The sequence below is a fragment of the Primulina eburnea genome, chromosome 8, assembly GCF_022965805.1.
Source record: "Primulina eburnea isolate SZY01 chromosome 8, ASM2296580v1, whole genome shotgun sequence".
NCBI lineage: Eukaryota > Viridiplantae > Streptophyta > Magnoliopsida > Lamiales > Gesneriaceae > Primulina > Primulina eburnea.
This window is the reverse complement of record NC_133108.1, coordinates 44,182,943-44,247,744: the sequence shown is the minus strand read 5'-3', so window position 1 is coordinate 44,247,744 and position 64,802 is coordinate 44,182,943. Positions and strand designations below refer to the sequence as shown.

Below are 64,802 nucleotides of genomic sequence, written 5' to 3'. Positions count from 1 at the left end.
AATATCTCCATCGGATGTAACTGCAGTCGTGTCTTTCTCTTCCGACTTTGTCCCATTCCTTTGATCTCTCTTCTTTTTTCTGCATTCTCTTTCATAGTGATTTGGACCTCCACAATAATGACACTTGAATTCTTTTCTGGTTTTGGACTTTCCTCTGGATTTGTCTCTTCCTTTATGAGGTCCTCTGGTGTAATTTCTTCCTCGATTATCAACTATTTCTGTAACTAATGCCTTAGTTTCAGAGTTGGCTACTTGCTCCTTTCTTCTGGACTCTTCATTTAGAAGACAATCTTTGACTGTTTGTAATGTCAGTTTTCCATCAGGAGCAGAATTACTGAGCGACACCACAAGAGTATCCCAACTATCTGGCAAGGAGCTCAGTAATAATAGTGCCGTAACTTCGTCATCCAGGGTAATCTTCATGGTGATAGATTGGTTGATTAGACCCTGGTAAGCATTCAGATGCTCTGTCATATTTGCATTTTCTTTGTATCTCAGTCGTGCAAGATTTCTGATAATCGAAGCTTTGTTCAAGGCATTCTTTCTCTCAAACATAGCTTCAATTTTGGTCCACAGAGCATCAGCTTTATTCTCGTTCGCGAAGTGATGAAATATACTGTGTTCGATAAAACGTCGTATGAAACCGACAGCTTTTCGATGCAGTATAGTCCATTCTTCGTTTGATATGTTTTCTGGCTTGGCACTATCTCCACTCAATGGCAAATACAGATCTTTGCAATATAGCAGGTCCAACATGCTTGGCTTCCATATGGAATAATTTGATCCGTTGAGTTTAAACATTCCTCCAATGGATTCTTCCATGTATCCTAATGTGGCTCTGATACCACTTGTTGGGAAAGATAGCCAAATTAAATAACTTTTCGTACAGCGGAAGTGTTGAATCTTTTCCCTTTAGCGATAATATCAGATCAAAGTATTTCCACGATATCAACAATGATAATAATTATGAAGAAAACGACACAAGGATTTTTACGTGGAAAACCCAAATTAGGGAAAAACCACGAGACCGAAGTCCAACAAAAGAAATCTCCACTATATCAATAATGGGTACAAATCGTTCCTACAACAATAGGAGATAACAACAACTCTCCCTAGAACAACTTAGGGGACACCAAGAACTTCAAGAATAATTATTCTTGGATGAAACACACGCAATCTCACTTTCAAAGTGGAACTAACACAACTCTAATCACATAGAAAATTCTTTCTGATGTGGAAGATCGGACATTGCCGCAACCACAGAGCATACTAAAATTTATCTAAATGACTAGGCTATACAACACTCAAATGCTTGTGCTTTTGGGATGTTTTTGGGATGGATTGAATGGATGCAAATGCATGGTATTTATAGGAAAAAATTTGGGGTTGGTGAAGTGTGAATGGAGGATGTGTGTTCAAAGTTTGGTAGCCAACTTTGAACCAAACTTTAAAAAAATTGTTTGAATAAAAAATGTGCTTGAAATGTCAACAATATCAAAGGTGAATTCTAAAATTAAATGAAACGATACAATCTAATGTCCAAATAAGAGCTACTTGAATAAGATTTCTTTTTATTAATATTCAAGCTATCTGTTGCGCTCAGTTGTTGGTTTTATGGATAGTAAAATCTTTAGCTGAGACCAAAAGATCTATACCATGAAACAAACGAATTTACTTGAACAAAGTTAGAAGTTTTACAAGAATAAGAACCTATATCGATCTCATCTAAACTCAATCTCGCGATTGTCAATAACACATTTTCTGAGAACATAATCGTTAGAGTCGATAATTGCTTCTGTTACAATCTTAAACATTTGAGTTCCACGTACCGTTACCAACAACATCTATAGCTTTTAGTAAAAATGAGAAACGCTTAATCCTGCAAAATCTATGCCCCTTGTTCGTTGATGTTCGAAATGTTGTCCACCATTGTCCGAATTATTTTCAATTTTTTGGCCGCTAGAGATGTGTACATATATTATTATAAAATTTAATTAAAATATAAAAGTTCAATAAACTCATGCATACGTACGTAGATTTTACACTAAATAGCTTGGCGATACATGCATGTCCCAAAATCTTAAGGTTAGTTAAGCGACTTGCTTAGTGATAAACATAAAAATTAATTAAAAACTATTATTAAAAAAATGAATTCGGCACAGTATTAGTTAAACATAGTATAAAGCAAAGATCATTTCCAGAGCATAAAAGAGTCTGTTTTTCTAAATGGAATAGGAGAATCTTTCATTTATTTTATGCTTTCTCCACTCTTTTGTCCCGAAAGATTTAGGGGTTTGGGCATTTCGATGTAAATTCTGTGCTAGATTTATTTTATATTTGTATGATTCCACCACATATCTTGTAACATAACGCACTACTAAATATATATCCGGGTTTTAGTCTTGGTGACCCAATTTTTTTTTTAAATTTATATGTAAATTTTGTATAATATTAGAATGATAAGATATTAGCACGGGTAGATCAATTTAAAATATTAAAAGATTTTAGAGTTTAAGATTCTAGTTAATACATAGCCATATTTCTGGCTCCATCACTGATTACATAGCAATAATTGTTCATATCAATAATAAAAAATACATTTTTTTTTGACAATAGTACGATTTAAAAAATTTACATTACACTACAGTAAACTTTCAATCATTAATAAATGTTAAAAAATGTTATAGTAATTAGTTTTTATTTATTTAAAAGTTGGTACAAATGATAGGTTAATATAATACAATAGAGAGAAAGAAAAGTTGAATAAAATAATGTCGTGGGATTTATTATTTCGGGGCGGGGGATCAACAAACTTGGTTCCTTGATGCTCTAAACTTGGCTCTGTTATTGGGTTAATACGACGTCATAGCATGAGACAATTTTCATATTTAGGATTAAAATCGGTTAAAGATATATTTGTATCATGATATTAATTTAAAGTTTACATCAAATTATTTATTCATTGTCATATGTAGAATACATATAAGCATCATGTACATTATATATAAAAATAAATTTTGATTGTTGGATACATATTTAGATCAATACCTAATGCTAGATTGAATTCAATTGTAAAACCGTCATATTAAATTTATTTGTATATTACAATTAACATGACTAAAATCTAGGTGCGTAACCAATTTTAAACTTAGTACATGTAACACTTGAAAATAAAATTATCGTATTTCAATATCCCTAAATCACGTGGATCTATATTATTTCAATGAAGTTAATATCATTAGTTGATTATCCAAATATTAAAATTTCACTGCATCGTTAAGAGAAACACTACATGTGTATCATTAAAAAATCTCCAATGGCTATGTAAAATTTGCTGATATTCAGTATACATTGTTTAATCGATTGTATTATTATTCATTATTATTATTATTATTTAGATTGTATTATTAGAATTATTATAATTATATATTAAAAAACTTTAAATTTTGTTGTTTTAAACAAGTTCGTAATAAGTGTCAAAATACCCGAAGGTAACCGTATTTGTATATAGAATTCTGAGTTTGTTACAATGAAGTGAATAGCTACTGTGCTTATTTATACTAAAACATCAACTAAGAAAGCGTGGGAATAAGAACAAAGCGTGTTTCCAAAACTAGTACTCAACACTCCCCCCTCAAGCCTTGTGTCGATTTCGAACACCAAGCTTGGAAATGAGATATTCATGCTGGTTTTTGTTCAAGCCTTTGGTGAAGACGTCTGCCAGCTGCTGGTTCGTTGGAACATAGCTTGTTGAAATAATTCCGTTCTTGATTTTTTCTCGAACCAAGTGGCAATCGATTTCTATGTGCTTGGTTCGCTCGTGATACATGGGATTTGCAGCTATATGCATCGCTGCTTTATTGTCACAATGCAACGTTACTGGAGTTGGCACATTTTCTCCCATATCTTTGTAAATACCAAGGATCCAGACGATCTCACAAGTTGTGTTCGCCATGGCTCTGTATTCAGCTTCTGCCGAGGACCTTGAGATAGTACTTTGTTTCTTTGTGCGCCATGATATTAAGGACTCTCCAACTTTGATACAATAGCCAGTGAGAGAACGCCTAGTCATTGGACAACTCGTCCAATCCGAATCGCAATATGCCGATATCTTCAAATCATTTTTCGCTGGAAATGTAATACCAAGTCCTGGAGATCCTTTAAGATATCGCACAACTCTAACAGCAGCATCCATGTGGGATTTCTTTGGAGCATGCATGAATTGACTTAGATGTTGAACCGCATAACATATATCCGGTCTCGTCATGGTTAGATATATCAACCTCCCAACCAAACGTTTGTATGAGCCTGCATCTTCTAGTAAAGCATCCCTACCTGCAGCAGACTTATTTTCATGTCCTACAGCATCAAATTCATAGCTGGTGAGCTTGAGATTTTGCTCTATCGGAGTTTCACAAGGTTTGGCTCCTGCTATTCCAGAATCTGCTATGAGTTCCAATGTATATTTCCTTTGGCACAAATAAAGACCCTCTGCAGATCTTGACACTTCAATCCCAAGAAAATATTTCAACAAACCAAGATCTTTCAACTGAATTTTCGAATGTAAGAAGGCTTTCAGAGAATTGATCTCGGCGTCATTATTTCCCGTGATTACGATGTCATCCACATATACAATTAAGAGGGTAACAAAGGTACCATGGCGCCGAACAAATAATGAATGATCATGCTCAGATTGAGTGTAACCAGCAGCAACCATGATACTAGCAAACTTATTGTTCCATTGCCTTGAGGCTTGTTTAAGCCCATATAGAGACTTGCGGAGTTTACACACTTTACGCTCCCCCTCGACGCAATATCCCTGTGGAAGGGACATATATATAACCTCATCTAAATCCCCTTGAAGAAAGGCATTAGTCACATCCATTTGATACAATGGCCAACCATGAACCGCAGCCAAGCTAAACAAACATCGAATGGTGACAATTTTGGCTGTGGATGAGAAGGTGTCATGAAAATCGATACCGGGCTGTTGCGTATATCCTTTAGCAACTAAACGAGCTTTGAAACGATCTATGGAACCATCAGAATGGTACTTCACCTTAAAAACCCATCGACAACCAATCGAAACACTTCCTTGAGGAAGAGTAACAATGTCCCAAGTATTGTTGGACTCAAGGGCCGCAATTTCTAAAGCCATGGCCTCTTTCCATCTAGGATCAGCTAGTGCCTCATGATAGGACTGTGGTTCTTTAACAGAAGAAATAGAGGCAAGAAAACTTTGATAGGAAGGAGAAAAATGAGAGTAATTAAGAAATTCAGAAATGGGATATAGACAATTATTAGATAGGGTGGAACAAGCATAATCCTTTGTCCAAATAGGTGGGATGGTGGAGCGGGAAGAACGTCGCGGACAATCAGGAACAGTAGGTACGAAAGGAGGGATAACAGGAGTATCAGAAATATCATCAGGTAAGGATGAATGAGAAGGAAAAATTGGTGGACTAGAACCAGTATCAGCAAAAGGGAAAATATCTTCATGAAAGACTACATCCCTAGAGACGAGCAGTTTCTTGGTATGAAGATTCAAAACTTTGTATCCCTTTTGGGTGTTAGAGTATCCAAGAAAAACACAAGGATTAGCTCGGGGAGAGAACTTATGTCCTAGTGGTAAAGAAGCTACGTAGCATAAGCAACCAAAGACACGGAGATGAATGTATGAAGGTGGGTTGCCCATTAGCAGTTCATAAGGAGTTTTATTGTGCAAAAGAGGACTAGGAGATCTATTAATGAGATATGTGGCGGTCAACACACACTCGCCCCAACAATGGAGAGGAAGAGAAGCTTGGAAGCGTAAGGCACGAGCAATATCAAGAATATGTCTATGCTTGCGTTCTACAACCCCATTTTGTTGTGGGGTATAAGGACAAGAGCTTTGATGAACAATGCCAAGAGAAGAAAACAAATCTTGACACTCGGTTTTGAAGAAATCCAAGGCATTGTCTGTCCTAATAGCTTGAATCTTGCTGGAAAATTGATTTTGAACCAAGGCAAAAAAAGACTTGAGATGTCGAAGCACTTCTAATTTGATTTGGAGTGCATTAGATACACCCATGTGCCACGAGAAAAATCATCGACAATGGTCAGAAAATATCTCTCCCCATTCATAGTTGGGGTATTGAATGGCCCCCAAATATCCATGTGAAGTAAGTGAAAACAATGCAAAGATTTAGTATTACTATGCAAAGGAAATGGCAACCGTGCTTGCTTAGATTGCGGACAAATAGGGCAATGCGATAATGACAAATTATTGGGCAAAAAAGACAGCAAACGCATTTTCGAGCAAGACATATGACCTAGTCGTTTATGCCACAAAAAATCATTAACAGGAGTACTAGTAAGGACCTCTTTTTGCAACAGTATAGTATTACAGTGGGGAAGAAATGAACAAGAATTATTGGTAGAGTGACAGAGAGTCTTCAAGGAATGAGAAGCTTCAAGGTAATAAAGTCCATTTTTTTCTTTACCAATCCCCACAATCTTCCCACTTTTGAGGTCCTGAAAGAGGCAAAAATGAGGATAAAATGTGACAAGGCAGTTATGGGATTTTGTAAACTTAGATATGGACAAAAGATTGAATTGAAAATCTGGAATGTGGAGAACATTTTGAAGAGTAATGGAGGAAGACAAAGTCACTGAACCTATTTGATCAATAAGGGTAGTACTACCATTAGGCAACTTCACTGAGCTATTGGAATTAGGCAATGGCTTACGATTTTGCAACAAATTTAGATCTCCAACCATGTGTTCATTAGCACCAGTGTCAAGTATCCAAAAGGAAGATGGCTTAGAGACAGGAGATGAATACAAGTTACCTGCCATATTCACCACAGGTTCAGCACCTGTTTGAAGATTGTTGTTCCCCAATAGCTTCAATATTTCTGCATATTGTGCAGAAGTGAATACAGGAGCAGAATTAAGAGCTGCATTATGAGTATCATGAGTAGGACCAGGAGTATTCAGAGGCAGAGGATGGGCTGCAACATTCTCGACCAAGTTCACATCAGCAATATTCCTATGTCCTCGACCATAACTTCGCCCAAAGCGTCTGTTCCCATTGCCTCTGCTATGTCCTCGGTAGAGGCGATGCCACGGTGGATAACCAACAATCTTATAGCAATCTTCTTTCAAGTGTCCATTCAGATTACAATGATCGCATTTCATGCTATCTTTACGTTGGTCATCCATCCTGTTCTGATTTGAGTAAAACACGGTTGGTGAAGGGTCAACAATAGACAGTGATCGATGAGATTCTTCCTGAGAAACAATTGAGAAAGCTTGCCCAACTGTAGGCAGAGGCGACATCATCAGTATTTGACTTCGTATGGCAGCATAACTCTCGTTCAAGCCCATCAAAAACTGGAGTAATCGATGTTGTTGATCATGCTCAACGTATCTTTTAGCTGCTGCACATTCACAAGATGGCAAAATGACTAAGGAAGCCAATTCATCCCAAAGTTGAATTGGCTTTAATTCATTACATTCTTCGGAGGAATCAAGTCCAAGATCTAAAAATCCATTCAGACGTATCTGGCCAGGGCGTCACCCTACACGTAGCATCCATGATTGGGTGCTCTAATCTTTCCCAAATAGAGACACTTGTTAAGTACAATGATATTATAAAGTTTATGTGAATTAACATACTGATTTAATTCAACAATCTTTATTTAATTATTAAACAATAGTATAGTAATGCGCCAACAAAGATATATTTCAACTGTGATGGCCTCCTCTTGAAAACATGTCTCGGCCCTTGAGACTTCGGAAAGGAAAATTGGTGCTTAAATTCAGGATGAAAAAGATAAAACATGTTTACACGTATCATAAAATCCACACGGCATATCTTTCCTCGAGGACAGAAAAACAAGTGTCATGGTCCCACCTATCACAAGTTGAATAATACAAGACAGCCGAAAATAATGAAAGAATGGGGATGACATGATAAGCACAATCAAGTCCTCGCACACCAAAGGTGTAAAAATATATTCGAAAACAATAGGATTAAATAGTATTAATTTCAAAAAAATTCAACCCGAAAAAAATTTGAATATAACTTGACGTAATATGTGGTTCTAGTATAACCAAACTTCCAAGCAAACATTTTTTTCAATGCCATATCTTCCACACGCAAAGCCCCAACATGTAAATATCAAGTGCTTCTCGCTCGTCAACTATACACTACCTGTCAATATGTAGTTCCGGCTCACGCAACGGAGAGGGTTTGACGATAAAGGTTCTCGAAAAATTCAGTTCTTGAGCTCCGAGAGTTGGCCAGCACATGTGCTTAAGATGGATGGCACGTTCCCTCGACAAGCAGGGGAGGACTTCTGGCTGGGTCCGTCAGGAGAAGCCTCTATCTGTTGGGATGTTAATGCTGAGATTGTTGAGTCAGCATTGACGACATTGGATCCCGTTCTTTGGCTGCCACCTGCGTTTTTCGAGATAGAGGAGTCAGCTGTCGACCCAATTGGTAGCACTGGCTGCTTGTTGGCGACAATTTGCTGCCCTTGAGGTGTTGCAGCAGAAACCGAATGACCCCCGAAAGAACTTTTTGGTTGGGGGATGTTTATCAGGCTTAAGTTTGCAGTTTGAGATATCGCTTCAGGAGCTGCGGATCTAGGCAAGTTCTTCCAATGGTGAGGATATGATGAATCATCGGTTTGAACAGAAACTTCTGAGAAAAAAGAGTTTTGGAGGAAACTACCAGGAAGGAAAGATCCAGGCAGTACGTTACCGGTTGAGGCGTTAATTTTACCTGTTCCTGTCTGTTGCATTTGCTGCAAATAATGCTTTTGCAGTTGAATCGATTTCTGCTGATGCTGATGAAGGTTCGGTAATACACCAGATGCCTGAGCAATTGAGGATGGAGGGAACGGCTGTTGGTTTCCACTTGCAACGGAAGGAACAAAATTGACACTTCCAGCTAATCCATCAACTATGGAAGTTCCCATCATGGAAACAGGAGACACATCGTTGGTGGAAGTTTTACGACCATGGGTTTCTGACTTTCCCATGATACGTTTTAATCCACCATCGATCTTTGCTGAACCAATTGCATCTTTCCCGTCAGATGTCTGAAAATTCTTCTGTTTCGCCATCTGGTAACCATTCCAAGCCATGTCAGGTAGCACTGGGAAGATAGCAGAGTTTTGTGCCATGGAAGAGAAGTTAAGGGGCGGACATGATGAAGCATTTAATCCAAACGACGCGGCGAAAGGTCCAGGGATGAGTTCAAATCTATTTTCAGTACTCCTTTGCTGTGTATCGGTATACAATGCGCTACCTTTCCTTCCAATTTCTTGGGAAGACTGGCTGGACGAATGAGATGGTGGGAATTGCTGCTTCTCTGTCTGTATTGAATGTGCAGCTGCTAGACTACGATAATTATTGTCAGCGATTTTTGTACTCGACAGCTTCTGACTTTGAGAAACACTGAACGTTGTAGATGAATAAAGAGAGGAGTGGAATGAAGGCAAAGGAGGGGAATTCACTCCTTTAAGCTGAGGCATAGCCATGTTTGTTGAAATAGGAAATTGACAGCCATTGTTTTGCAGCACAGCCATATATGGAGCAACTTCGTTTGAAGCCAAGCTTGGAATACTGAAGCTCGTAACAGCTTCTTCTCCAGGTAAGGGCAAGTTTACAGAAGGTCCCCCAGCTGAATTAGAATGCAGAGACATGTTGCTACTAGCAAAAGCAGATTGGGCCGGTCCAGAGGATTTAGCGGGTGCCATCACCGGCGTTTGATGGTTACCAAGTGGGAAGATAAAGGCAGGATTATGCTACGAATCACAAGGAAAAATACATGAAACACAAAAAATCAGAGCTGTAATTGTGATTTAAAGATTCAAAGGCAAAGAGTACACGACTAACCGGAAAATTATTGGCTGTGGTATGGAGTGAAGACTGTTGAAGCATTAGCTCTTTATTTTTTGACGAAATCAAAGCCAAGGGAACTTCAGAGCCTTTATCTTTTCCATTTACCACAGTAATAGCACCCAGATTCTGATTTCCCTGACACGCACCGATTGCAGGGCTTCCAGGAATCAACCTTTGCGTCGGTGGCATGGTATTTGGGTTTAATGGCATGGTTCCACATAAAGTAGCGACACCAGTAGGCCCAGACAACAAAGACTTTGTGATAAGTTGCTGATGTTGTTGGATACTGCGGGCAATGTATTGTTGAGTTGCACATTTCTTTGGAGGCGGCTGTGAGAATGTGAATTTTGGGGGCTGCAAATTTTCCATGTATTTGGCAAGTTAACACATAACTGAAACAAATACATAAACGTAAGTTCTAAAATCCCCATCTATAGTACCTGCATTGCAATAGGAAATCTGGTACTGTCATCCATGGGTAAAACTGCTTGCTGAGATAGCATATATCTGCATATGAACTGGCTGAGCCACGAGCAGCTTCGATTAAAAAAATAAATTAACAAAACCTCTCAAAGATATGCAACATACCCTGGATGGGGTAGAACACTAGGCCATCCACCGAGAGAAATTTGGAAAGGTGACGAGGAAGTTTGCACTGCGAAGAGAATGTTCCGTTTAGCCGAAAATATATCTCCGATGTGCAAATGACCAAGTCGATTTACGAACAAATAAATTCTTATTCAGAAATCAGAAGCCTTACATTGATTTTTCTGCTCCTTCTGACCCCGCAGCAGTTGTTTCCCACCATCTCTGACACTTGATTTATCATAGTGCTTTTCCAAATCAAGCTTCGGCAAGCGATTGATTGCCTCTACGGGATCATCCCTTGAAATTGTTTCACTCTTCTGTATTAGAGTACGCGGAATAGTCTCGATCAAATTAAACAAAAAAACTATAATGATTTTAAATATAATAATAATAATAATAATAATAATAATAATAATAAAATATAAATATATAAATACAAATAAATTAAAAAACCCTGGTTAGAAAAAAATGAAACGCATGAAAGATCTTCACACCTTGTGAACATCGTAAGCCTTATATTTAGGAAAGGGGGCCATATCACCCAAAACATCTTTTTCCGCGGATGACGTTAAAGGTGGAGGAACCTGTCAAAAATACATTTATCTCCAGTTTTTTCTCCTTCATATTTTCAGTATTTATATTTCAAGAAAAGTATTTTTTGAACTCAGTACTCACCATTAAATCAATCTCTAACTTGGCTTTCTTCTTGGTCTCAACAACAATCGCGGGATCGTCCCCGCCAATTCCACCATAAAAATAATCAGATTTGCTGAGAAGACGGATGACAAATAAATATAATGGTAAAAGAGACAAGGATAAGTAAGAAACAAAGAAGAAAATTGAGGAATGCTCACGCTCTAGTCACTTTCGGATTCTGTACTTCATAAGCATCTACTTTAACACATGATGGCGATTCGCTTTCTTTTGGAGACATCACTTTTTCTATGTTCAAAAAGCCATCTCCACGCTGTGGAGCTGAGTCATATTGAAATTTCTCTCTCTCAATTCCTTCGTCTTTCTTAATTTCCGCCATTGAATAATCCACAGCTGTTTCAGGATCCACTTTTATTAATTTCCCGTAACAACGTAAAAATGTTTTATTCTCATCTTTTCCACCCTTTGTCAACCCTGCAATCCACCACAAATTATGAACTGACATTTGGAGAAACAAACTTCGAAAAACTTTCGATTAAACACACAAGGGAAAAAGAACGGCGACCGACCTTCATCAGCAGCGTTTACGCTATCTTTATCAAATTTTTCTTCGTTTTTGGAAGACTGAGATAGAGATTGAGATTGTTTCATAAGATCGAACAGAGCTTCGACGACCTCGATCTCTATGTCATCTTGAATCTCTGAAGAAGGCCTTGGAGTGATTGTACTCTTTAAAGCACGTGCTCTTGGCTCTACAGTTTTCTGCAAAACCATACGGAAAACAGGAAATCCCAGTCAAGCAACCTCACTAATATAAAATTATCAAAAAAACCATATAAAAGAGTACCGTTATCTTTCTCATAGAAGCACCGGAATCCGGTGAAGATGCGCCGCCGGCACAAATGTGACTCGCCGGAGAAGATGAAATTCTCCGGTGACTCGAATCCTCCCCAAATTTCCCGCTGCTTGAATTACGGTAATCATGAAACCTCTTTATTGAAGCTGTAAAGAATAACAAAGACAACCAAAATCAATCAATAGAAACAGATTAAGATAAAATAAAAAGTTAAAAGCCAAAAAGCTACCAAAGACCTTAAAATACTTATGTTTAACATCGTACTTGAACGAGCTCTTCGAGGAATGAGAACACCGATCGTCTCATCCACGGAGGCTCTGAGCACAGGGGAGGACCAAAGAGTACGGAGGTTTCGTCGCTTATTTGAAAGAGACGAAGACTGAACTGATGGCTGAGCCAATCTACTAAGACAATGAATTCTCGAATCTTCCTCGTCTTCAACGTAGTCCTCATCACTCGCGTCAGTAATCTCGTTCTCCCTATAACCTTCACCACCAATCTTCTGCTGCGTCGCGTACTTCTCAATCCTGCGTCTCTTCGGAAACTCCCGATCTCGATCCTTCTTCTGCAATCGTTCTCGATCTCCTAACCTGACATCTTCATGCAATTCCATCTCCCTTTCCTCTTTTGAATAAAAAAAATCAATCAAATAACAGATTCTCGAAAATAACTAAACAAAACAACAATCGAAATACATAGATTTCAAAAGAATTTCTCCCAACCAGCTGAATCTTTCAGAGAGGTGACTCTCTGTCGCCTCCTCGACAAACCGTTGGCGGAAGAAGTAGTAGAAATCCTCAAATCTCTGCTCCTCTCCATTACACAGCCAATTTCCTCCCAACAATCACATAATTCGCTCGATTTCCAGCCATCTCACCAGCCAAAATGAACAAAAACAGAAAAAACCGATACACCGAAATCTGCTAAAAACAGTCGGAGATTCAAAAACTAAACAGAATTCGTGGAAAATCTCCACTTTGCAAAATCTCTATCCTCTCTCTCCTTGCTTTGAGTGCTGTTTCTCTTCTTCACTTTTTTCTCAGTCTCTCTCTCTCTCTCTCTCAAGTCTTTATCTAATCTGTTTTCTTTGTCATATTTAACTCTCACGCGAAACCTACTGCATAAAGCTAGATGAAATGAACCGCATCGATTTCTCCATCTCCCTCTTCACCTCATATTCACCCTTGGATCTAATCTTCGTCTGACGGTCACGATCATCTCATGACTACGTGGCAGTTTATGCCACGTGGTTCATTTACTATCTGATATATATTAAATCTGCGATATATACGACAATATATTATTTTACGATCCTGTGCGCTCTTTTCTCTTGTCTTTTACATTTAATAATTACTAATAATGTTTATATTGGAGTTTTTTAAATAAAGCAGCTGGCATAAGATTCAAAGCGTTCAACCCTTCAACATAATATGATTGTTAAAATAACTTGCATAAAGTCAAAATTAATTTAGAGTATTACGATTTTACAAATTTTTATCTGTGATACGCGTCAATCCTACCGATATTCAAAAAGAGTAATACTCTTAGCATAAAAAATAATATTTTTTCACGGATGACCCAAATAAGAGATATGTCTCACAAAATACGACTTTTGAGACTGTCTCAAACAAGTTTTTGTCGTTAATTTAAAAGGTGAATTAAATTAATTTTTATTTTTATGACAAAGAAAGAGGTTAAACGAATAACCATTTAAATTAATTTGACTTTTATCCAAGTCATTTAATAATCATATTAGAAAAAAGAAAATGAACACAAACCCTTTGCTAAATAGTATTTTTCATGTCTCCGATGATAGTATTAACATAAAAGGTCATTTTGACTTTTTCCATAGGTTTACAAAATACAATTTCCCCAATAAAAGTACATTTAATCAATTTAATGACATTACTCGATTATATATTGACATGATCAATTATGATTCTCCTTTCGATTGTGATAATTACACAACCTAACAGTCAAGTTAATTCCTTTATCAATAGGGATATTATTCACAATTTTTATTTATTTATTAATTATTAATGATCCCTTAATATTCATCACACGGATTTATATTATATAATATTTACAATTATATTCATAAATCTAATGAATCTATATATTATACATTTTGAGGCAAAAACTTATGTCAGACGATCTCACGAGTCGTAATTGATGAACAGATATCTTATTTGAGTTATCCATGAAAAATATTACTTTTTATGTTAAGAATATTATTTTTATTGTGAATATCAGTAGGGTTGAAGCGTCTCACAGATAAGTATTCGTGAGACCGTCTTACAAAAGACATATTCTATGAACGGTATGTTCTCGTTTGACTGCCTAGGAATATACTATATATTGCTTTTTATTAAATCGTGATATATTAATTAAAAAATTTAAAGACTGATTTACGGAATAAAGGCATAAAATCCGATTTCACTAAAGTACTTATCCATGTTTAATTATTGAGATTGAGATATAGTTCAAGATTGAGTCGATGTAATATTGGATGCCCTAAACATTTAATATGTGTAAGGAGAAATTCATTCATACACCAATCGGGACAAACGACATGTCCAAACGGGATTACTCTTTTTGCAGAATGAACCCCACAAATAATTTACTCTTTGAAGTAAATTTAAATAAATTTGCAAATTACTGTTGATAAGATTTAATTATATGTATATATAATATACTAGCATAATGTTTGGCACGTGACTGTCAAAATTTCAAATAGTAATTCAATGGAGATCTAATCATGTCTCGTGGTTTAAGTGTGGGTTGGTTGGGAAGTAGTTGAATGATGTTAAAGTGGAGATGATTAGTAAAAACACTTGATTAATTACAATATTTTTGAGTTTTTTTAAAATATTTATATTTTTGATAAGTTTAATTTTTTGTATTCAATTTTAGGGATAATAAAATTTGTTTGATAGTAAGTTAATTGTTCAATCCAAAAGAGGAGAAAGAAACGCAGATATGCATTACACCGGTTGGGATCAACTAAAAAAAAATTGTCATTTCTTTAAATAATTTGTCATTGATGTTAGCTCAAGGTATAAGTGCTTCATGGCTAAATTTATTTTTTTTTCTTGTGATAGAGACCTCTGTGCAGTATTCTGGTTTGAGGTTTTTGCTTTATTATTTTGGATATTTGAAGCGTTGTTCCATGTTGTCAAAAATTTATTAGAAAGTTTTTTATTTGAAATAAGGATTATTTGAAAATGGGATTGCTATGACCAAAAAGATGGTCATTTTTCCCGATGTATGAATAAATATGATGGTATGTTTTTCCGAGTTCCCTGATCATATTTAGCATTATTACTTTATTCAATTGAAAATTTATATATTAGTTTATGAAAACATTGAATTAGTGAAATTTCTTTGACTATGTCTGCTGTGATTATATATATATATATATATATATATATATATATATATATATATATATATCCAACTCCATTTTATATTTGGGTATTTAATTGTGAATCTGATATTGACACAAAATATTGGCACAAAATATGACAATTCCGATATAATATGTCGTTATATCAGTATAATATCTTTTAAATTAGGTACATAACTTGGTAATGTGAGTATAAATTTTGAGTGGGATAACAACATCATTGACAAAATATAATAATTCCGATATAATATATTGAAATTCCTGTGTTTAATCTTTCATTGAATTTGGTAAATAACTTAGGAAATGGAGTATAAATTATGAAGGTTATCGTCGTGGTGGATCTAAGATCATATGTATTAACTAGTTAAACGTAAGAAAACAAATAAATTATACTAACAACATTGTATTATTAGCACAAACTATGATAATTCCGGCATAACATATCGCAATTCTATTGTAAGCTCAGTTTGATAAAATCAACTTACATTAAATTCAGAAGTTTGACAATGTTTTTCTAGTTAAACTGATCTTATTTTTTAAAAGTATAAATTCATCTTACACTAAATTTTTTCTTCCGAAAAGTCAAATTCACTAAATTGAAAAAAGAAAAAAGAAAAAAAGAAATTCGGAATTTAAAATTAAGTACATTACTTTTCGTTTTCTTAATTGTTTCTGATGCTGAAAACAATGACCGAAAATAAAGATGACCGAATGTAGAGATCAAAATGTTAATGGTTCCACGTAACCTGGAGTTATATATATAACCGACAATCCTCTCCTTTGAGCTAATTTTAGGGTTGAGTTAGGTCCAAGTTCCCATCTTAACATGGTATCAGAGCCCAGGTTCCACTGTTATGTGTTAGACTGCCTATAATTAAGCCACCCGTTCTGTCCATAATTGGGTCATTTGTAAACTCCACGCTCCAAATGTTCATTCCTGGACGTGAGAAAGGTGTGTTAATTGTCCCACATCGATTGGATAAATAACTTGGAATTATGTCTATGGGTTTGGACAATCCTCCTCCTTAAGCTAACTTTTGGGATTGAGTTAGGTCCAAATTAAAACTAATTGAGTTAGGTCCAAGTTTCAATTTTAATACAAAAATTTGTTATATTGTCGGTAATTCCTGAAAGACGCGAGAAAAAGGGACGCAATGGGCGGAGGTCAAATTTTAAGTGTTTCCGCTATAAGTTGTTCAAAAAGAGGAAGAAGCTTCCATGAGTCTGTGATATGAGATGAGTACCTTCTCCTTTTGTTTGTAGATCGAATCAATCTTCTTCTTGTACTCGTCTGTCACTCTCTGCATACCAAGATTCAAGAATCCAATTTTTATTAGGAGTAATTGGATTTTGATTGTGAAGAGAAAAGATGGTCAGACAAATCTTACTGATGCGAAGTGATATTGAATTATAAACCATATAACAACTCCTAGTTCAAGGTAATGAAAATGAAATGGGTTAGGATTTCCATGTTGCTCGACTACTTGATGAAAATCAACTAATCTAGGTACCTGCAAATCACCTGACAGGTCCAAGACCCATATTTAAATGTAAAAGGCAACTCAACTCATAATTTCTCAGAAAAGCAGCTATGGAACTATTCAGTTCTACATATGGCACATTTAAACAGGCCCTGGGTAAATGAAAAAGCAGTTTGTTTAACAAGGCCATACAAACACTGCTATGCAAAATTTCCCGCTACCTTTCTCCTCTCAGCCGTCAGCTGTGGTAGTGTAATCTTATAACTTCTCCGTCGTTATTTGGAGTCAATCCAAGATCAGAACTGACAATTGCCTTCTCTGTTTCCTTCAAACTGAAAACCATCTGAATCAAAATTGTTGGATCTGATTGGAGAGTTGAAACAAATCATATCAAAATTTCAAAGCTACTTAGCTTATTCGCATAGCTCGTCCAGAGCGTATTATCTTGATAACAAATAAATAAGATGGATTAAGAAATGTGCAAAAACTCTTGCAATTTGGACTCAAATACAGCACCAAGATATATCCTGATTTGTCATATGGCTGCACCATGAGAGAACTCGAATTCGGTGTACTGATATGAACTATACTCTTAAGGGAGACAGGCGTTCCATAATACTCGACCTAGAAAGATGAAGCATCATAAGACAAATAATATTCTGTCAAGAAATTCAATTTTCTATTTTAAGATAGGTTGCACAGATGTCAAAAGTTCAAGATTGCAAACACTAGATAAACTTATTTTCAAGGAAACATAAACAATGGACGGGAAAAAGAAGGCTGAATTATCTCATGAGGGAAAAAAAGTAACTCACTTTATCTACAAAAAGAAGGCTGAGCAAATAATCTCATGAGGAAAAAAAAAGTAACTCACTTTATCTACAAAAAGAAGGCTGAGCAAATAATCTCATGAGGAAAAAAAAAGTAACTCACTTTATCTAGCATTACTGCGCTGGCTCTGCCCGTTCTTATGGAACTGAAACTGAACCTCACATTTTCAATAGTTTTTTCCATTCTTTCTTTCAGAAAACCAGAGCATAAAATTTAACGCATAGCTTGTTACAATAATTCCCAAATCCGAACGAAACATCCAAAACTATTAATGAAACAGCTTATAGCCATTTTCTTACAACATCCTTCTCAATAATAGATTTCTCCGCCTCTATTTCTTCAATAGTCGCGCACTTCAGCACCCCACATCTACAAATCATCAAACCCAGAACGAACAAAAAAATAAATAATTAACAACAAGAAGCATTCTCATTTGGTGATACCATCCCACAGAATAATACACAGCTTCCAGACAAATATTTCGACCCAACTTGCCTCTTGTTCCGTGACTGTTTAACAACCAAAGGCTTCCCAGAAAACCCTCTTGGCCCCACCTGAAAATTTACGTAGCTATAAGACGCACTCCAAGAACCCATGCTCCCAGATTTTGGAAAAGAATCTGCAGAGAAGGCTAAAGTATGAAACTCACGCAGAGACCAAAAACACAACAAGAAAAGAGATTTCTCACCGACCTGGGATAGAAGAGTAGCATATGGAGCTTATGTGAGATGCAGGCGACAATGCCTCGACTTGGTGGTGAAAAAACCCGTTCGACAAAATGACTAAGTGAAGTAAAGCATATGAACAAATTTTGGGAATAAGAAGGAAAATCTTTCTCGGAGGGATGGGTTTAAATTTCTTAAAAAGGGCGGAAATAATATTAACGATAATATTATTATTAGTATTAATATTGATATTAATATTATCATCAATAATAATAGTATAATAATAAATTCAAAGTCTGATTAATATTTCTCGAAAATGAGAAAAGAAGTGTGGATGTGAACCATGTGAATTTGGGATTCCACGAACTCACAAAAGAGAAAATCGAGGTGAAGATTATGATTTGATCACTGCAGATTTGAGATTTCTCCAACTCAAAAAAGGAGATCAGAATCAGATAGGATATGAAATTTGAGAACGTTGCCATCTCTACTCTCAGGCACGTTGGCAATCTTCCCTGTTTGACACAGATAAATCCAATTAATTCACATGGAACTAACTCATGTGAGTATTATCTCATAATATGATGGATGATCAAGATTTGTTCATATATATATAGGACCTATTTTTTTTGAAATTGTATGTGTAGCAAGATCTCACCCGTTGAAATAAAATGAGAGTAGTGTCCACATAAGTAGGACATCATCTACCGAAGAAATGGTTAAAAAAGGGTAGACAATAGCCAATAAAAAAAATTTCTCCATCTAAATAATCCCCTAAAGAAAATGACAAAAAATTGTGTGAGACAGGTCTCACAGGGTCATATTTGTGAGACGTATATCTTATTTGGGTCATCCATAAAAAAGTATTACTTTTTATGCTAAGAGTATTATTTTTTATTGTGAATATGGATAGAGTTGACCCGTCTCACAGATTAAGATCCGTGAGACGGTCTCACATTGAAACTCACTCAAAGAAAATTATGTCATAAAACGTGAGTTAAAGTTTAATAATAATAATAATGTACTTTGAATTATGTATGGTTTTTTAAAAAAAAAAACTAAAGTATAAGCAGAATTTCGGAAACCAAAAATTCTAGCTTCTAAAAAATCATTTTTTAAAACATCTTTTGTGATAAAAAAATGGTAGTATTTACAAATACTCGCAAACATTATACTTTATAATAAAAAACATTTTTTTAGTATATTGACTCCTACAACAAAAAACTCTGAACTAACGAGATTATTCAGGATTGTAGATTGAGTTGAGTCTCATGAGTCGGATGACTCATATTATAAATATATATAGAGTAGCTATTTTGTGAGACGGTCTCACGAATATTTATCTGTTAGACGAGTCAATCTTACCAATATTTACAATAAAAAGTAATACTTTTACCATAAAAAATAATATTTTTAATGAATGACTCGAATAAGAGATATGTCTCACAAAATACGACTCGTGAGACCGCCTCACACAAGTTTTTGTCACACACACACATATATATATATATATATATAAAAATTAGAAGTCATCGATGCATAAAACTTACGTGATTAATTGCATATTTATTTTGGTCTTTAGTCCAAATAATAGACATGCAAAGAAACGCCAGAATATTTCAAATGGCTACCAACCCTATCCACGAAACATTTGTGATTAAAGTACGTTCATTCTTTGGCTTTTCTCACCAAACAAAGCTACCAACCCCCTGCAAATTCAGTTATATAACAGGATCTTCTTCTTCTTTTTGTGTTCAACTGCTTCTACTCACCTCGCGAGCTAGCTGTAAACCCCCGCAGATTCCTTCGTCTCCCCAGAATTTCGCCGCTGTGCAGTCATGGGCCTGGCGAAAAATGAAGGGTTCCTCTTGATTTTCATGGCTTTCTCGGGATTCACAATGGGCGCTACTGTGTACCAGGTGGGTGAATCTGCAGGATGGTCTGTCGCCGGCAATGTTGATTACGGCAAATGGGCTTCTTCCAAGACGTTCCAAGTTAATGATACTCTTCGTAAGTTGATTTCTCTACCTGAGTAAATTCTTGATTTGTTCATTTAACTCCACAAATTTTTCATCTTTTAACAAATAAAAAATAGATTCTAATTTCAATGTTTACACATTTTCAACCCTAGATATTAAAATCCTAATACAAATTTTCGATTCTGCCGCTCAATCATACAAAAACTTACTTCAATGACATGTTCAGATGTAACCATTGACAAATTTTAACATAGCCTACATCCATAACATATCGAAAGAATGGCTCAAACATTCATGCATTAGGCCAGATTAAGAGTATAAAGATCATTTTCTTGTACTGTTGTTCCTCTTTGTATACAATTCTAGGGCTAGTTCTCTACATACTTCACACCAATCTGCATAGAACTCCGCAACAGTATATAGGTTTGCCATTTGTTAGAGCCCACAGACACAAAGCCGAAGAAAATATTAAAAGGGATTGCCAGTTGATAAATAAAGCATGTATAATATGAGGTAAAATTTCAAGAAAGCCGCAACATTCTCGTTGGAGAATAAATAATCAACAACTCTTAAGCTGCATTTAAACGAAGGATTTAATATAGGTAAAAGAATTTGATTTGAGGAAATGGTTGGAAACTTGGATTTCATATGATGCCAATATTAGGCGTACGTAATGTTTATGCAAAAGGATAAATTGAGCGGGGATGAATTAGAAATCTCGTCTCGAAAGAACCCATACAACCAAATGATTGGATTCAAATGATTCAATCTAAACACAAATTTAGCACATCGAATGACGATTAACACAATATGCATACACCCTGTTATTTGCAACACCTTCACTCTTGATACATATAAAAAATTAAATTATGTAATTTAAACTAATTAAAACAAGATCAAGATCTAATATATATTTCATTTATATATCAACTGAGCATAAGTCTTCATACAACAAAGATCAGGTCCTTCAAAGACACACCAAAACCGATCCGTGCTGATAGAAAAAGCCCAATTGCTGCAAAAGTTGAAGCAGCAATCATCATATTTATTAACATAATATTTACAAATCATAATCTATGTAATTGATTAAATAAATTTGAAATACAAACTTAGAAGAAATTTTGTTTCTTCAATTTTTTCCCAAGCTTTCTCGTGCGTGCGCCATTCTTATTCGGTAGTTGGCTAGTTTTTTTTTTTTTTTTCAAATTGGACTTTAAATATACATACTCAGGCCTAAAATATAAAAAATATCTGCTGGGGTTATGCCCAGCTTTGCCCACATTGTTCTCCGCCCCTGCACATATGCTCGCATTATTGAAAGAAAATCGGCTTGGGATTAGTTATAATCATGCATGCTCACGATTAGCTATAATCATGCATGCTGACTTTCTTCTGATGTATGTGTTCTAATTTCAATCCGCCATTGTCCAATATGCCTGTGGTTTTGATTACAGGAAGTTTAATCTTATTCATATGCACTTTGTGATGCGATTTAAAAACATAAATCTGTGTGTAGTTTTCAAATTCGACCCACAGTATCACAATGTGCTGCAAGTGAGCCGCTCGGACTTCCACTCGTGCGATGCTACTGCTCCGATCGCCACCTACTCCACCGGAAATGATTCGTTTTTCATACGGAGCTCAGGCCACTACTTCTTCTTCTGTGGATTCCTGGGCCACTGCCAGGCAGGACAGAAAGTCGATATCCGGGTACCCAAGTCTATTGGGCAGGTTGGAATTCCAGTTGGAAGCCCAACTCAGCCTCCTCGGGCCTCGAATGATGAGCCGATGGTACCAAGCCCATCCAGTGGTGAATCTATCATATGTAGCAATAAAATTTGGCTATTCTTGATTTTTCTCATGTGGGATTTGTTTTAATGATGATCCCCTCGGTGGGATTGTGCTTCATGTTAGGAAGTGAATGTTTTGGACAAAAACTATGGTTGTTGGGTGGTTAGTTGCTGGCTGATTGAGAAAATCTACAATTCTAAACTCGGATCTCGAAGTAAAAATACCTATTTTAAAAGTTCGTTTCTTAGTTGTGCTTAGAAAGACATGGAAATGCACGTAACAAAATTAAGAGAGAATTTGCCTCAAGAAGAAGAGCAATACTCTGAAAGGGCCTAATCGCTCCATCGATTAAATTCCTCTTGATTTCCATATATGTTCTGTTGAAGTATCCAAGTAAATCAAGAAGACTAATTCGGTATAAGAGTGAATTAAACACTAAAATGGAAGGGAGGATAGATGACAAGAAGACCACCCAACCAACCTCAACGAAAGACTTGACCATCAGAAATATCATATACAACTTCGATCATCGCCATACCGTCGTGCTCCATTGTTTCGGATCTATTTTTGCGTTCTGGATAACATCGAATGGAAATAAAAAAAAAAAAAAACCTAACATGTTATAGAAGAGCTCGTCAACATAGCTAGAATGACCTGCGTATGTTCGACAATTTTCAAATCGAAACCATCTCGATTTGTTTCTTAGGAATGCAGGCAAGTCATTCTTGGCCACTTAAAACGTCTAAAACTCTCATCTCTCTTCCTTGGTACGAGGATAAATAGATATTTCCCATTTGATTACGATTTATAGCCAAATTAAGAGCACAATATTGACCCTACCTTAGCCAAAATACCTCATCCATAACTTATGCATGATAAGATTGCAACCCGCGTAGGAATATTTATATCCTTTCAAACTCGAAAAGGGAATCTTTAAAAAGATATCAAAATTTTAGATCTTCTTTTCCAAATTCATTTTACATTCTCTATTTTACATACGAGTAATAAGCTTTTTTTTTTAATAAAAAAGACAAAAAATTATGTGAGACGGTCTCACAAGTCGTATAGTATCGGTCTATTCACAGATAAAGATCTGTGAGATAGTCTGACAAGAGATCTATTCCAAAAAAAAATTGAATTGTTTTATGAATTTTCGTTTCAAGCCACTTGTTTTGGGGAGATGGAATGTCAACTATAAATCTCAAGGAACAAAGAACAACTTGAAACTGACATGAGAGGAGGAGGTGAAAGGTCAAAAATTCTCGATTTCTTTTTTGGAAAGACTTGAAAAATATCCTTTAAATTCAATGAAGTATCGAAACAAGTTATCCACTTCACTCAATAACGTTTCTAACGTATAATCGTTGTTCATATTAATGTTTAAGTTTTATCATCTCATAGTGTTCAACTTAAAATTATATAAATTAATTTATCCCGTATTTTTATTTTAAATAATAGTTTGGCTTGTACTCTCATTTTTCTTGACTATTACATTTAAATAAAAAATTCAGTTCATTAAAATAAAATCATCATTAAAAGGCCTAGATCACATATGAAGCCAAGAACGAGATCATAAATTTCGATAAAGGAGAACAAATTTGGCAAAAATTTGTGATTTAATAAAATTTAATTTATAAGTAAACAATTCTTTTTGGATCTAAGAATCTGCGTAATTTTTTTCTCGTGTGGGTTCAATTATTTTTAGATAAAAAAAATTTGTGATCGACGGTCTTATGAGTACATTTTGTGAGACTGATATCTTATTTGAGTCAATCATGAAAAATATTAATTTCAAAACCTACCAAAACAGTTACTAAATGTGTGTCAAATTTTGTAAAGAAGAAATATTTATATACATATATATTATAAATTAATAATGCTTGATTGACGCTATTAGACCAAAATGGATCCGATGTTGTGCACAGCAAAGGATCTAGACTTTTGGTATGATTTATCACTCGAGAAATAGGTTTAAAGAGATTCAAATGGAAAATTATACTCATCCAAAAATAAAATGAGAATTTTCGCCTTTCGCCTCTGTCGGTTTCAAGTCGTGCTTTGTTCCTTGAGATCTAAAATATAATAGTTGACATTCCATCTCCACAATATCAGATTTATTATATCAATCACAATCTTCAAGTGATCGAATCTAAATTGAATTTTCCTTTCTTATTTCACACACACATTTCAAAAAATAACAAAATAAATAAATTTGTGCAGTAGAAGGAAATCTAAGATGTTGATTTACAAAAAAAAAAAATTAGAAAAAAAAAGACACACACACACACACAAAAAAAAGATCCCTAAGCGAGGTCAAATGAATATATTCCTTACAAGGGTTGTAATTATAACCTTATCATGCATAAGTTATGGATGAGGTATATATTTTGGCTAAGGTAACTCGGCTATAAATACTTGCCAAATCGAAAACATATATCCTCGTACCATAATATGCACAAGGAAGAGAAACCTTACATGAAAGATGAGAGCTTTAGTTAAGTAGCCAAGAATGACTTGCCTGCATGCCTCACACACAAATTGATATTGTTTCGAAGTCTAAATTCGTTGTAGAAAGCCAGGCAGTCATTCGGGCTATATTTGCGAGCTCTTCTCTATCAGGCGAGGTCTTCTTTTCCATGAGATGTTCATCTCATAAAACACAAACTTAGATTCGGAACGCGTTAATGGTTCGAGGATTCGTGATGTTATTACAATGTAAGAAGTTTCCTACTCTTTATTCTAATCGTTATTTATAAATTGACATGTACGATATTTGTTGCCATGTAAGACGGCCCCCCCAAAAAATTTAAAAAAAAAATTTAGCGACGGTTATGACGGAAACCGTCGCAAAATCCGCAACGGTTTTATCAACAACCGTCGCAATATGGCGGCCACGGCCCCCCAAAAAATTTTAAAAAATTTTTTAGCGACGGTTTGACAAAAACCGTCGCAAAAACCGCGACAGTTTATTATAACCGTCGTCATATAGCGACGGTTTTTGAGAAAACCGTCGCAAATGTCCCGCTTCTGTTTCTGATTCAACTCAATCGACAGATGAACTAGCTCCCCTGGAGAGATTCAAATATATTCAAATGTATTTTTTTTTTTTTTTTTGTAGATTTAGAGAAGTAATATCATAAACTTCATATACACTCTTTCCATGTTAATATATGATTTTATATTAAGAGTGGGTTTCTTGTGATACGATCTCATGAATCTTTACTTGTGAGATCGAGTCAACCCTACTTATATTCATAATAAAAAGTAATACTCTTAGCATAAAAATTAATAATTTTTTATGGATGTCCCAAATAAGAGATCTGTCTCACAAAAATACGACCCGTGAGATCGTCTTATACAAGTTTTTGCCTTATATTAATTAGGATGAATTTCAAATTTACCCCATAATAAAGGCATTTGAAATTCATTCTATATTTTGTAAGAGTGGTTCTCATGTGAGACCGTCTCACGGATTTTAATATGTGAGACGGATAAACCCTACCCATATTCACAATAAAAAGTAGTACTCTTAGCATAAAAAATAATACTTTTTCATTGATAACTCAAATAAGATATTCGTCTCACAAATACAACGCGTGAGACCGTTTCACACAAATTTTTGCTTTTTTGTAACTAATATGTAAGCAAGCAACATCTATTATTTCATTATTAGCTATAAAAACATAAGTGTAATAAAATTAGATTATTTACTTTTCATTTCTCGTAACATTAGGACAAATATTTCTAAAGTTCAACATTTCTCAATTGGGCCGTGGTTGCAGGGCCTTACACTTTCGCAAGCCCTTAATTTGGTTAAGCTATATTATTGGGTTCTGAAGTTTTTTTTAGTGAAAATACTATATTCTAAAAATTAGAAAATATGAAAACCAAATATAAAGCATATCAAATTAGAAATGAACATATAATAGAAAAGATTAATTATATAATAAATTTAGTTGAACTTTTGTTAAATCAAATGATTGATAAATATTTCATAAATATCACAATTACAATAAGAAAGAATGATTAAATTATATCTTAAAAAATAGCTTGAGATTAAATCTTGCAAGAGAACAAAAATTGTTTACATAAGTTAACAATTGGGAATTGAATATCGTACACAAATATATTAATGCAATTTATACAACATCATCCTAATATTTATTTCTATAAATTCAAAATAGTTCTTCATTTAATACCTTTGTAATGTGTTACTTTATTCTAACACTGAAGCACAATAAATAAAATTTCCACGCACTAAATATCGACTCACTGATTCTATATGCGAACTATTTACACTTCTTATCATTAAATGTTTGTGCATATTTGTCAGTTTTACTTAAATTTATCATTCGTCGTCGTCGTAAAATGTTAATGAAAGTTGATCATCAGAAAGTGAAATAACAAAATCTCTCCGACTATCAAGTCGACAAATGAAAACGAATCGCGTCTTACTTTCCGTTAACAAAATCTCTCCGACTATCAAGTCGACAAATGAAAACGAATCGCGTCTTACTTTCCGTGGATATCAATATAAACATTTATTTATACACTATAATATCTCTATATTTTGTTATAATCTTCAGATATTATATCTTGTCGAGAGATGTCAAACGATATAATATTTCAAATTTATCAGTTTTGCAAATTTACAGTAGTTAATTTTGAAGCTGTAAAAACCAGTCAAAACGCGTATAATTAATTGAATAACAAAAAAAAAAGTGGAAAAAATTATAAAGGCAAATATTGAGTACAACGCGCCACACCGTAATGCTAGAGTGCTTCCACTCCCATCATTCTTAAATACTAAAACATGAGAAAATCAATTAAATATTTTTATTGATTAATAAATAAATATTTATTCTATCGTTTATATATATATATATATATATATATATATATATATATATATAGACACTGCACTTAATTTTCCTTCAGCCATACTTCCACATTTCATCACTCTTCAGTCTTCGATTTCTTGAACTTACACACTCGCTGTGTGTGTATGTATATGTATTGTGGAAGAAATACTCATTAGTGATTCTTACGCCATTAAAGTTCTTCAGTAGTAAAGCGTGATATTTCACTTTTTCACGGATTTGTTCCCCAGAGATCCTCAGTAGCTTTAGCTGTACCTATAGCTCGCTCTGTAATCTACTGATCTTTATCGTGCTAATCTTCGAAAGTTCATCAACTACTTACCCACATTATCGTTGATAAATTCTATACTGCTTCGATTTTGTTGGGATTCTTTGAATTTGTCGGTGTAGCTGTGTATTGATCATATGGAGTTGAGCAAGGTGACGTTGGAGATTTTTTCTAAGCTTGAGCAGAAGTGGTTGTACCACTGTGAAGGGAAGAAGACGAGGGTTTTGAGCATTGACGGCGGCGGAACCTCCGCCATTGTCTGCTGTGCTGCATTGGTCCATCTGGAGGACCAGATCCGAGCGAGAACCGGAGATTCTACTGCCGCAATCGCTGATTTTTTCGATATGGTGGCTGGCACTGGGATCGGTGCTCTCGTTGCCGCAATGCTGGTCGCCGACGATGGCGCTGGCCGTCCTATTTTCTCTGCCAGAGGCGCCGCTAAGTTTGTTGAGGAGAATCAGGCGGAGCTGTTCAGAGCCGCTGGCGGTGGCATTTTCCGCCGTCGGACGAGGTTTTCTGGGAAGAGCATGGATAAGGTATTGAAAGAGGCATTCAGAAGAGATGATGGCAAGATTGTGACTTTGAAAGACACATGCAAACCGCTGATTGTGCCATGCTTCGACCTCAACAGCGCGGCGCCGTTCGTTTTCTCTCGAGCAGACGCCACGGAGTCGGCGAGTTTTGACTTCGAGCTGTGGAAAGTCATTCGCGCCACCTCCGCCACTCCCTCGTTTTTCAAGCCGTTCAAGCTCTCCTCCATCGACGGAAAGACCTCCTGCCTCGCCGTGGACGGTGGGCTCGTGATGAACAACCCAACCGCCGCCGCGGTGACTCACGTTTTACATAACAAGAGAGACTTCCCATCAGTGACAGGCGTCGACGATCTCTTGGTCCTCTCCATCGGCAACGGCCCATTGACCAGCCCCGCCAAAATGAAGCTCACCCGCGGTGGAGATTGCTCCACCGGCGCAGTCATCGGCATCGCCCTCGACGGCGTCTCCGAAACCATCGATCAGATCCTCGGCCACGCCTTCTGCTGGAATCCCAATGATTACGTCAGAATCCAGGTACGTACTTCAATCGTTACTAAACATACACTCCCTCGACTACCCAACGACATAGTCGAAAAGTACTAACTAAAACGAGAAACGGGTTCTCTTATGACAGGCCAACGGCGTCGGGGAGGCGGTTCTTGCGGAGAGAGGGGTGGAGGCGCTCCCTTTCGGCGGGAAACGGCTTCTGCCGGAGACAAACGGTCAGAGAATCGGCGGGTTGGTGCAGCGTCTAGTGGTGTCGGGAAAGAGTAGCCTGCCGCCTAGCCCGTGCAAGGAGACGGCCGTTAGTCCACTGGTTAACGGTCGTTAGCGCCGTGATTTGTTGATTTGTCTTTGTTGTGTCGTTTTTGTTATCAGGTACAATGTGAGTTAGAGGTTTTACTGTAGTTAACTATGTCCCTAGTTGACTATGTTATATATTTGTATTATTATTATTAGTACCTCTCATTAATTTATTTATCGACTTTTCTATATTTGCATTGTTGTCCCTATATTAGATACGCTTCAAAATCATCATATTCTATACATTGTCTCCTCGCTAGATTGTACATTCGGACAACAAATAAATATACAATATGGCATAAACTTTATTATGTATATATAAAAATTATAAAATTTGTGCTGCAATTACAAAAATGAAACGAGCTATCAGTTTTCCAACAAGTCTTTCAAAGAGCACGACTGACATTTGTGTATCACTATCTTCGATATTGACATGTTGGGAACTATGATGAAATGTTGTTATGCATATAGAAAATTTAAAATGGACAAGGAGGTCAAGGGGTGTTGAGGCTTTGGACTTGAACAATTAACTTACAAGTTCAACGAGGATTTAAAATTTATGACAAAAAAGTTTTCCTTGTTCTAACTTTGCGCGACATTTATAGATCTACCAATTTATTGCTAAATTCTTGCGTTTAAGAATTTGTCATGTGCTCGTATTTTGATTGAGCAGTGGTATACATTAATTTAATGAACTTAAGTCTATTTTTAGTCGTTTAAACAAAAAAAATTGCAATAGAACTTTCAAATATCTTTGAATATTTGTGTTCCAGATTTTATTTTCTTTTCAAATATCTTTTTAACCGCTTCTGAAGCAATATCAAATAGAAGTAAATTTGTTAAAAAAGATATTATGATTTCATCAAATGTACATTTTAATATTTTATATATAGATCTAAAAGATATTTTTGCTCAAACAAAATAAATGCACTGGACCAAAAATAAATGTGATAAATTAATGCCCAACCGAACAGTCCCAAAAAAAAAGTGTATTTATTTGCATGAACTAAGAAATGGAATCATATCTATAAAAAAAAAAAAAAATCATGTACGTACCCACAACTCTCTGTAACAAAATTTGCTAGGAAACACCAAACAAAATTTTAAAAACTTATAATAAAATTCCTTAATTTTTTACTTCCCTTGTAAGCAAAATTTCACACAACTATGCTCTTGCTTTGAAAGACACATTTAATAGCTTCTCTTAATATATATATATATTTATATATATAGAGAGTGAATATATATATACAATATTTAAGATCGATCGATAAGCGTTCATGTTAACATACAATTGATTAATTATCGAATTTCATATAACATCTAGTTCAGATATCACTGACTTGATCTTATAGTGCATATGCGTCTCGTCAAGAATCATAGCAGCATCATAATATTGGATGGGTCATGCATTATTAGTCGATAACGTCTTTATAAAAAGAATCCAAATGTATGAAACATATATTAATTTTCAACTGATGCCTTTTTTATATATATCTAAAATACTTTTTAATCCTTCCCTTCTAAATTTAGATCCTTGCTCTATCGATGATTTTTTTTACTCTATTTGGTAAGTTAAATTGTTTTTAATCACGATGTAGAGGGGGTGTAGGGGTAAGTACGCGTTGTTGCATGATGTGTTGTACCTTTTTAAAAAATAAAATTGACAGGACCACTGATTGTTCCTAGTATTAAATATAGAGAGACCCATATAGGTTGTTAATTAGTAGTGTCCTTACAATATAATATTTTTAGGACATTGATTAACAAATAATTAGGTAGGATATTCAATTCAATTTAATTTACTATATGCTAATGTTACAAAAACGATTAATCTCATAGCTAAATTTACTTGTAAGACGAGTCAACCCTACCGATCCACAATAAAAAATAATACTCTTAACATAAAAAAGTAATATTTTTTCATGAATGATCTAAATAAGATATCTGTCTCACAAAATACGATCCGTAAGACCGTCTCATACAAGTTTTTATCTTGATTTAAAGCACATAATAATGTATGCAGAAATCATGATTGTTTTAACAAATTAATGTCTTTTGTAAATAAATGTGGAAGAAGTGTCATAAATATATCTAAATCTTTTCTTGATCTACATTAATCAATTAACAATGTTAACCAAAATATTCGAACTTGGTCGATGTCCTAGATGAACTTTATGTAAAATTGATATTTTATTTGAGAACTTTTAATTTAAGGTTTGATATATGAATAGATATCATCGAATTGATCGATCGATCGATCAATTTAATTAAATTTCATTTTGATCAACATAAATTTAAAATGAAAAAAAAAATCATTTTCGACAATAGATATTGTTTACCAACAGTAAAGTGTGTAGTTTTAATTTTATCGTTATGAGGTCAAATTTAAAATTAAAAAAAAAAAAAAAAAAAAAAAAAAACCTTCTGCTCTCTGAATTTTAAAATTCACCTGAACCCGACAAGATTGTGACTTCCCCCCTAATCCATCACTGTGCCTTGTGGGGCCATTCCGAAATTTAATTAAATTAACAAACCATATTAATTATATATATTCACGTATCTTATAACTATATTTGTGGCGTAAAAATGTTTATTACGTTCATTTCTATATGTAGCCTTGTTCTTTTGAAATATAAGTCTTGATCATTTATTTATTTATATATAAGATTCTATATTATATTAAATCGCACATTAAACAAGAATAAAATGAGAATTTTATCGGTAAAACTTGCTTTTTCACTAATTTTTTAAACATATATACATATACAAACAAGTGTGAATATATGAGACATGCATGTGAAGTATGAAAAAGAGTTCATTCAATCCGACAATAATAAGTTATCATCAACATACAAGTTTTAATTACAAAATGTTAACTTTGGCGGGTGACGTAATAAATATCGTTAATTCTTTAATTTGTCCTTTCTTTTTGTAGTATTTTGGATGTCTCTTATCGAAAGGCGAAAACCGATTTTCTCTAATCACTTATTAATCATCATTACTTAAGGCTTATTAAAAGTGAAAGCTAAAAGTGCTTACAGTGATCATGTCAAAGGTAAATTTTAAATAAAGCAAAGATTCAATCATAGCAAAACTCCAATTGCTTCTAAGTAAACCATTTCATTTCTCAATGCGCGAGCCGTTTCCTATCTGTATTAAATTCTAGTCCAATACTATTTAGTTTTATGTAATTCAAATACATTAGTTTGAACTACTAAAATATATGCTGAGCATCAATAATTATTCGTCAAATAAGCAGAGGGTAGGTCTCTTGTGAGACGGTCTCACGAATCTTTATCTGTTAGACATGTCAACTCTACCGATATTAACAATAAAAAATAATATTCTTAGCATAAAAATTAATAATATTTCATAGATGACCCAAATAAGAGATTCGTCTCACAAATATGACCCGTGAGACCGTCTCACACAAGTTTTTGTCATAAGTCGAAATGTGATGTTAAGACAATTATATGTAAGATTCAAAATATTAAAGTTATATCGTTATCATTAACTATAATTTTATTGGATCTGGTGATTTATATTAGAGTTCGATTCTCATTAATTATAAATTGGTAAAATTATTGGGTAGAGTTTTCGTGGAGCAACAATGGATGCTGCTACTAGACCGACGAAAAATGGGGTTTGGACTATTTTAAATTTTTTATTTGTTCTATTATATTAAATTATAATTTTTGGTTAGCCACAAACCCTCTATCCTAATAATAATATTTTTTGTTTTAAAAAATAATTTAGGTAGAAGCTTTTTCTTTTGGTGGGTTTCTTCTGCTACAAAAAGCTTTATTTGTTTAAATTGTCTAGAGATTTACTCATAATCTTTTGTAATCTTGACTAGCAAACCCACAGACAAAAGTAAGAAGACATCTTGAGATCACCAATTTTTCTTTATACATCATATTTTAATGGAGACGGATCACTTGCTATATATATATATATATATATATATATATATATATATATATATATATATATATATATATATATATATATATATATATATATATATATATATATATATTTAGCTATTACTTGAGGTCAATTTATGTTTATTTATCAACTTTTTTGTGGTTAGCATAGTATTATTCTCTCCAACAATTACATGAAGAACATAACTAGCTATAAATACAGATATTTAACTAAAAATATTCTACAATATATAAAAATAGGTTTTAAGATTTAAATTTTAATTTAATTACTTTATAGACGTGGGAATCCCTTCTCAGTTCTCTCTTTAACGAAGAACATGTATTCTCAAAGCCAAATTTACTTAGGACCCTCGAATATTACGCCATAATTAAAAATATTACGTGGATTATAGTTTAATAATATGGGAAAGAAAAAGGTGTTAGCTTGATTAAGACCCAAGTTTTTTTTTTAATAATATGTTCCATTCCTACCATAAAAAACACTAAATTGAGCTGCCTTTTTTACATTGATAATTTTGATTACGATAATTAATTACTTTGCGTAAACCTTTTGCCATTGCTATAATAATAAACAATTTAGGAATCTTGAATGTAAATATATAAATGAGTGTACGTATGTCTTTTGTGAGACGGTCTCACGAATATTTATCTGTGAGACGAGTCAACTCTACCAATATTTACAATAAAAAGTAATACTCTTAACATAAAAAGTAATATTTTTTCATGGATGATCCAAAAAAGAGTCACAAAATACGACCTGTGATACTGTATCACACAAGTTTTTGTCAATATAAATTGCCCTAACAACTAACATATGATTTTAAAAAATAAACATTTAAAGTAAGCTTAATAAATGCTTGTATACGTAACATGTAAGCATAAAACTTTTTGTATTCTTGTTTGTTTTTAGTGAACTTAAATATTAATTAAAAAATTAATACAACATATGTAATTACTCATTAATAACTCAAAATCATAGAAATTAAGTTATATATACATTTTTATGTTTGATCTATTGGAAAAAAATCGTGTTGAAATACAATTAATAAAGCTAATTAAAACTACGAGCAAGCAAAAATTAATTAGTCATTATTTTGATAGGATCAAATTAACCCTGCCTAGGCTCATTTTGAGGCGAAATATCGCCAGGCGTAAGACTCGCATCATAGGTAGAAATAAATAATATATAATGTTTTTTTTTCTGAGTAGGTCTTTTGTGAGAGAGTTTCATGAATTCTTATCTGTGAGACCGATAAATCCTACCGATATTCACAATAAAAAGTAATACTTTTTCATGAATGACCCAAATTAGATATTCGTATCACAAAATACGGCCCATAAGACCGTCTCACACAAGTTCTTGCAATGTTTGTTTTTTTTTGGTGGAACATTATTTTATTGAAATGATAGATTAACTTAATTTAGAAAGATAAATTCCTTATTTTTCTTATCAAAATTACATGCGAATTTTTTTTATATAAACGAAATATAGTAATATAAAAAGTAACGTGCAGGTTTCAATTTAGCAATGAGATGCAATGTACGCGGTGGAGTGCATAACGTGTGTGGCTTGAAACATTTGTGTCCCCTACCACTTTTTGTACGTATATAAAAAAAAATTAAAAAATTAAAATTTCCCATTCAATTTAAAAAATTAAAATTGATCCTCCAATAATATGACGAGATAAACATTTTGTGGATTTTGTTAACGATTTCCAGACTTTTGTGTATGTCGCTTTTTAATCAATTTAAGATCAACAAAGATTTATGCGACGACATTTGGTTATATTGAATAATTTAATTTAATAGAAGACATTATCCTGACGCATACTAAAAGCTTAAATCGACACATTTTTGTCGTCGAACCATAAATTCGTGAACAACCGACCCACTATGGTGACATTTTCCGTTTTATATTTGGATCGAATTCATTACGAACCATGCTATATTTATTTACCCTAAGAAAAATAAACAGAATCACTTATATTTGACTGACAATACATTAAAATAACGATCAATCAATGCACAAGCATTTAATACGAAGGAGTGAGGGATAAAATAACTATTAAGGAATGTGGATTTTATTCAATTACACCATAAATTAGCTAATTACAAAATATATTAATCTATTTTTTTTTAAAAAAAAATGGTAAATGAACGTCTACGTCTAGTAGTAGATGTCCAACAAGATGGACTTTTGCGTATGATAGTCCAATAAGTGAATGGTTAGCATCTCGGACATTGGGGATTCAGACCATTGAAATGTCGCCGACTGTCTTCCACGACTGACTCTCAAATTCTCGAGGAAATATGAAGCTCTGGTAAATTTCTCGACAATATTGTATCTACGAAAATTTATTGTGAGTTCCATAAATAAGACATCTCAAAACTAGATCTAAAATGGAACAAACGTGAGTGTGAGCCGCGAGGGATGGCCGATTGTTCTTTTGTTGCTCAAGAAGTAAAGAGTTGACCAACCCCAACCAGGTACAAAACTGAGCCAGATTCATACTTTCTGGACTATTATTGGATGTTATATGGATACTGATTTTCTAAATTAAACAATTTTTTCACACGTAATATTTTAAATAAGATATCATTTTTAACCGCTTTTATCAATTTTTTTAATAACTTATCCATCCTTCTACTTCTTTCATTAACCTATCAATATAAGATTTGTCAGATTTGTGACCATGTTTGGTCTCCTTTTAATTTTACTAAATCATGTTAGAAGTCTCTCTCGAATTTTATCTTCTATGGGGTTATATCTAAATAGTTTATAATCATTTCATTTCTCATTATAGCAATGTGAATTTTACCACATATCCATCTTAATAAACGCATCTCTATGTTCTTTCTCAAGCATATGCAGTCATGCAGTTGTCCAGTACTTCGAGCCATAAACATAGCTGGTCGAACGTTAGCCTTGTAACATTTTTTTTCGATCTCACACACATCTTTCTATCACATAAATCTCTCAGTGTCATTCACCATTTCATCAACTCTGCTTTAATAATATGGTTTATATCATATGTATATAATGTCATCAGTATTTTATCTAATAGATTCAAAGAGCACAAAATTTCACACTCGGGGACTTCTCATCCATAATCTTCATCTTCTTATAGAAAGTGTTTATTACCCCAATATCACTAGCTAAGGCAAGATCTAGAATAGAAACTCATGTGTTATTTTGAACCATAAAGCCTTGACCTCTATAGACCCTCTCATACCCAACTATATCATTATCTACATTGCCATTTAAATATCCGCCTAAGATGATCTTTTTTTCTCGGGGAGTCTAATAACTACATCTCTTAGAGAGCCCCAAAAATCTTTCTTAGTTTCATAATTTAATCCAACTTGTAGTGCATACACATTAATGATATGAACGATATTTGGTTCTAAGGCTAAAATTATACTCAATCCTTTCTCCAAACCTCATAACTGCGACAACTGCATTCCTAAAAACTTTATCCAGCACTATCCCCCCTCAATTTCTAGTTTTATATGTTCTTGATCAATAGAAAAATTTGAAACACTCTCCTAATTCTTTAGCCTTGTTTCCCTCCCAATTTGTCTCTTTAAGACAAGATATGTTTACCTTTATTCTATTTTCCAATAAAATGCAATACCTCTTATTTTTTTCTTTAATGATATTGATTGTGCTTTCGTGTTGTCGACTAGATGATATAGTACTTGTTTAGGACAATATATTAGGATAAGATCCTGTCCCCCATGGACTACATGCCCCACCGTATCTGAATCTTCAAAATACCAGCGATTTTCCATGCGTCTTGCATACATATATATGTGATATTTTGTGTCAAATTTTTTTATTTTTAGTTTAATGTTTTTTTTTATATTAGGAATGATATAATTATTTTAAAAATAAAAATTGGATAAAAATTAAAGAAATATTTTATTAAAATGGAATATGATAGTGATAATTATAATCAATTTTATTTTTATAATAATTTTTATTAAATAAAAATAGAATATTTTATAAATTTAAATGAAATTGGTTACTCTAAATATCTTAAATCAAATATATTACATTAATCAAATAAAAACGGTAATATTCATTATTAAATTTACTTAATGACCACTTATTTTCAAAGAATATTTCTTATTTTTGGAATATATATAATTATTTCAATGATCAACGAATAAACAAATCATGCACGACATCCCACGTCATATCAATATATTTATTTGTACGTATACATAGCTGTGATCTTGATATTGCCAGCTTTTTGGATACCAAATATCTCTATATTAAATCCCGTGTGCCCATAAAATAAATGAATCTGGACGACACACATACATATATATATATATATATATATATATATATATAAGTATTTTATAAAACGATTTCATGTATATTTATTTAAGAGATATGTCAATTTTGTTCATGTTTACAAAAATAATATTTTTTGATATAAATATAATAATATTTTATAGGTGATCTAAATAGAATATCGTCTTACAAAATTGACAGACCGAGACACGAAAGTTTTTTTTGTGTATATATATATATTATAATATATATATGGAGAAGTCTTTTAACTAATAATTTTTTTTATACAATTCGAATTTTTTTTTTGAAAAAAAGTTAGAATTGGAAGACTGTGATGGACACAATTAATAATTTTTAAAAAAGGCTTCCAATAAATTTTCAAGTTTTGTTTTAATTCTAGAGAAGTTTCCTTATTTTTTTGATTTGATGTATCATACAGACAAAACACAAACTCTTTTAGGGATATTTTGGAATCTAATCTCCAAATAATAATTTCCAAACTTTACGAATTTTTTCGAGATAAAAAAAAGTAAAAATTGTTTTCGCCAATATATTTTGAACGGAAATAATTAATTTTTAAGTCTCAATTAATTAGATTTCCTACGAACACCAACTTGATTACTACGTTGATTTTTATTTCTTCATTGTACGGATAAAATTTAATTTATTGTGCTCGATTCATTAAAATTTTGCGTCTCACATACGTACGTGTGGAATCTCTGTCAATGTCAATGTGACCTACCATGCCCAATCTACCTTATCGTACCAGCATCAAAAATATTAAATTGGAAAATAAAAACAAATTGTACGTCCCTGCGCGGACCTGGACGCAGACGTAGCAAATGTTAAAACTGATTAATTAATTAATTAATTAATTAAAATTTTTAAGAATGCAAATATCATAATGTTTCATATTATAAAGTAATAATATAATTGTTCGCACTGTTGACGGGACTCGATAATGGACCCGAGATTTTTTTATCTCGAACAAAAAAAATACAAAAAAACAACTAAATCTATCTAAATAAATTAAAAAACTAACCACTATCAAAGAAACTCAAACTTGAAATCAACAAGTCTCGGAAATCAACATTAACTCAAGACCTCATATGCGGATTAGATATTTTATTTATTAGTAAAAAATATATAATTCTTAAAAAATAATATTAAATTTGATTAACAAGAACAAGGTGATATCTGGTTGATGAGATTATACAATGTACATTTCTCTAATGACTGTGAATGCACATAGCACGGAATTGCCCAGCTATGTGTAAAGTCCCACTCTTAATGGCCATTTAATAATTTATCTCCATGATTGCGAGTGCTCACTCATATTAATGGCGGATGGTTTCCCAATTTTATTACAATTAGTTTACAAATTATAATTTTACCATAATAATATTTACACTTTCTCTTTTTTTTTCCCCTCAAAAATAGATGTTTTCTTGTCATTCCAAAAAATGTGAAATCCTCGAGAAAATTTAACTTTGCTGAATTTCATATATGAAATATTATATATATAGACACACACACTTGGATACCATGCGGGAACGGCGGATCCTGATTCCTCTGTACGGAGTCACGAGTGCATCACAATTAGTGTAGATTCGACACCCGATAAATCAAATGTATTTTAATTTTTTTTATAGCAGCTAATTTATAAATATTTATTATAATTCTTGTATTCATATCAAATATGTGAAAGTCCTGTCAAAAAAAGGGGACAAGATATGAATAGTTAAGCTTCAATCGGGAGTGGTTGCAAAGGGTAGATGAGATCTTGTTTATGTGGGTACTGTCCTCATTTCATTTCAACGGGTAAGATCTTACCACACATATAATTTCAAAAAAAAAGAGTCTTATATATGCATGGTCAAATCTTGACTATCCATCCTATCATGGGGATAATGCCTACATGGATATGATGAAATAAATGTTGCGAAGATAACACTAGTTTAGGGGACTGTAGTAACTAGTTTGTTATACGAAATTTGCACGTTACGATTTAAAAACATTTAAAACTTAGAATTGGATTTCAATGCACATTTATAAACAAACCAAGACTCGATTGTTGGATCAATTTTATTTATATGACCTTATATGTGAATAATTATGCGTTGTGGTTTGTCTATTAAGTTAAACCCAAAATAAAGTGATCAACTAAGATTTCGTGTTATTGAAGTTTAATGTAAATATGTTGTGGGCTTTTAATGTGTAGAGATATAAGTGTAATTTTTATTTTTATGATGACTAAAACAGAAATATCAGAAGATAATGATACACATTATCTATATATATAGGTCATGGTCCCCATATCAGGCTATATCACGTTCCATATACTCTTCTCTATTAAGAAAATAGTTCACAAGAGAAAACTAAATGATTATCTCAAGTGAAGAGTGCGTAGATCTGGAAGATCAAGACATATTCTAAAGAATTCAGAATTATGACTTCAAATACGCTTTTGCTTAAATTTTCAGTCAAATTCTTAATAATTTAATATGATAGATTCTGTGATTTATGAGTTTTCTCCAACATTAATATCATTCCCTTTCGTATTAATGGTAGTGAATGTTGTTCGTGTGAGGAGTGAGCTTGTAAGTTTAAAGTTAGCACACGAATTATGATATGGAATTCCCTTCTTGCTTGAATCGCTCCATTTCCCTATAATTTTTCGAAGACAATAACATGAAAAAAAAAAAACCAACTATTTTAGCGCTCGTACCCTAAAAATTCCTTCGATACCTAGGTAAAAAAATCGAGAACAACAAATAATATAATATATGTCAAATATACCATGATTTATTTCAATAAATAAATTAGTGTACGTATGGGATGCATCGCATAAATTTCAATATATACATACATATAAATATATTTATACAATATTGATTAATGGATTATATCAAGGGTTAAATGAGGGGGTTGGAAATTAATATTACATATTTGTGGTGACTCTTGACCCACTTACAACTCTACGTTTGTGTAAAGGATTTATTTTTTAAAAATCGCTGCAATAAATTGATTGCATGTATCGATGTTAGAAACGTACACGGACTGTTTGTTACTATAAAGATAAATAATATATATATATATATATATACATACATTAACGAACGCACGTATGATGTGTTTGAAAAATAATGATTCTTATGTATATGAATCATGATCATGTTATCCAATAAATCCGATATTATGATTCAGTGTAGAAAATAAATATATATATATTTTTTTGTTATTTGATTATGCCCATATAATTGCAAATCCGAAAATGGAAACGTAAAAGGATGTAATTAATTAACACGAGTCAATTTTTTAAAACGGTTTCACGAGTCAATTTTGTGTTAGTTTTTTGTCTCTAAAACTTTATAGTTTTTAAATTATAATTAAGCTTCTTCTTTGTGGGAAAATCTTGCTTCCCCCACTGTATCCATAAAGGGGGGCCCTACCAAGGTTTGATCGACTAAACATTAAAAAAAATATTAAAGGGGAATTAAAAAATAATAATTTTCATCATGATTGGATTTTGGTAATTTAAATAGTTTAGTTTTTTGAATATTGATTTGGCTTTTCTTTTCATTTTTAGTTAATTTCACTAGAATGCTAATATGAAAAAAATATATATTAGTAATATCCGATGTCTACTTTACGATGAGAAAAATACACTAAAAATAAAATCTGATTTTGACCAATGATTATCAAAATTCAATGTAGACCAACTTACCAAACCAATTTCCCATTATTTTTTTTTTCTGAAGCAATTTTCTCATTGAAAAAAATTATATTCTTCTGTCTATAATTTTTTGTTACATTTTAAAATTACACGATGCATGAAAAAGAAATATTGGATTTATTCAGTGTTGTTTACCGACACCCATCTCGAGGGGAGCCCCCATCATATATATTATTGTACTTGCACCAATTGAAAAATGTGGTTGCGCCACCGTGCGAGGGGCGGTGGTAGGGGCTACAAATAATGCAGATAACCGGTTGCTGACTCCAAAGGCCGTATTAGGGAATTATATTACAACGAAACTTCTTGCTTCACCGACACTTCTTTTAACCTGGACGGAATATTTCATGCTATCCCTGTAGGCAGTTGCCAGAATTTTTTCTGGCCCATATTTTTTTTAATTCCCCCCCATGAAATGAAATCCTGGCCCTTGATATGGTGTGGGCCACGTCGAATCAACCCTTTTGGACCTAGAATTATATATAATACTTAGGATCTAACGTTTTCTTGTTTAATAGAAGTTATTGTGTATAATAATTATTTATATTGAAAGAACGATCGAACTGTTTTGTTTGAGTTGTTGTGCTGTTTGAAATATTCAACTTGTACCACTACCGTCGACTATAGCTTTTGATAAAACGACAAACACTCAATCTTAAAATTGGTAAGTAAGACAAAGTCACAAGTTTGATTTTCATTGACTACAAGGAGTGCGATTATTGGAAGTGAGGATATTGGGTGCAATAAGAGCGATCGAACCGTGATGCTTGAGCTGTTGTGCACTGAGTTGCATCATTACAATCAGATATAGTTATTAGTAAAACTGCAAATCTTTTAAGACGTATAACAGTTCAATCACACGTTTCGATTGTTCTACTCAACAGAGACAATTATTGCTCACGACATAATATATTGCATACATTGTATTTTTTTTTTTAAAAATTCCAAAATTAATTTCAATTGTGGATACATTTTTTATATAGTATTTTTGGATCGTACTTTTCTGTTTTTCAATCCTAAAATTAATTTCAAGTGTGTACGTTTAGTAATTATATGTCTATGTAATATTAATTTTCTTTTTCATTTTTTTTTGTGGGGGTGGAAGATTATTTTATGTGTTACATTGATTAAATAAATATGTTATATGAATCACTAGTCAAATCTAGGTAATGGTTAGAATTCGACGATTTTGGAAAACTTTTTTATATAATTATATTTGAAAATATAATTATATATTTTCTTTCGTTTTATAAACATGTATTTCAAATTACCTTCGAGTGACGATTACTAAGCCCGTTAAATAGATTGGGCCTACAGTAGTGAAAAGAACTGTAGACTTCTAAACATATATGAAACCTGTCGGGTTAATTCAGTCATCCCATTTTATTTTAAATTTGGTTTATCATGTTTGGGCAGTCATAAATCAGTCAGTCAAATAATATTCAGAAACATTTTATCAGCATGATGGCCTGTAAAAATAACGAACACAACTAGCAAACAAATTTCAATCTATGGTATATCGAAACTTCACTTAGGGATATGTTACACAGTACGACGCGAACACCCGACAGCCCGAGACGCTCCTCTTAAAGCCCAGGGTGTTGCCAGGCATAGTAAGAACCAAGTCGAAAATAGTGCAATGTCCGGTGCCTAACAAGTCGCAGGGCATAGCAAGAATCGATCGAGTAAAAAATAATGTTTGGTTGGCAGTGATAAGGGTTGATGTATTTTGAACAAATAAATGCATATCAAGACTTTTGAGGGGTCTATCATGTTTGGATCATGAGATATATATGGAGTTCAGATTTTTGGAAGAACTTTACCCAAATTGTAACACCTTAAGGCGGGGAGCAAAATCATCTAAAACAAAATAACACGACAGAACCTATCAAACAATCTATTACCCATACAACAACAAAGAATGGACACCGGACATGGGACGCCGGACAGAAACTTACACATGATCACAACACTTGACCTCTTAGGATATAAGAAGTAGTAGTTTCGCATTTGACTTGCTTTCTTGATGTCATCAATTGTATAGAGATAATCCAACCTCGGGCAAATCTTCATCTAGCAATCGATCGAGAATGAGAGGAGTCGTCTTTATTTCCCCAGCTATCTTTCACCCCACATGCTTGGATCGGGCGTTCAATGACTCCCACTCCCCCCACTTCTATTTTCAAAGCCGAACAGTACTTCTCGAACGTTTGTACGCTAACATATAGTCGGAAGTCCACAGCAAATAAGAACCTTCTTTCTAACTTGTTCATTTCAGTCGTGCTCACGCCTCCCACACGAGCATAGTATGCATTATTGAAGAATCTGAAAGTTGATTAGAATATGTCATGTCACAAATTTAAACATGTGCTTACATAGTTTTAGTGCACCCCTCCAGTGCACTTGATCCAAACACAAACTCGTAGAGGAACGACTGTTTGCCGATATTAATAATTGGCAGTGATGATGCATACAAATAGATTTTTTAACATGAAAAAACGAAGCCACATGAAAATATTTGCTTTTGAATAACTTACGCGTCATCCATAAATTTTGCCTGCCACCATTACACTGGTTATTAAAAGTCGGTGGATATTGAGAGAAGTTATGCGTGAATCCGTCCGTTGAATAAATCTATCCACATATATATGAGCAATAACAAAGCAGGAAGGACTGCAGCACGAGTACTTAAAAATCCGAGCGATATATTGTGGAATGCTTAGAGAAGGGGCTCTTAGACCGTGAAAGATGGTTATAGCATCTTTAACCTGTGTGGTTTCAAGTATTCTTTCATTTTTCTGGATGGATCTCTCCAAGAACATTGAAAGAAGTGATAAAACTCGGGGATTTCCTCGATTGTCCTTGTTCGAGTCCTTAAGCCCCAATATTGCATCATCATTTGAGAAAACAGTCTCTTTTTCAAAAGCCAAAGCTCCCATCATTTCCTGGAACTAGTTTGTGTACGCGCTGAAGAAAAGAGAAACCAATCAGCGTCTGACAGCATCAGATTTGCAAAAATAATAAACAGTCTCACAGATAGATTAGATAACCAAATCGAATCAAAAAATTAATAAGGGACATGGGTTGAATACAATTTTAGATCTGCCAGGGAATAACTCAAGTGGAAAGAACAGAATGGTTATACGGCTCAGTGAATGACCATATTGAATAGATTCTTATTTAATACTTACGAAACAAGTCAAACTCTAGAAGATAGAAAGTGATTAAAAGATGAAAAATTTTAATCACGCCCTGCATCGACACTGCTATAGCCTATATGATGTAGTAATTCATGAACGAAGTTAAAAATCTAATTCTTGGGTCAAGAATGATTTGTGCCATAAGCATATCATGAACAAAATCGAGATTTGATAACAACCCTATGCGATAATTTTGAGGTTACTAAGCTCCAGAAATTGAATAATTGTAGACAACTATATGGTTTGGGCCAAACCATATAGTTGTCTACAATTATTAGTGGTAACACAATCAACACCGCATTTGAGGGATAAAAGCTCCGCCCGAAAGATATCAGCTGCTGCTAACATTTCCATCAATAGCTTAGCTTACATTGGCCAGAGTTAATTCAGATAGAGGAACGACCATGGCCCTTGCCTGACTTGTACTGTTTCATGAAAATATAAGTTCTGTGCCACGAAACACACCAAGTCGCTTTCTACTCCTAAAAGTTCATAGGTCCGACATTAAAACAAGAATGTTACTCCTTAAATCAACTGATAGCCATAGCCGTAGTCGAGCTCTAAATCTCACAGATGTTCACATTGAAAAGAAACTTTTGCATGAACAAGAAACTAACATAAGTAAAAAAGATGCAAATTAGTAGATCCAACACACACTAAATCCTCTTTTACCAAACAAGAAAGGGCCTCCAAGAAAACAGAAATCTATTAAAAGCTTCAGGCAAAATCGCCCATTTCTCTAGACCTACAAAGAGGCCTAGAGAATCAGTAAACACAGTAAAGAAACAGTAAGAACAAAAAGAACAATCTTTTCTCATCTCCTTCCTCTTTTACACGACAAGAAAATGCCTCCGAAAAACCAGAAATTTAATTAAAAGCTTTAGACAAAATTTCCCAATTCAAGTAAACCTACAAAAATCAGCAAAATCCGCTTTCCCTCAATAAAAATAAGAAACCCAACTCAACCAAATAACCCAGTAAGAGAAAAAAACAAAATGATTTCCAAAAAGATTGAAGAAAATGCAGGACAGCTCACACGAACCTCTTAGAAGATCTGCAACTTCAATCTTCGATTTCGGTAATCAACATCAGAAAATTTTCCTGACGCAGATTCTCGACGTTCTTGAATGATTTACACCTTAAAGCATCCACCTTTGTACCACTTTATCCACTGGTCTGGAAGGTAGATTCGTTCAATGAACAAGTAATAAATTGCGTATAGTTGTCTGTATACATTTTTGTGGAAGAGATCCAGCTTTATTTAAGTATAAAACACTTCACATGGAAGCTCTAAGACACAGAATAATAATTAAAAAAATATAAAGAATAAACTACATGAGAGGAAAAGAATTATGGGTGATTTTGTCGGCGGTCTAATGAGTTCAATTGCGGTGCGGCGTGGCCGTGGGTCCCGGATGTATTTTCTTCGGTACCTTCGATACCCATCCGTCGATTTTTTTGTGTTCAGTTTCTGGTACTTTTTTAGTATCATATTTTCACAGTGAGGTGTACCACATTTCCACATGAAGTATACCACATTTTGTATGACAAAGTACCACAATTTTGTAGGGTAGAGAGTGAACCCAAACAAATATTTTGATTGAGGATTTTTCACCAACTTCCGTTATTTTCTTCACGTTAAAAAATATAGTTTTTCTCTTTTATTTTCTTTTATTATTTGTGACATAGAATTAAAAAAAACAATGAGATTCTCTATATTCGATTATTACTTGTCGGTGTATCTAATGAATTTATTAGATAATGAAGACATCGTGATAGGTTGAACTCAACTGTCATTTATGAACTAAACTTTAATTTTGCTATGTTTAGGTCGTGGATGGTTCATCACAATAAAGATTATATAAAATTGAAGTCGAGAAATTTTCATGTTAATGGGATGTTAAAATCGTTAGTGGAATAAAATTTGAAAGAAGATATTTTTTTGACGTTTTTGTCTATAAATTGTTAATTAGCAATAATTATTTTCAAAGTTATATATATAATTCGACATTGCTACAACTAAGTTTGACCTTTCTATAAAATACTAAAACTTTATAATATAATAACAAATAAAGATATAAAAATAGTCTGGTTTGTTAAAACTAGCAACTCAAGTTTCTTCTAGGTTTTTGACATCAAACCGAAAGACTTTAATTGGTGTGTTGATCAATATTGTCAAATTTATATATCTAATGTTTTCAAGAGAAAAAAAAAAGGAATTTCTTGCAACGAAATACACAATTTAAATGCTAATATAAATGTAATTTATATTAGCATTTAATCGAGTGGGTATTGATTAGATCCCCATTAGTTGAGGTTTGCATATTCGGACAACCATTGAAGGTGTAATACGGATTGAAATTTAAGAACAGAATTCACATTTTAATGGAAATAAAGTTTTGATCACTTGTTGAATATAAATCACCAAACCAATTGGATGTCTCGTCGGCTCCGTAAATATAATAATTAAAATTTCATGTAAATTATATAGCGGGATCTTTCTTTATTTCGATAAACCTATGAATAAATTAAGAAAAATACATAAACTTCGTATCTGGTTAAAGGTCAAATTCTATATATAAATCTGAATTTTCAACCACTGCTTCCCACGAAGTGGTTAAATCTTCTTGGTCATAATGTTCTTGTGGAAGGGGGTTGTGCATTATGTGGATCGTCTTCTGCTTCGATAACTTATTGTCTGTTATTTTGTTCACAAAATCTCTAGACTCTGGAAGGAGACGATATAATATTTTGGACTCATTTGAAAAAATGTGGCATGAATAATTTTTTGGAGTGTGGTTTTCAGTTGAGGGCTGTTCTATCGACCATTGATTTTGAATTATTTGCTATGTTGGTTTGGGGAATTTTGAAAGAGAATTGTCGTTGGAAACATGATCAATCTAAGTTTTCATATTATATATATACGACAAAAATCAATTTCCACTAGTTATTATTCACGTATAATTTCTTATTGTAGTGAGCTAAAGCCCAGTTATATGGGCCTAAAACATCGATATGGGCTTTCTGAAGTCCACAACGATTTATCCAAACAGCGGGAATTGCAGTGCCCACGTCTCCACCTCTCTCCAATTCAAAATTACAGTTTCTCTTCCGATTCTTCGAAGGTCTCTCTGGATTGCTTGAGAAAGAAGCACCATTTGAGGAAATATCTCCCTTTCGCTATCTTTTTTCTGCGCGCAAAATTCCAGGTTTGCTTTCTCGCTTCTCTCAGGTTTGCTTCCGATCTCTGATTCTCGTTTGCCGCGTTTTCCCCTTACGGTTGACCTGAAGTTTCCATCATTTCTTTAGTTTTTTTTCGGGGAATTCAGTGATGTGAATGTGCCTGGTACTTATGGATCTCTTGTTAAGTCACATTTAGGAGTGTCAAGTTTGCTGTTGTACAACTGTCTTATCGTGTTTATTCAATTGTTAAAAATGGGTCAGCTCTAAGTCTAACTTTGTAACTGCTGTTTTGTAATGGGAATTGCATTTATTATTCGATGAACCTTTGGGATTATACGTATGTTTGTTATATTTTTCATATGTGAACTATGCCTATGATCAGTTCTACGTGATGGTCGTGGTTTTAATGTTAAGATGTTTAGTTTCAGGTTATTTTAAGATGGAATTTGGGGTTCCGTCGGTCAAGTTATGGCCCCCGAGTGAACACACTCGACTTATGCTCGTTGAGAGGATGACTAAGAACCTCGTGACTCCCTCCATCTGGTCTAGAAAATATGGTCTCTTGAGTCACAAAGAAGCGGAGGAGGATGCAAAGAAAATAGAGGCCAAGGCTTTTGCTGCAGCAAACCAACATTTTGAGAAGGAAACCGATGGAGATGGAAGTTCTGCAGTACAATTGTATGTCAAGGAATCTAGTAGACTCATGATTGAGGTTAACAAACGAGGCCCTACTATGAAACGTGATGGAGAACTTGATATATTGGATAAAGTAAAAGAATCTGATGGAACTGTGTTTGATATATCCAATGACCCACGAAAAGTTATTGATGCAAGTGATGCCGAGAGACTGTTAAAAGCGTTAACTGAGCCTGGAAATAAGTATACGAAGATATGTTTCAGTAACACAAGTTTTGGTCGGGATGCAGCGCATATTGCTGAATCTACATTGTTATGCCTCAAGGATAAATTAACTGAGGTAGACCTATCAGATTTCATTGCTGGAAGAGATGAAGAGGAAGCCCTAGAAGTCATGAATACATTTTCTTTGGCTCTGAAAGGAGCTAAGCTGCGGTATCTTAACTTGTCGAACAATGCTTTGGGTGAGAAGGGTATCAGAGCATTTGAGGCACTTTTAAGGTCTCAGCATGATTTGGAGGAGCTGTATCTGATGAATGATGGCATCTCAGCGGAGGCTGCAGTAGCAGTCCACGAGTTCATTCCATCGACCGAGAAACTCAGGGTTCTTCACTTTTATAATAACATGACAGGAGATGAAGGTGCAATTGCTATATCTAGAATGGTGAAATGTTCTCCACTTTTAGAGGATTTTCGTTGTTCCTCTACAAGGGTAGGATCTGAAGGAGGAGTTGCGCTAGCCGAAGCACTAGGAACATGTACCCATTTAAAGAAGCTTGATTTGGTGGATAATATGTTTGGTGTTGAATCTGGATTGGCTCTGAGCAACGTGTTATCTGCATTTTCTAATCTATCTGAAATTTACCTCAGCTACTTGAATTTTGAGGATGAGGGGTCTATTGCCATTGCAAATGCCCTAAAGGAATCTGCTCCATTGCTGGAAGTTCTTGAGATGGCTGGAAATGAAATCACTGCAAAAGCTGCCCCTGTTTTGGCTGCCTGTATAGCTTCAAAACAGCTTCTTTTCAAATTAAACTTGGCTGATAATGAACTAAAGGACGAGGGTGCTATCTTGATTTCCAAGGCACTGGAAGTCGGTCATGCTCGATTGCATGAAATAGACATGAGCACCAACTTGATAAGAAGGGCTGGTGCCAGGTGCTTAGCCCAAGCTGTTGTAAGTAAACCAAGACTTAAATTGCTAAACATCAACGGCAACTACATTTCTGATGAAGGGATTGATGAGGTAAAAGATTTATTCAAGAATTTTCCCAATGTTCTTGGTCCATTGGATGACAATGATCCCGAAGGAGAAGATTACGATGACGAGGATGACGAACAAGGTGGTGACAACGATGAACTGGAGTTCAAGCTCAAGGGTCTTGAAATCAAACAGGAGGAATAAGAATTGTTCAATGCTTGTCGCTTGGTTTCACTATTCCATGGCCTTCTACACTTTCAGTTCTTTGTCTGAGTAGGGTTTAATTGGACCATTTTGAACAAATTTCACATTGAGGAAGATCTTGTGCTTGGGTCTAATTGTAGTCATGTATGTTTCTAATTTCTTTTGGATCTTGGAAGTTGAGTGATTTAGAAATTGTTTTTAATTCATAGTTTTCAATGTTAAAACTGCAATTTATGTTGTGTCCTTGTATGTATGGATAATTCTCAATCTGATATGCTGCTCTTGAATCTTGAAAGAATTTCTGGAGACATCCATTCGAACCAGAATTTAGTGTCATAAGCAATGTTGTATGCACTGTTAGTCACGTATGCACCTCGGATATATATGAAGACATTTCAAATCTTTCTATTTCACGTATTTCCATTTGTTTTTAGTCTGCATCTACACAATAAATTATGAAATCGTGAATATGATTTCAATTGTTAGTAATAAAGCTGATAAGCCAGCATCCAATTCGATTTTTTTTCGGTTCAATCGCATAGTGATGATTTTGTTATGATTTCTTACCAAAGGGATTTGGTTATATTAGAAGATCAGGTTTAGCGCGTTGGACGTTTGTTTGTGTTGGCTTTGCGGTTCATGTATGATTCACTATCAAAATTTGGTAATAAGAAAGTATTGTAAACTGTAGTAACGTGGATGATGGGACAAAATTCTTATTTTCAGCTGAGAAATTTTACAGGAAAAAAAATATGAAGAAAATGAGACAAACAGAGTGAAAAACAGCAAGACTTTATCAGCTGGAGATATTTTAAAGAAAAAAGATTCGAGAAAATGAGATGTAAACAGTTGGATATCCTACTTTTTTTTATGTCTTTACTTCCAAATGTAGCTGCTTCAAAATCAGGCATTAGGAACGTAGCTTAACTTTATTCTGAATATTCGACTTTTTTTGCACCCTTAACATGATCATCAACAAAATTGCCAATTGAATTCTTTACTTGTTGGGCTGCGAACACTAATCATGCAGCCACAGGTACTTTTAATGCTGCTAGAATCTTGTCATCTATCTCAAATTGAATTTGTTTCTTGTCTCTACCAATCTTTATATATTCATCGAACCGCTCCTTCAAATCCACTATAAGGTTTGTTGTTCCGCTCCATCCAAGAATCTCCTTTGCAGCTCGTGGCTCGGAATAAAAATGCTGCAGAGGTATGTAATAATCAATAATAGTAGCTGGATTTGTCATATTGGTCGGAAGGATATTCTACATTATTTTCTGCAAGTCGCAGATTCTGAGTAACTTAAGCTATTTAAAAACAGATCTAGACATACCATGTTACGGAAAGGAAATGCCTTCTTTGCATCAATTCCCACTGCTTCTGGATCATAATGGATAATCTCAACAGGAAGTCCGGCGGCTTTAGCACATAGTTTAGCCATTCCATCAAGTGTCACAGCACGGTCACTAACACAATTGAAGATGTTACCACTTGCGGCATCTGGATTTTCGACAGCCAAAGTAAGCATTGAGGACAAGTCCCTGACATGAGCAATGTTAGTCAATTGCATCCCAGATCCAGGAATCAGGACTGGCCTTCCTCTAACTATACCTGTACAAAGATTGATAACCGCGCCTTATCAGTTTCTTTCTTTCTTTTTCTTGAATATAACGTCCTACATCAGCAACCTTATTCATTGAAGCCTCTGTGATGATGCAAACATTTGATATTGAAATGTTTTAGTATACTTTCAAGATTTTGCACTTACGGTCAAAGAACCATTCCTCACAGTCCTTGTTGTTACCAGATCCAATCATATACTGTGGGCGGAACGATGCCCATTTACCAAAGGTCTCTGAGATGTATTGCTCAACCCGAACATGACCAGCATCGGCTCTGACAGCATCCTGTAGTAGCTCATGATCAGTTTTTGGTTGAATCCCAGGGGTATATCTGGTTTAGTTTTCTGATGCTATTTATTTTCAGAAAATGAGTTTTTCAAAAAAGCATTTGGAAATCAAGTATATGTTCGGTCAACTTTTTAGGAAAACACAAAGTTCATTGTAGCATTTGCATTGTCAAAGTTTTTTTTTGACAATATACCAGTATTTGAAAATTTGAACTGCACTTTTGGGGAGCGATGAATATTTATACCCTAGGTAATGATATCGTTGAGAGGTTAAAACCAGTTTTTAGTAAAAAGGTTTAAATGAGATATTAAAGGCGTTTTTGTTTTTAAAAATGAGATTGTTTTTAAAAACTAAACCAAACATACCCCAATAATTTGTGTCCTAGTGCTATGTACTCAAGAAATCATACCCCTTCGATATGAGGAGGTTCATCCGTTGTCTTGTAAATCCCAGCACTGCTGATAAATAAAAATTGCTGTACGCCACAGCTCTTTGCCCAATCTGCTACTGGCCTATGAACAGATAATGATATTAGAAGGTATGTGTACTTTGCATGGACTAATATTTTGCTCTATAGTTTGTTTAATTGCTTGGTATCCAAATTAGAATACCATTGCCGAGTTTTCTTTAGAATGATCTTTTGCTTGAATGAAATTATAATCATTAGACACGAACCTCACGGATTCCAAATCCTTGCCATTGTTATCCAACACCACATTAAATGCAGCATCTTCCAATACCTTACCAATATCTACGGGCTCACCCCACACTGTTTTGCCACCAGCACTCACAATTTCCTGCAAAATCAGGAGCCAAACACGAAAATCCCATCACAAAAATCATCCAAGATCAAATGTTTCATGTTTCAATTCATAAGACATCATTCTGCTTATGTGCAGACAACTCTCAACTGAAAATCTGTTGAAAGGAGGCTTCTTCATCTTGTCCGACCCCTCGTCACCGACGGTGAAGATCGTAACATCGTGGCCAGAGCCCAGAAGTTCCTTTGCGAAGTAGAAGCCAATGACTGCATGGCCACCACTGTTTGTGTTCAGAACGAGCACCTTTTTCTTCTCTGCCTTGACCGTAAATGACTGGGAAATTGTTGAAGAAGAAGCCCTTTTAGAGCTTTTTGCAGAGAGAGCTAGAAAAGATGGAGAAATGGAGATACAAGAGGAAAGAGTGTAAAATGAAGGAACAGAGAGAGACAAGTGTGAGAAATGGCAAATAGAGGAAGTAGAAGATGAAGAAGGGGAGATGGAACTTGACAATATAGAAGCAGCAGCAGGAGCAGCAGTGGCCATTTATTCTCACACCTTTCTACTTGGTTTTTTGATACACGATTGATCTTGTTAGAATAAGCTTTTTGTTGGTTGGATTGGAGATATAGGATTGCCTTTTTTGCTTCAGTTTACAATTATGTAGTTACTGTGTGACGTTCTTGTCGGATGGAAAATATGTGGTCGTTAATTGGAATGGATACGTTCTCTTATTTTCTAATGAAAATAACAAGCATTATCGGGTTTTAAATTTTTACAAGTAATTTTAGTTATAGAGTGAGTCTCATGTGAGACCGCCTCACGGATCATAATTTATGACACGGATCAACCATATTCATATTCACAATAAAACTTTTTCATGGGTGACTCAAATAAGATATCTTTCTCACAAATACGACTTGTGAGACCATCTCAAACAAATTTTTATCTTAATTATATATGGCGAACAAGATAGTGTATGATTAAAATCATAAATGCCACAAAGCCAAAAAGTGGCTGTAGTTTAGTGGTGAGAATTCCACGTTGTGGCCGTGGAGACCTGGGCTCGAATCCCAGCAGCCACATTGAAATGTCTTAGATCATAATTTTTACTAGTTACCCATTGTAATTGGGCTGGACCAATCAAGCTAAAATGGAGCCCACCATTTATCGTTTTATACGCAATTCAATTTGGATAAAACGGATAGCACAGCACAGTCCTCCATCACACACCACCCCAGCTATCAGGCAGCCCATCCTCAACCTTTCGTCGCCGCCTCAACCTATGGTAATTTCCTCAGTTTCCCCGTTTGTATTCCCCTTGCACCTCGCACCGCGCCTTTTCTTTTCCCATCCTAAGCTACTAATCTGCCACCGTCCAACTGTTGCGAGTACCTCTGCGTACTTCTACGCGCATTGCGTCGTTTCATGTGGCAGGAGGCCTGTCATTTCAAACTCCGCGGAGCAGAATCCTCCCAGAACACTTTTCCCTGGCGGCTACAAACGTCCGGAGATCAAAGTGCCGAATCTCGTACTCCGGTTGAGTTCTGATGAGGTGTTTCGGGACAATAAGCTGGTGCTTGATGTTATCGACGATGCTGTTGCGGATAGAGTGGGTATTGTGGTGCTTACTGGTGGCAGAGGGAGTGGGAAGATGCTGTATGAAGCTGCGTGCTTGTTGAAATCGGTTATTAGGGAACGCGCCTATCTGTTGATTGATGAGCGCGTGGATATCGCTGCTGCTGTGAATGCTAGTGGCGTTTTACTTTCTGATCAAGGTTAATGTTATTCTTCTTAATCCTTGGTATAATTACCCTTGGTTATTTTTATCACTGCGAGTTCACCATCTTGTAACTGTCATATGCTTTTTTCATCTGATAGGTCTTCCTACGATAGTGGCAAGGAATACAATGATGGATGCAAAAAATGAGTCAGTAGTAATGCCTTTGATTGGAAGAAACGTCCATACGCATGATGCTGCGTCAGATGCTTCTAATCTCGAGGGTGCTGACTTTCTTATCTTAACTGTTGATTCTGGCCGAAGTCCAGAGCAGCTAGTGAGCTCTGTGTATGGGCGCGTGAAAATTCCAATCTTTGTCATGGTTGATTCATTTGGATATGGAACATCGTTTACGAAAGCCTCAGATTTACTAAGATCAGGAGCTAGTGGTGTAGTTGTTTCGGTGGATGAGTTGAGCTTGTTCAAAGTAGATGACCTGAACAAACACTTTTTCCGTGAATATGCATCAAGAAAGAATGTCAAGTTGGAGACTAGCAGTCAAAGCTTTGATGAGCTCAAAACTTTGGATGTGGAGAATGGCTTGCCTGGGAGGAAGACGGTTACTGGCTTTAAAGTATCGGAAGAGAGAGAGCAACAGTTAATAGAAAAGGAGAGATCATTTTTGCTTGAAGCTATAGATGCCATCCAAAGAGCCGCACCACTGGTGATCATCTAATGCTAAGTAATTTGATGCTGAAGTTGGTCTTCAGATAAAGTTCTTTTCACTAATTATGTCATTGCGTGTATGTAACTTCTTGCATTGACTTTGAATGACAGATGGGGGAAATCTCACTTCTCAGGGATGCTGTTTCTCAACTAGATGAGCCATTTTTACTGGTTATAGTGGTAATTGTGTGCTGAATTTCAACCAATTCTGGTTCAGCGGATATGCATGGGTATTAGCTCTTGATTTCAAATAATATTTTGTTTTCCTGCTGATAGGATCTAATTTTGAATTGACTATTTTATTTTTTAGAAAGAAATTTTAATTTTTTATGTTTATACAAATTTCAATCTCTATTAAATCGACTTCAAATCTTTAAGGACCGGTAGTATGAGCCTAACATTAAGATAAGTGAACTTAGTTTCATGTTTTAGCCATTTTTTTTGTGTCTCTTCGATGATTTTTTGTTCTATGTGTGGTTTACACTTTTAGCCTTGGGGGAATGAATTATAGGTTGATAAGCAGAATATATGACCAGTCTTTAAATCTGAGTGGAAATCTATATTTTTTGGCGAACTTGAACTTAGATAAACCATTCATACAATCTATTGGCTACCAGTAGGCAGGAACATAGTATGGAGCTCGTTATGATGGATATTCTAGACCCTATGTTTGTACACTCCATGATGGGTTTTTTTTTTTTTGAACTTGAATTTACTTTTTGTTTCTTTCCTAATCTTCTCCTTTATGTTGGTTATTCCATGTTTTGAACGCCCCGGGAACATATGAGGCCTCAACATAGTCATTCTCCTTTCTTGTTCATTGGAGGGTGATATTTTCTCTAATGTGGTAACTGACGTGACATGGGAAAGAACTTGAGAGTATAAAATATAATTCCCCACTGGTGGATAGGCTATCTAACTTCTGTGATGGTTTGGGAAGTATGCTAATCAGTTTGAAAGATATCAGAATTCGCCCCCCAAAAACCCCCCAAAACCCTCGAAGTTTGTCCATCTCCCCTGTCATAAGGGGCTTTATGTGATAGTCATTGTCCCACGTCTTAGAAATTAAATATGAGTTTAAAATGAGCTTACTATGGACTTCTATAACAATTTGGGTTAATAATTTTCGTAAAGCGAGGACGAGTAGTTGCTATAGGGGCTCATTGTTCAGTCATGCAGGTGCGGGCCCGGGTTCGGGAAGTAACTGAATAGTATCACAGTCGGTCACCGGCAAGAAACACCGGAAAATAAGTGCTATGCAGGGCAAAATGCTACGTGCATGGGACCACCTCTTGAAACTGCGGTATAAAGTGCTACATGACGGAATCCACCTCTTGAACTTGTAGGAGCCACCTCTAGATTCTCGGCGTTGGTGTTATCGAGCTGTCAGGCCACGACGAGGGCGTCGCATTCTGAACGAAGGGTGATTGTGATACCCTTGTCTTGCATCTTAAAAATTAAAGATTTAAAATGAGTTTAAAATGGACTTACAATGAACTTTTATAGCAACTTGATATAATCATTTTCATCGGGTCCAGGCTTGAGGCGTGACACTTATATCTCATTTTCTTTACCTGATAACATTTGTTCTTTATTATTTATTGGCTTTGATACCTAACCATTAATCTGTTTATTCTGATTTGCATTCAACAGAAGTTTAAATGAGAATCCTTTTTTCTTAACATCCACAGGGAGAGTTCAACTCTGGAAAGTCGAGTGTCATAAATGCTTTTCTTGGGCAACGATACTTAAAGGATGGGGTTGTTCCTACAACTAATGAACTCACCTTTCTTCGTTATTCTGAGTCGGATACCGGAGAGGAACGTTGTGAAAGGCATCCCGACGGTCAATTATTGTGTTATTTACCGGCTCCAATTCTTAAAGACGTGAGTTCCATGTCCTTTTCCTTCTTTATATTCCATCATCTTATCTTATATGTGTATTTTCTGTTGTAAAGAGGATATTTGAGTTTTTTGTTGGAGGATTTGTTGTCTGGTTTCCTTGTTCAATTCTTACTTTTCCAGTGCTGAATTAGTATTTTGTTTCTTTTAATCTTGTATTCTAATTTCTATGAACCATTTCCGTTAAATTCTTTCAATGGGTAAAATAATAATTAACCTATGTATTAATGAGTGTTGTGACTTATTCTTGTATCACAGAGATAATCATCTGGATTTCCTAATACTTACTCTTTGTGTTCTTCCTTTTTCCTCCCCGCCCATTCAGATGATAATTGTTGACACTCCTGGAACTAATGTGATTTTGCAAAGACAACAACGGCTCACAGAAGAATTTGTGCCACGTTCAGATTTGCTTCTATTTGTTATGTCTTCTGATCGCCCGCTGACTGAAAGTGAGGTATTATCGCTGCCACTATATCTTCAATAGCCCATTTTGTTTGATTCCACTTTTATCCTCGTGGAAAATTCAGTCTTCTGGACTTGCCCATGTAGATAATGAATCTTTCTGCTTGAGATGATACATTTTCTTGAGATTTCTTCAGAGCGAACTATTCTTGTTCTTCCAATTGCTTAGCTTGAAGATATCATGATTTTGAATAGCCGTATGTTTTCATAAAAATTTCAAGTGATTCTAACTTGAATTGGTTGGTCGGTTCCGTCTGGTTGCCACTTGCTTTTGCTTTGTTAAGTTACTTGTTTTGTTTTGATGAAGTATGCCCTTATTGGATTTATCTGAACATTATTTCACATTTTTGAAATATTATTAATATTATTATTTATTTTGGGATTGCTATGCTTCATTTGACCAATTTGGTGATTTCTTTCATGTACTTGAGTTGTTTCGCTTGTTTCTGAGAATGACTTCATGTCTGCACCATTCTATTCCTTCATCCTTATAGTTTATTCATTTTTCTCTGTGGAACTAATCCGTCATCCTCTTATGTTGTCTTTCAGGTTACTTTTCTTCGTTACATTCAACAGTGGAAGAAAAAAATTGTTTTCGTGCTGAATAAATCTGAGTTGTATCAAAATGCGGATGAGGTTCCAAGTTCAAACTATTATCTTGAATCCAGTTGTTTGTGTCCAGTCACAAGATTTTTTTTCTTGTAGTTGGAGAAACTAGAAGTTGCTGTTGAACTTAATGCAGCAGCTTCCTCTTATTAAAGTTTTGAACATTTGATGCAGCTTGAAGAAGCTGTTGCATTCATCAAGGAAAATACTAAAAAGATGTTGAATTCTGAACACATATCCTTATTCCCTGTATCTGCACGGAGCGCGCTTGAAGCAAAACTTGCTGTTTCTTCTGGTGGTCTAGATCAGCAAGAAAAATACGTGATGACTACATTTCAGGGAGCCTGTAATTTCTCTGAACTTGAAAAGTACTTGAATCAACTTTTGGATTCCTCGACGGGGGCAGGAATTGAAAGGATGAAACTTAAGCTAGAAACCCCCATTCAGATTGCTGAACAGTTGCTCACTGCTTGTCAGAAGCTGGTCAGGGAGGAGTGCCAGCAAGCTAAACTGGACTTGGTGTCAGTGAATGATCTTCTAAAAAGTGTAAAAGATCATGCATCAAAATTGGAAAGCGAGAGCTTAACTTGGAAGAGACAAATCTTGTCTAGGGTATGATATAGTGGTGCTGTTTATATTTTTCCTTTTTATAGGAGAGAATTAATTATGACATTCTTTGGTGCACAAACAAATGCAGATTGATACAACACAGGCACGTGCCATTAAACTTGCAGAATCAACTTTGCGATTATCAAATCTCGATGTTGCCATTTCATATGTTTTCAAAGGAGATAAATCTTCTCAGATGCCGGCTACCTCAAGGCTTCGAAATGACATAATTGACCCGGCTGTTTCAGAAGTGCAAGTAAGTGCATCAATTTGTTTTGGCGATTGAAGTTGTGGATTCTCTTCTATTGGCAGATAAGTTAATATAGTTCTGATGCTAAGATACCAATTCACGTCTTATACCACTGGCACATCCAGACTCTAGGTTTTTTAAATTTTAGTTTTTCATTGAGCTTCTGTAAGATTCATGTGCCCCGACTAATTTAAAGATATAGTTCAGCTCGCCTCTGGTGAGACTCTGTTTAAATTGGTGTTTATTCTGTTGGTCCTGATTTAATGACCAGAATGAGACAAGCTCGTCCCTAAACAAGTCTTTACTAATCCCATACTTCGGTTTTTTTTTGACTAGTTTTATCTCCCATGCACCATGCAATTTCATACTTTCCACTTTTTTTTTTCTCCGCAGCATGTGGAAGATTGTACTTCATCCAAACTATGTTGGCATTATTTTGTGTTACATAAGTACAAGTTTCTTAAACATTCAAGTTAGATTGATGAACTATGTTTTGCTTTTAGGCTGTGTACAAATCATTTTAATACATCTAACATACTAATTCTTCATTTCTATTTGTGAAAAAAAAATTGGTGGCATCTAGAAACTACTCGAAGAGTATGTGACATGGTTGCAATCTAGCAAAGCTGGTGAAGGAAAATTCTATAAAGAATCTTTTGAGAAAAGATGGCCTTCGCTTAATGTTCCATCAATCCAGTCCCAACTCGAGGCCAGTGAATTGCTAAGCACAAAACATGAATTGGGCAGGCGTGTGATGGAGGATTTTAGTGGTGCTGCTGCATCTAAACTGTTGGAGCAAGAAATGCGTGAAGTGGTAATTCTGGAATGTTGTTTAAAATGTAAATTTTTACTGCATTTCACATTTAATGGAATCATTGTTGTGCATTAAATTCATCAAGTTGATTGACGTTGATGTCCAAGAGACTCACATGATAATCTATTTATTCTTCGCATATAACCTGTACACATGGATGTTGGTCTCCTTCCATATTTCATCGAGTCTCGTCTCTAGAAGTAGATTAAAGCAGCATCTGATTTCTGACTAGGATATGTACAGAATTGAGCAGTATATAACGCCCTAGCTTTTAGTGGTCATGATAATGTAATTGCTCTAATTTGATATTCCACCCTGATTAAACTTTTAAAGATACCACCCTGTTTCTTTTCAGTTTGTGGGTACTGTTGGTGGTCTTGGGGTAGCTGGTCTATCCGCATCACTTCTGACATCTGTCTTGAGTACCACTTTGGAAGATCTCCTTGCTTTGGGCCTGTGCTCTGCGGGAGGGTATGTAATCCATCTCCTTGTTTAAGTTTCTCTTTGTCAATGCTTTATGTGCCCTTATATCTTAAGTTGGTTATTTTTGTCTTTCATCTTATTTTAAATACATGATATCTTACCCTGCTTGAGCATGACGTTTGTGTATAATAGGATTGACATTCCTGCCAGAGCTGTAGGATTTCTTAAAGCCAGACGTCTTGGAAAAATTAACCTAGGGTCATTAGAACCTCAAACATGACATTACATAATATATGGATTATAGCAAGTACAGCAATCATGTTCGGACTCATCACTGACTTTGGGATCGGTCATGATTTTAGCTTATATTAAAATGTTCGGTTTCTTAGACAACTTTTGCTTCCTTGCACATCCTTCTAGATAACTCTTACTGTAATGTACTGGCATGTGAACGACTCACTAAATCCATGTTTTTATTGTTTCTGTTAAAAAATGTATCGAATTTGTCGTAATGGGTATTAATGTCTGCACTTTTTTGAGGTTAATCCTTTGGTATTTTAGCATATTGTCAACCTAGGTGAATTTTGTGTTCATGGGGAATATATGATTCACGTTGCATCTCTGTCTGGTCTTGTCCTGCCTTGTCAGTAATATGTTCAAATTTTGTCGTCTTGTTTTCTTCTCCTGTATTCTATATCAATACTGACCTAATGTCTTTGCGATGTAGTCTGTTAGCGATTTCAAATTTTCCAGCCAGTAGGCAACGGGTTATAGACAAGGTGAAAAGAACTGCGAATGCCTTGGCACGTCAAATTGACGAAGCAATGCAAAATGATCTCTTTGAGACTACAAACAGTTTAAACAACTTTGTCACACTTATTGGAAAACCATATCAAGAGGTGGCTGAAGATCGAGTAAGCAAGCTTTCGGACACTTTAGACGAGCTAACGGCTATTGAGGAAAAACTCAAAATACTACAAATCGAAATCCAAAACCTTCACGTATCTAGGTAGGCAGCTATAAAACCGTTCATTATGGATCCAGTGTCATCATTTCTCTCAGCAACTTCAGGAGACTGTCAAATGTTGTAGGCTATTGTATTTTATACATCCAATGAGGAAGTCTCTTTAGGATTCGATCATTCCAGGTGGAAGAGAGTTTTTGTGATTGTCGTAGAGGAACATTTTAGTATATCAGCAAAATTTTATGGCCTATGGGTGTTACTCATTGTCATGTATGATTTGCGTATTATCCAGGTACCGACATTAAAGATGTGAAGTCTCAAATCTTTTTTAACGATTGAATACACATTGAAAAAGCTGTGGTGTCTCCACTTTTATGCTCCAATTTTTCAAACAAAAATTATATCGAGTGAAGACAACTGCTGCTCTAATTGTTTGGTAACTTAATTTAAAACCGTCCATTTTGTCATGAAAAGTTGCCACTAATTTGGTCCAAAGGATTATCTTTCTATTTCAGGTGTTTAAAGTTGTAGATAAGATTGTATACAAAAAATTTGTATAACACAAAAACACCAAGCTGAGTTATAATGGGGCATGACTTGTCAAGTTTTTGTTAATGTTGATAGAGCAGATTCAGTGTTTTTTGTGAGACTTATGATTCAATGTACGAAGAAAGGAAGCGATTATATTTTGCTACAAACATTTTTCATATAATTTGGATATCTATTTAATTGGAATGACCAATTGATTTGACGTTGATATTGCTCGCTCTTGATTGGTAAAAGAAATATAGAGTAAAGAAACAAGTGCAATAATGGCTAGAGTGGGTAAAGATTAGGAGGTAGAAGGAACATGTTGTGCATTAAGTGACCTATTATGCCGTAAATATAGACTAGACGCCTTTCTATCATTCATATAGTGGCTTTGCTTTGTTCGAATTAGAGTACAAAAAATTATAAAAAAAATCAGTTTTTTAAAAAGTTAATTAATAATTCTTTTGAAATATCTTTTTCCATTTATTTAACATAAATTAAAGGAAGATTGAGATTTTTCATATATTCCTTCTTGCCTCCTTTCTTTTTTTGAGTGCCCTTAGTCCACAAAACATTTATCTCTATACGCTTTTAGGATAAATCTCTACATAGGATTGGGGTGGGTATTGCGTTCATGAAGTTTAGCTAATTAAGATTTTCTACTAATAGGCCTACCAAAAAATAGAGTTAGACATCATGCGACAATGTTTTTAGAAATTAGTCCCCTATACAGTTCATGCATTTTTATTTCTCTAACTCGAGACATTAGGAGGAAAATATTCAAAAACTATTTTCCACGAAAAAATCATACACGTCTCTACTTGCCCCAAAAATTATATTATAGATTCTGTTTCAAAATCTAATGAGACTGTAAGAAACTGTGTTCCATGTGTTGGAACACTAACCTATTCAATCCACAAACCAAAAGGGTCTACCTACAAGTGACTGATCTATGCAGAAATTTATATGAATGTGAAATTTGAATCGTCTTGATAGCATGGAATATAAATATCTTAAGTGTGGCATGCTAAGCTAAATCTTTGATAAGTTAAAATTCCCCAAGTTTATGAGGTATTAATTCTAGAAATTAGCTTCAGAACATTAGAGAAATTTTGTGAAATGCACTAAAAAAATTCAACCTGAAATGGACCTTTTTTTTCCTTTTTAGAAATGGGAATTGGACCATTTTTGCAAATTTCAATCCTTGAACAGGCGTTGGATATAATATAACACAATACAGCGTTGCTAAAGTTAATCACATTCGAAACTTTTGAGGCGAGTACTTGTTGTCTCTTAAAAAAGATATAATATTTTGGTATATAAAAATAATCGTAAAATAAGTTTTTATATTTAATTAATGTTTTCCCTTTTAAAAATTTAGCAGTATCAGTCAATTGCAGTGTCTGTATGCTAACCTTGATTAAATTGGCCTTATGTTTAATGTTTATTGACGTACATGCAAGATTTCATTGAAGGGACCACATTTGTCTTTCTGGTAGAAAATTGAAAAACAATGTGAGAATTAACTTCCAAGTTTTCAAACAATTATTCATCAAATATTGTCCGATAATTCACTCACTTTTGCCCCATCGGATATCGATCTCTGATTTTATGGGGAAAAGGGTACTTCTAAAAGGCAAATGGTTATTATTAGAATTTGTTTAGATGCTAAGCTAAGTAAAGGGGGTATGAATTAGTACAGCATGGCTTCTTCTTTTTTTCCTTAAACAAAAAACATTGTATATGATATGATTTGGAATGTCATGTTTGTGGAAAAAGGACAATGGGGGTGAATATAATTCAAAAGGCCACAATATAAAAATTTGAACTTTGTTACATGCTTTGGTTTCTTGGGCAAAAACATTGACCAACAAATAGATGCTAGAATCATTTAAAGATAGATTAATAGTTTGTCTACCCTTTTCTGTAATAACTGTTTACTATAGTTCAAGAAAAGATAGAATCCAATCAATATCACCAAAATAAATGCCTATAGATTTCAAGCCAATGTGTTGATATTATTTGAGTAAAAATTGGAACGAAATATTTAGAATTCATTTAGATTGAAATATTTGAAACATGAAAACTTTAAAGTCATTATTTAACTCTATCATATTTGTTTGAATGCATACTTTGAAGTTTATTTCTCCCCCTTATCATCTTATCCCTACAAATACAAGTTTTTTGAATTGTGTATGTCAGATTCATTCATCGAATATATTCATACATTCTAGCAAGTAGTAGTAGATCCAAAATTGTCTAATGTATATATATGTGTGATTTAAATAATTTTTACACAAAAAATCTATTGGTTGAAACTAAACACAATTTTCTATTACATTTGGGCCCAATCTTTGCATGTGTTGTCCTAAACACTTTTTAAAAAAAAGGATTCCTCTATCTCCACAGAACACTTACTGCCACCTATAAATTGAGCTCCACCTTTCACTTCCCTTTCACGTTCAACTCCCTCTTTCATTTTATTGACTCAATTCCCAGACTTTATCCCCATTTACACAACCTTAAACATGGTTTAATCCAAAACCCTTCCTTCAAATTCTCATTTCATCCAAATAATCCTCCTAAATCCCAAGATTATATGCATCGGTTCAGGCAAAAACAAGCCTAAAAAACAACAAAAGCCACTCTCCTCTGTTTTTGCTCTGTTTTCTTGAATTTGAATTGAACAATGTCATCCACTTCAAGTGTGTTAGTTCAAAAATTGGCTCCAGGAAAACCAGAGTTTTCTTCTCCGTGTCACAGTGAGAAAAGTGGACAAAACTCCTCAACTGTATGGGATTTCATACAATCCCTCACAAAAGATTCACGCAATTTTACACAATTGACAGATGATTCGGAACAAGTTTATGTTCAACCTCTAGTTAAGAACTCGGCTTCTTCTCTAAGCTTGAAAAGCCTGGAAATGTGCACTGAGAGTTTAGGGAGTGAAACAGGAAGCAACATTGATTCAGACATAGATGATTTTTCAAGTGTTTCGTTTGACAAACGAAATCATGATGACAAAAGTCCCCCGAGAACCGAAGAATCTTCCGAGAAAGTCAAGCACAGCACCAGCTTTCCGCCTCCGCTGACTTCAATGAGTAGGAGTGATTTTGTTCAAGTGAAGACTCGTCGCGAAGAGGGACGACTTGTGATTAAGGCCCTTTGTGTTTCTTCTTGGTCCCCCTATTTTCGAGCCGAACGGTTAAACGGGAGGCTCAGGCTCTCTTTGTTACACAATGGGAGCTGGGAAAGTGAAGATGAGAGGGATGAGAACGAAGAACAAGTGGACGAAGAAGATGCGGATGAGCAAGATTTGGAAAAGAATGATGATGAAAATGGATATAAAGGCTGCTTTAGAGGTGAAAATCTTGAAGAAAATGGTGCGAAAATTGAGTGTGGAATGGGGGGTGGTGAGTTGTCTTGCTGCAGATGCCATGGAGATGGGAATGGTAGCAAGAGGCTTCGGAGTTTGCCACTTTCTATGGCTATTTCTTGAAATTAAGATGTGTTTCTTTGGGGAGATTTAGAGCTCATCCCTAAATTATTTTAGGAAAAATTTCAAAAAATGATTGTAGCATCATTGTTGGTGAAGACCATATTATTGAACTTCCTCATTTAATTTTGGCTCTCGATTTTTTTTTTTAAATGTTGGAAGGGTTTTCAAGTTCTTGAAGTTTGTGGTAGTTATTATGGTTATTTGATTTGAGAGGAAGGATTAAAAAAAATGAAAGACTTGTTTTTAAATCCCAAACATCATAGTTGTATGTCAGTTCAGTATTTGTCTCATTTACTCAGAAAATATTTTTGTACTTTACATGTGTTTTTTCAAATAAAATTTGATACAAAACATTGAAAATAATGTACTGATACAAAATAGTCATTATACTCAAAATTTTATACAAAACATTGAGTGCAAAAGATAAAATTTTGAGTATAAAATTAGAACAAGTTTACTAATATCAATACTTACTAAACTTATTCGGATACAGGTCCTCCCGCGACAATTGCATGTAACAATATTATCGGTAGAATAAAATTTAATAGATTAAAAAAATAGGAATTGAATAGTTTAT

The 64,802-nt window shown here is 34.6% G+C and overlaps 8 protein-coding genes, 1 long non-coding RNA gene and 1 other non-coding gene across 14 annotated transcripts; 5 read left to right on the top strand and 5 right to left on the bottom strand.

Moving 5' to 3' along the window:
• Positions 1-7,837: 7,837 nt before the first annotated feature.
• Positions 7,838-13,155, bottom strand: LOC140840174 (protein TIME FOR COFFEE-like). 2 transcript variants are annotated; one of them, XM_073207347.1, is made up of 12 exons: positions 12,718-13,155; positions 12,260-12,619; positions 11,987-12,141; positions 11,709-11,901; positions 11,340-11,613; positions 11,161-11,254; positions 10,980-11,069; positions 10,658-10,802; positions 10,486-10,552; positions 10,338-10,404; positions 9,892-10,251; positions 7,838-9,800 (listed from the first exon to the last, which is right to left on the bottom strand). In XM_073207347.1, the coding sequence occupies exons 1-12, from the start codon at positions 12,812-12,814 to the stop codon at positions 8,265-8,267; spliced, it is 3,438 nt and encodes a 1,145-aa protein (XP_073063448.1). In that variant the 5' UTR covers positions 12,815-13,155; the 3' UTR covers positions 7,838-8,264. The 2 variants fall into 2 exon arrangements, with proteins under 2 accessions (XP_073063448.1, XP_073063449.1); XM_073207348.1 differs by having other exon boundaries at positions 11,161-11,221; positions 12,718-13,154.
• A 3,321-nt stretch (positions 13,156-16,476) lies between these two features.
• LOC140840175 (ribosome-recycling factor, chloroplastic-like) lies at positions 16,477-18,590 on the bottom strand. The gene is made up of 6 exons (XM_073207349.1): positions 18,406-18,590; positions 18,209-18,332; positions 18,013-18,082; positions 17,816-17,905; positions 17,399-17,506; positions 16,477-17,214 (listed from the first exon to the last, which is right to left on the bottom strand). Exons 2-6 carry the CDS (start codon positions 18,307-18,309, stop codon positions 17,179-17,181), a joined length of 405 nt encoding a protein of 134 aa, XP_073063450.1. The 5' UTR covers positions 18,310-18,332; positions 18,406-18,590; the 3' UTR covers positions 16,477-17,178.
• A 1,307-nt stretch (positions 18,591-19,897) lies between these two features.
• On the bottom strand, positions 19,898-21,020 carry LOC140838070 (uncharacterized). The gene is made up of 2 exons (XR_012119529.1): positions 20,295-21,020; positions 19,898-20,222 (listed from the first exon to the last, which is right to left on the bottom strand). It is a non-coding gene; the product is annotated as an uncharacterized lncRNA (long non-coding RNA).
• A 6,052-nt stretch (positions 21,021-27,072) lies between these two features.
• Positions 27,073-28,824, top strand: LOC140840173 (probable inactive patatin-like protein 9). Its single transcript, XM_073207345.1, has 2 exons — positions 27,073-28,363; positions 28,464-28,824. The coding sequence occupies exons 1-2, from the start codon at positions 27,434-27,436 to the stop codon at positions 28,659-28,661; spliced, it is 1,128 nt and encodes a 375-aa protein (XP_073063446.1). The 5' UTR covers positions 27,073-27,433; the 3' UTR covers positions 28,662-28,824.
• A 13,359-nt stretch (positions 28,825-42,183) lies between these two features.
• On the bottom strand, positions 42,184-45,195 carry LOC140840172 (cyclin-P3-1). Its single transcript, XM_073207344.1, is given in 4 exon segments — positions 42,184-42,947; positions 43,160-43,179; positions 43,181-43,589; positions 44,865-45,195. Coding segments are annotated over 3 exon segments (660 nt in total). The 5' UTR covers positions 43,565-43,589; positions 44,865-45,195; the 3' UTR covers positions 42,184-42,691.
• Positions 45,196-46,889: 1,694 nt separating this feature from the next.
• Positions 46,890-49,335, top strand: LOC140840171 (RAN GTPase-activating protein 2). 4 transcript variants are annotated; one of them, XM_073207340.1, is made up of 2 exons: positions 46,890-47,031; positions 47,434-49,335. In XM_073207340.1, the coding sequence occupies exon 2, from the start codon at positions 47,445-47,447 to the stop codon at positions 49,044-49,046; it is 1,602 nt and encodes a 533-aa protein (XP_073063441.1). In that variant the 5' UTR covers positions 46,890-47,031; positions 47,434-47,444; the 3' UTR covers positions 49,047-49,335. The 4 variants fall into 4 exon arrangements, with proteins under 4 accessions (XP_073063441.1, XP_073063442.1, XP_073063444.1 ...); XM_073207341.1 differs by having other exon boundaries at positions 47,428-49,335; XM_073207343.1 differs by having other exon boundaries at positions 46,896-47,054.
• A 697-nt stretch (positions 49,336-50,032) lies between these two features.
• On the bottom strand, positions 50,033-52,366 carry LOC140840170 (chloroplast stem-loop binding protein of 41 kDa a, chloroplastic). The gene is made up of 6 exons (XM_073207339.1): positions 51,871-52,366; positions 51,635-51,756; positions 51,369-51,471; positions 50,818-50,956; positions 50,383-50,660; positions 50,033-50,251 (listed from the first exon to the last, which is right to left on the bottom strand). The coding sequence occupies exons 1-6, from the start codon at positions 52,261-52,263 to the stop codon at positions 50,069-50,071; spliced, it is 1,218 nt and encodes a 405-aa protein (XP_073063440.1). The 5' UTR covers positions 52,264-52,366; the 3' UTR covers positions 50,033-50,068.
• A 364-nt stretch (positions 52,367-52,730) lies between these two features.
• On the top strand, positions 52,731-52,802 carry TRNAH-GUG (transfer RNA histidin (anticodon GUG)). Its single transcript has one exon. It is a non-coding gene; the product is annotated as a tRNA-His (tRNA).
• Positions 52,803-52,937: 135 nt separating this feature from the next.
• LOC140840169 (probable transmembrane GTPase FZO-like, chloroplastic) lies at positions 52,938-60,554 on the top strand. Its single transcript, XM_073207337.1, has 11 exons — positions 52,938-53,495; positions 53,599-54,161; positions 54,275-54,343; positions 55,855-56,049; positions 56,390-56,521; positions 57,079-57,165; positions 57,310-57,747; positions 57,833-58,000; positions 58,578-58,808; positions 59,164-59,279; positions 59,959-60,554. The coding sequence occupies exons 1-11, from the start codon at positions 53,003-53,005 to the stop codon at positions 60,242-60,244; spliced, it is 2,778 nt and encodes a 925-aa protein (XP_073063438.1). The 5' UTR covers positions 52,938-53,002; the 3' UTR covers positions 60,245-60,554.
• Positions 60,555-63,145: 2,591 nt separating this feature from the next.
• Positions 63,146-64,461, top strand: LOC140838069 (protein FANTASTIC FOUR 2-like). The gene has a single exon (XM_073204159.1). It carries the CDS (start codon positions 63,416-63,418, stop codon positions 64,223-64,225), a length of 810 nt encoding a protein of 269 aa, XP_073060260.1. The 5' UTR covers positions 63,146-63,415; the 3' UTR covers positions 64,226-64,461.
• Positions 64,462-64,802: the final 341 nt, after the last annotated feature.

Excerpts from the sequence above, each read along its gene's own strand:
- LOC140840171 (XM_073207340.1), top strand. The coding sequence starts at position 47,445 with ATGGAATTTGGGGTTCCGTCGGTCAAGTTATGGCCCCCGAGTGAACAC.
- LOC140840173 (XM_073207345.1), top strand. The coding sequence starts at position 27,434 with ATGGAGTTGAGCAAGGTGACGTTGGAGATTTTTTCTAAGCTTGAGCAG. Across the intron at positions 28,364-28,463 it reads ATGATTACGTCAGAATCCAG|GCCAACGGCGTCGGGGAGGC; the intron begins GTACGTACTTCA and ends CTCTTATGACAG.
- LOC140840175 (XM_073207349.1), bottom strand. The coding sequence starts at position 18,309 with ATGGGTTCTTGGAGTGCGTCTTATAGCTACGTAAATTTTCAGGTGGGG. Across the intron at positions 17,507-17,815 it reads GCGCAGTAATGCTAGATAAA|GTCGAGTATTATGGAACGCC; the intron begins GTGAGTTACTTT and ends TCATCTTTCTAG. Across the intron at positions 17,215-17,398 it reads ACAAATCAGGATATATCTTG|TTTGAAGGAAACAGAGAAGG; the intron begins GTGCTGTATTTG and ends GATGGTTTTCAG.
- LOC140840170 (XM_073207339.1), bottom strand. The coding sequence starts at position 52,263 with ATGGCCACTGCTGCTCCTGCTGCTGCTTCTATATTGTCAAGTTCCATC. Across the intron at positions 50,957-51,368 it reads AACCTCCTCATATCGAAGGG|GATGCTGTCAGAGCCGATGC; the intron begins GTATGATTTCTT and ends GAGCTACTACAG. Across the intron at positions 50,252-50,382 it reads CATTTCCTTTCCGTAACATG|CATTTTTATTCCGAGCCACG; the intron begins GTATGTCTAGAT and ends ATACCTCTGCAG.
- LOC140840174 (XM_073207347.1), bottom strand. The coding sequence starts at position 12,814 with ATGGAGAGGAGCAGAGATTTGAGGATTTCTACTACTTCTTCCGCCAAC. Across the intron at positions 12,142-12,259 it reads TCCTCGAAGAGCTCGTTCAA|CTTCAATAAAGAGGTTTCAT; the intron begins GTACGATGTTAA and ends TATTCTTTACAG. Across the intron at positions 10,405-10,485 it reads AGTGTTCTACCCCATCCAGG|ATATATGCTATCTCAGCAAG; the intron begins GTATGTTGCATA and ends GTTCATATGCAG.
- LOC140840169 (XM_073207337.1), top strand. The coding sequence starts at position 53,003 with ATGGTAATTTCCTCAGTTTCCCCGTTTGTATTCCCCTTGCACCTCGCA. Across the intron at positions 53,496-53,598 it reads CGTTTTACTTTCTGATCAAG|GTCTTCCTACGATAGTGGCA; the intron begins GTTAATGTTATT and ends TTCATCTGATAG. Across the intron at positions 54,344-55,854 it reads CATTTTTACTGGTTATAGTG|GGAGAGTTCAACTCTGGAAA; the intron begins GTAATTGTGTGC and ends TAACATCCACAG.
- LOC140838069 (XM_073204159.1), top strand. The coding sequence starts at position 63,416 with ATGTCATCCACTTCAAGTGTGTTAGTTCAAAAATTGGCTCCAGGAAAA.